The sequence below is a fragment of the Lathyrus oleraceus genome, chromosome 1 (assembly GCF_024323335.1).
Source record: "Lathyrus oleraceus cultivar Zhongwan6 chromosome 1, CAAS_Psat_ZW6_1.0, whole genome shotgun sequence".
Taxonomy (NCBI): domain Eukaryota; kingdom Viridiplantae; phylum Streptophyta; class Magnoliopsida; order Fabales; family Fabaceae; genus Lathyrus; species Lathyrus oleraceus.
The window spans coordinates 462,509,759-462,576,721 of NC_066579.1; the positions used below are offsets into that span (position 1 = coordinate 462,509,759).

At 36.0% G+C, this 66,963-nt stretch overlaps 4 protein-coding genes across 6 annotated transcripts; 3 read left to right on the top strand and 1 right to left on the bottom strand.

Moving 5' to 3' along the window:
* Positions 1 to 31,675: 31,675 nt before the first annotated feature.
* Positions 31,676 to 32,900, top strand: LOC127086016 (uncharacterized). Of its 2 annotated transcripts, none has more exons than XM_051026698.1 (3): positions 31,676 to 31,910; positions 32,147 to 32,481; positions 32,558 to 32,900. In XM_051026698.1, the coding sequence occupies exons 2-3, from the start codon at positions 32,167 to 32,169 to the stop codon at positions 32,705 to 32,707; spliced, it is 465 nt and encodes a 154-aa protein (XP_050882655.1). In that variant the 5' UTR covers positions 31,676 to 31,910; positions 32,147 to 32,166; the 3' UTR covers positions 32,708 to 32,900. The 2 variants fall into 2 exon arrangements, with proteins under 2 accessions (XP_050882655.1, XP_050882647.1); XM_051026690.1 differs by having other exon boundaries at positions 31,694 to 31,910; positions 32,143 to 32,481.
* Positions 32,901 to 33,052: 152 nt separating this feature from the next.
* Positions 33,053 to 40,655, bottom strand: LOC127086013 (MACPF domain-containing protein At4g24290). Of its 2 annotated transcripts, XM_051026676.1 has the most exons (8): positions 40,473 to 40,652; positions 39,907 to 40,192; positions 38,782 to 39,020; positions 36,623 to 36,824; positions 35,670 to 35,738; positions 35,396 to 35,582; positions 34,531 to 34,697; positions 33,053 to 34,164 (listed from the first exon to the last, which is right to left on the bottom strand). In XM_051026676.1, the coding sequence occupies exons 2-8, from the start codon at positions 40,168 to 40,170 to the stop codon at positions 33,466 to 33,468; spliced, it is 1,827 nt and encodes a 608-aa protein (XP_050882633.1). In that variant the 5' UTR covers positions 40,171 to 40,192; positions 40,473 to 40,652; the 3' UTR covers positions 33,053 to 33,465. The 2 variants fall into 2 exon arrangements, with proteins under 2 accessions (XP_050882633.1, XP_050882622.1); XM_051026665.1 differs by having other exon boundaries at positions 35,396 to 35,738; positions 40,473 to 40,655.
* Positions 40,656 to 47,414: 6,759 nt separating this feature from the next.
* LOC127086026 (uncharacterized) lies at positions 47,415 to 48,327 on the top strand. The gene has a single exon (XM_051026709.1). It carries the CDS (start codon positions 47,504 to 47,506, stop codon positions 47,939 to 47,941), a length of 438 nt encoding a protein of 145 aa, XP_050882666.1. The 5' UTR covers positions 47,415 to 47,503; the 3' UTR covers positions 47,942 to 48,327.
* A 9,393-nt stretch (positions 48,328 to 57,720) lies between these two features.
* Positions 57,721 to 58,604, top strand: LOC127086033 (uncharacterized). The gene has a single exon (XM_051026720.1). The coding sequence runs from the start codon at positions 58,043 to 58,045 to the stop codon at positions 58,487 to 58,489; it is 447 nt and encodes a 148-aa protein (XP_050882677.1). The 5' UTR covers positions 57,721 to 58,042; the 3' UTR covers positions 58,490 to 58,604.
* Positions 58,605 to 66,963: the final 8,359 nt, after the last annotated feature.

The following is a 66,963-nucleotide window of genomic DNA, read 5'->3' on the forward strand; positions in this document are numbered from 1 at the left end:
CAAAGCTCAAAGGAGCTAAGCATCCTACAAAATAAACAATTTGTCAAATGAATTCAACTCAAATATGCATCAACCTCCTTAAGGCATTAGCTTTTTAACCTGAAAAGTCAAAGTCAAGCTCAAACATAAGTAACAAGACCACTAGGACAAGCCTAGGGTCCAAAGGATGGAAAAATCTTAAAACAACGAGTAAAACATGATCAAAGTCAAGATAATTCAAATAAGAAGAGATCCCAATTGGTCTCACATCCAAACTAAGCACTAATTTCATTTTATGCACAAATTAAGACAAATTGAGCAATGTTGAATCACATATGGACAACCAGAATGATTACATCCAAAAAAATATCAAAACAGCACAGTAAATTCCACAAAAATTATATCCTAAACAGAAGGCATTCAATGAGCTACATATCAATTTTCATGCCATTTGGACTAGTGGAGCTATGTCAATTAAATCAACATGTTAAGGCATGCAAAAACACAACCAAATTAAGTCACAACATGAGTATCAACTTCAATCAATGGTGAAACAGTGAAATCACATGAGAAATGAGTAGGACCAAAGCCAAATGGAAGCTTAATATGTTAGGAAGCACTCCACCAAATTTCATATTCACAGGATTAGGGATGAGGATTTGGCAACATATGTAAGTTTGCTACTCAAGAAACAATCCAAAATTGCTAAACAGCAATCAAAAATGCAAATCAATTAGAAAATGGATCAATTAAATCCACAAAAAATCATGGTGAAACCTAACATATATATTGTATCTCATGCAAAAAATCAGGGCCATAGGCCTAGGGGAAGCATGGAAAAATAATTCATGAACTCAGCATAGCATAGTGTGACACATATTGTCACACACAAAAAGAATAAATCATATCTACCAATCCAGAGATCCAAAAATCACAAATGATACACCAAAATCTCCAGAAATGTGTCAAGAATCATCATACGAAATTTTATTAATTTTGGATAATGTATGAATATTTGGTGATTAAAATGGCAAAACATACAATTATGTCACACATGTCAAATATCAATATACCATTCAAATATTTTACCAGGCACAACTTACACTACTATGCCTAAAAAAAAGTAGATAAAATTTGGAATCTAACAAAAAAAGTCCCACCTAATTTGGATTTAAATTGAATTTTATATGAATTTTATAAGTTTTGATTAATTATGATAATATTTATTTAATGATTATATAAATTTAATGGATTAATTTACAGCGAGTGGCAATATCGTAAATAGTCCAAAACGCAAGTGCAGTCCTTCATTTATTGCGTGGCGCTTTGTGGTTGGCCGGTTATGGTGGGAAACAAAATTTCAAAAGTGGCACGGCTGGGAACGGATTGAAAGCTGAAAATTTTCCAGAATTTCTAATCTTCATCGCGGTTCATGCGGTTCTTCACCTCCAGCTACGGTTACGACCATTTCTTCACCAAAACACGCAAATGATATATGGATCTCTCCGTCTCTCAGTGTAGATTACGATTATGGCAATGGTTTTGGCTAAAGATTAACGTATAAAAAGATCTATTCAAGAATTGCTTTGATGCACAATCTTTAAATCCAAATATCTCCATGAATACTCGATGAAATTACGCGATTCAAACGGTAAAATGTTCTACATTCAACGCACTACAAGATGCATATAACAATTGCGTGAATTAACGAGTTCGAAATTTCACCTTCTTGGAGTGGCGGTGCGAAATCTTTGCGTATTTAGCTCCAATTCACAAAAACAGATGTAGTAGATTGATTATGGAGGTGATTGATGGTGAAAATCCAGCTCATAAGTGCTCGAATCCGGAGAAAATTGCAGCTGCCATGGAAGAACTCAAGCTTCCAACCATGGAGTTCTTGTGCGAATCTTGCTTAAAATGCCAAAAACAGAACTCTACCGATGCCTGCAGATGAAGATTATACCAAAAACAAGCACAAACAATGGTGAATTATGGATGAAATGGTAAAAAAATGCTTATGTGAAATTGTGAAAAAGTGGAGAAAAAGTGAGAGAATTTGGAGATTTTTTTGGATGAATCTGAAAATTGTGATTATTCCCCTTGTGATTCTGTTATAATTAACCTTATATACCAATGTGTTAATCCAACTCTAATCATGATTAGCAATTTTTTGATAATTAGCAAAATGAGCACATGTAAGCAATTTGGCATTTTTGCCCTTGGAGAGTTCCATGCAATGTAACAGTGATTTATCACTTCAAACAAGTCATAATTTTCACTTGGAAGCTATTGGAATTGGTCCCATGTCAAAATTCCATCTACTTTGAAAGTTGGACCATTTTGCCCTTGCATTTTAATTAGTTCACTTAAAAAATGACCTTTTTATGTGAAGGCTTTTGGCAAAATGTGGTGATGGATCATGAAAGTACATATCAAATGTGGTTTGCTCAAAGAAGAACCATCCAATTTGGACATTCCATGTGCAAGTTATGCCACTTTGAATTTAGGCATTTTCTGAAATTGATTGGACCATATCTTGCCAACCATACATGGGAAGTGAGTGTTCTTGGACTTTTTGGAATGGTGAGAACAAGATCTTCAACTTTCATGTTGGACAAATTTTGATTTGAAGCTTGGTTCATGATGTAATTTTGGGGAGCATAACTTTCCATTTTGGGCAGGTGAGAATTACAGGTCATTTCCATTTTGGGAAACTTTTCGTCTGACTTCAAATCCTTCAACCTTGGTCTTTGAAATGCCAAATGAGACTCATATGGACATGAATGAGGTCTTTCTAACCATCTCACACCTTCCAATCCCTGATTAAATGCACAGTTGACCACAATTGACTTTTGTTGACTTTTCTAGGATTTTGAATGACTGGGCCATGTTCTGATGAATTCCAAGCCTCTCTCAATTGAGATCTTGATTCCACATGACATCACAAGTTATATGAACTTATGATGAATGATCATGGTGTCCAAATTCTTCAAGAATGGTCACCATCCAGCTCAATGCCTGATTTGACTGTTTTGACTGATGATTGCTTCATCTGCAAGCAACAAGGTTAGATGACAATATTTTTGTACTTTTGGTTAGTAAACATATGAAAAGCAAAGACATACAAATGCAATACATGCTTGGTGATCAAGAACCACACTCACAAGGTATCCCACCCACTAGGAGGGCAGCTAGGGTATGCAATGATCCTTGAGGCCATGATATGCGATGTTATGGGCCATGAGGGATCTTAGGGCCAAAATTGGGGTCTTACACCCCGGTCGATGTACGTACTGAAGTACGGTACCCATGCAAGGCGAAAGGTAGCATCTCATGCCAATCTCTGTACGTGACGACCATCTTCTGCACAATCTTCTTTATGTTCTTATTTGCCGCCTCAACAGCGCCGTTCATCTTAGGGCGGTAAGGGGAAGAGTTGTGATGCTGAATGTTGAAGTTCTGACACAACTCCTTCATCATTTTGTTGTTGAGATTAGAACCATTATCAGTAATGATTCTTTCGGGAATCCCATAGCGACAAATGATTTCTTTCTTGATGAAACGGGCAACCACATGTCTGGTGACATTCGCGAACGACGCTGCCTCGACCCACTTGGTGAAATAGTCGATGGCAACAAGGATGAAGCGATGCCCATTGGAAGCAGTCGACTCAATCTTTCCAATCATGTCAATGCCCCACATGGCAAACGGCCACGGCGAAGACATCACATTCAGAGGATTCGGCGGTACATGCACCTTATCAGCATAAATCTGGCATTTATGACACTTCCGAGCATACTTGAAACAATCTGATTCCATGGTCATCCAATAATAACCCGCTCTCAACAATTTCTTAGCCATTGCATGTCCACCGGCATGAGTACCGAAGGAACCTACATGAACTTCCTGCATTAACATGTCCGCCTCGTGTCTGTCCACGCATCTGAGCAAAACCATGTCGAAGTTCCTCTTATACAGCACATCGTCTTTGTTCAAGAAGAAACTGCCTGCCAATCTTCTCAAAGTCTTTCTGTCATTGTTGGATGCCCCTGCAGGGCACTCTTGATTCTTCAGAAAGCACTTGATATCGTGATACCAGGGCTTGTCATCGACTACCAGTTCAGCAGCAAACACATACGCGGCCCTGTCAAGGCGCATCACATCGATCCTGGGAGCATGGTTCCAACGAATTACCTTGATCATGGAGGATAGAGTAGCAAGTGCGTCTGCCATCTGGTTCTCATCACGAGGTATATGATACAATTTTACCGTTGTGAAGAAAGTCAAAAGTCTTCTCGTGTAATCTCTGTAGGGGACCAGAGTGGGCTGGAGAGTATTCCAATCACCATTCACTTGATTGATCACCAGAGCTGAATCTCCGAAGATGTCCAGAGTCTTGATTCTCAGATCAATGGCTTGCTCAATACCCAAGATACAGGCCTCGTACTCAGCTTCATTATTTGTGCACTCAAAAGTCAAACGAGCGGTGAAAGGCATGTGGGCACCCTTCGGAGTAGTAATGACAGCGCCAATTCCACTACCTCTAGCATTGACAGCCCCATCAAACAACAAAGTCCACTTTTCGTTTGGATCAGGTCTCTCCTCAACAACTGGCTCTTCACAGTCTTTCATCTTGAGGAACATGACATCTTCATCAGGGAATTCAAACTTCATTGGCTCATAATCATCAATCGGTTGCTCGGCAAGGTAGTCTGACAGAATACTCCCTTTGATGGCCTTCTGTGACGTGTACTGAATATCATACTCTGTTAAAATCATTTGCCAACGAGCGACCCTTCCGGTGAGAGCTGGCTTCTCGAATATGTATTTCACTGGATCCATCTTAGAAATCAACAAGGTAGTATGGTTCAACATATACTGTCTCAGTCGGCGAGCAGCCCAGGCCAAAGCACAGCAAGTTTTCTCAGGCTGCGAATATTTGATTTCACAGTCGGTAAACTTTTTGCTAAGGTAGTATATGGCATGCTCTTTTCGACCAGACTCGTCATGCTGTCCCAATACACACCCCATCGAGTTCTCGGTCACTGATAGGTACATTATCAGAGGTCTCCCAGGAACTGGAGGTATAAGGATCGGAGGTTTCTGTAGATACTCTTTTATCTTCTCGAAAGCCCTTTGACAATCTTCATTCCACCTGATAGCCTGATCCTTCCTCAGCAATTTGAAAATTGGCTCACACGTGGTTGTTAGGTGAGAGATGAACCTTGCAATGTAGTTCAACCTCCTTAAGAAACTACGGACTTGCTTCTCTGTTCTTGGCTCAGGCATTTCCTGTATTGCTTTCACTTTGTCAGGATCCACCTCAATCCCTTTTCCGCTAACAATAAAACCCAACAATTTTCCCGATCTCACCCCGAAAGTGCACTTGTTCGGGTTAAGTCTCAGTTTGAATTTCCTCAAACGCTCAAACAGTTTCTGCAAATTCAACAAATGTTCTTCTTCTGTCTGAGATTTGGCAATCATATCGTCCACATAAACCTCGATTTCATGATGAATCATATCATGGAACAGAGTCACCATTGCTCGCTGATATGTTGCTCCGGCATTTTTCAGACCAAACGGCATCACCTTGTAGCAGAAGGTGCCCCATGGGGTTATGAAAGTTGTCTTTTCCATGTCTTCTGGTGCCATCTTGATTTGGTTATAGCCAGAAAAGCCATCCATGAAGGAGAATACCGAGAACTGAGTTGTATTATCCACCAACACGTCGATGTGAGGTAATGGGAAATCATCTTTAGGGCTAGCTCTGTTCAGATCCCGATAGTCGACACACATCCGTACCTTTCCGTCCTTCTTAGGTACTGGGACGATGTTTGCAACCCATGGCGGATAATTGGTGACTGCTAGAAACCCTGCATCCAACTGCTTTTGTACTTCTTCCTTTATCTTGACAACCATCTCTGGTCTTGTTCTTCTGAGCTTCTGCTTGACCGGAGGACAACCTTCTTTGAGAGGCAAGCGGTGCACCATGATGTCTGTGTCCAGCCCAGGCATGTCCTGATAAGACCAGGCGAAGATGTCAACGTATTCTTGCAGCAATTCAATCAGCCCTTTCTTCACATTGTCTTCTAAAGCAGCCCCTATCTTGATTTCTCTCTTGGCGTCCTCGGTGCCGAGATTAATCACTTCAACAGACTCTTGATGCGGTTGAATAACCCTTTCCTCTTGTTTTAATAACCTGGTAAGCTCTTCAGGGAGTTCACAGTCTTCATCACCCTCTTCTTCAGCTTGAAAGATTGGATTTTCAAAGTCGAAACGAGCCATAGCAGAACCGTTATCAATAGGATCCGGTGTTGTGCATCCGCATGAGTGATGGTATGTGCTTATGAGTGTGAACAAGAAGTGAAAACTAAACTAAACATTGCCATTTTTTTATTTTGAAAAACTGCAAAAATAGAAAGACAGGGAACGAAATATTTGAATGCAAAAAGACGTCCTTTATTTATGATAAAAAATGCAAGTGTCACATAGGTGGGGCCTACAATGAGTCATTACGCCCTGGGCGGAACGTAAGACTTGGATATGCATGAATAAACAAAGAAAATTACTCTTCAAGAAGAGTGACTTGGATAATCTCTTCAGAAGACCAATTGTTGAGAACTTCACCCGGGATCCTCGGACGCACCCAATTGTCAATGTCACAATCACTATCCCCCTCTTCTTCGTTGACTGCAGAGACTTGACCATACTGAATGATGCCAGCACTGGAGAAAGTGATCGGCCCCTGATGAGTCTGAAGTGTTGAAGTTGTAGAAGTTAGAGTTGGCTGATACCCAATCCCGAACTTATCTTCTTTCACTGGTAATTCCAACAGACGCCCCCAACCGGGAGCAATACCTGAATCCACCACGGCTCGTGCCTGCTTAAAGGATGAGATAGAGGCACCCGCTTTAACCTCTTCCACAGACTCTTGGACAGACAAATCTTCAACCTGGAGGATACCTTTGTCGAGCAAGGCCTGGATACCCTGCTGTAGCTTCAAACAACCTCCACTCTGAGTGGCACAATCCAAACAACCCTTCCCACAACCGGGGAAAACATCGGCCTTCAGCAAGCATCCTTTGATATCCAACAATGGAGTCTTCAACTTCAACACATCCTTAATGGGCTTGACTTTTCCCTCTACCAAATTAACGTTCGCACCACCATGCTGGGGCATGGGATTGTTGACGACATTCGGAGCTGGTGCAAGGTCGATGGCCTTTGAATCTATGAGGTCCTGAACTACGTGCTTAAAAGCTTTGCAGTTCTCAATGTCATGGCCAGGTGCCCCAGAGTGGAAGCTACACCTAGCGTTGGCGTCGTAACCCACCGGAAGTCTACCAACAGGAGGAGCCAGAGTGCGCAATTGCACAAGTTATAGTTGTTGAAGACTAGAAAGTAACTGGGCGTACGACATTGGAAGGGTGTCGAAACGCCGGTCCATCATCCTTTGCCTCTGTTGATAAGCGGGTCTGTTACCCGGTTGTTGCTGCTGTTGATACTGAGCTGGTTGACGTTGTGATTGTTGTTGTTGTAGTGGTGCTGCAGCTGGAATGGTCACAGCCGCAACATACGGTTGCTGATGATAATTCTGAAAATTATTCCTCCGGTTATCCCTGTTCTGATAAGAAGATATGGCATTTGCATCCCCTTCTCTTCTCTTCTGTCCTTGAATGAACGGCTTCTTCACCCCTGATGAGGATCCACCTCCACTCTGGATCTTGTATGTCTTTAGGTAATTCTCCACCCTTTCTCCAGTAGAGACCACATCAGCAAAGTTGGAAGCATTGCAACCTACCAGACGCTCCAAGTAAGGTTCAGGCAGCATATTCATGAACATGTTGGTCATTTCCTTTTCCAACATAGGAGGCTGAACACGGGAAGCTGTATCCCTCCAGCGTTGAGCGTATTCCCTGAAGCACTCATTGCTTTTAAGAGACAGATTCTGAAGTTGAGTTCTGTCCGGAGCCATGTCTGCATTATACTGATACTACTTCACGAAAGCTTCTGCCAAATCCCTCCAGCAACGGATGTGGGCTCTGTCCAGCCTCATATACCATTCCAAGGATGCCCCAGCTAGGCTATCCTGGAAGAAGTACATAAGTAGCTTCTCGTCATCAGAGTATGCAACCATTTTACGGAAATAGGCTTGCACGTGAGTTTTGGGGCAAAAGCTGCCATTGTATTTGTCGAATATCGGAACCTTGAATTTCGGTGGCACCCTCACACCTGGGACCAGCCCCAAGTCAGCAACATCTACTCCCAGAGGATTCTGTCCTTCCACTGCCTTCAGCCTTTCTTCCAATCTCCTAAACATGGGGTCCATGCCAAAATCTTCCTGAAGCAAGGGGAACTGATCATCCTGACCATCCTGAATGGGTTGTTGACCTAGGTTGACATGTAGGATTGGGATAGGCCCCGGTCCATTGGGTCCATTAGCCTCTCCAGCTGGAGGATCAGCCAACGTCTCCGGTTGAGTAATAGGGGGATCCCTCTGTACCAATAATCTAAGCTCCTGCTGTCCTTGAGCCACCCCTTGAACCAAATCCATGAATTGATTCATGCGAATCTTCATCTCGGCGAGCTCTTCCTGTAGGCTTTCCATTACTCTCTGTTGGTTCCTCCGGGTACCGTATCGGTGAATGCCTGAGTCAGCTATCCTGCTAGTGGGACACCAAACAAACTGAGAACACTGTGGCGGTACCTGTTATGCAAGACATGCGGATGACTATGCAAATGCAATGACATGTTTATCAGTTCCAAGAGTATTCTACCCCCTTGATTCCAGTCTCACATTTGATAAGCAGTGTAAAAAGAAAACCCCGACTAGAATCAAGAAGAAGATTTAAACCTCCTTGAAAAGGATAAACATGTGTTAAATGATATGAATGCAAATGATGTGATGATGTGAATGCAATGCAGTGGCATGTCAATCAGGATTGCTGTATCTGCTTGAACATCTGTCAGGTTGCACTGTCTGGAGAGAAATTAAGAGCACACCAAACAAAGGTCATGGGATGGATCATGTTATCCTTAATATCAACCACCCATTTTGGCGGATTATGGTTTACACCTTATCAATACCCGAGTTTCATTGATATTAAGGATACCTGATCAGATCAACCATGAATCAAGGGTTTGTCGCAAGTCACGAGCATGGAGTTTAGGTTAAGAACCACCCAAAAGGAGTGTACTAAGGTTTAAACCTGTCAAACATGTTCTACAAAAGGTTCCCATAGTCATAATCCCATCTTTCGGATATTATCAGAGGAACGACTACTCGTATTCCAACAATATTCTCAAGAGAGACTCTTATGAGTGTAGTATCGCGTAACAATCGTATCAAATCTTACACTTGAACGACTTTCGCACTACGTCCTACGAATAGGCCAAGATGGGTTTGGTAAACTAAGGTCCTTGGCTTCTTAGGTCTATATTGGAACAAGTAATGTCTAACCACAACTTACTTATGTGACATTATTGATCTCAACATGACCTCCACCAAGTGAATGGGCTTGCAAGTCAACTCGCTAAGGAATACTCCACACAAGTTGACAGGACTATGCCATTCTCCTATCTTAAGTGCACTCGAGTTCGGGTATAGAACTCATCTCACAAAGATCACCAAGCAACCATAGCCAGCCAACAGATACAACAATGATATGTACACAATGTAATAAGGTAAAACAGGTAAATAAATAACTGTACAAAAGCATGAACACCCAATAAACAAACAAACTACAAAAGCTAGGAGGGACTCGCTTAGGGAAACCGGGTCCCCAGCAGAGTCGCCAGCTGTCGCAACCTGAAAAATACAGTGTGCGAAAAAACAACCGGCGAAAGAGAATGACAGAAGAGTCGCCACCGTGCGTTATTCATCCCAAAGGAGGGAAAGGAAACGCTCGAAGTAAACCTGAAAAAAGGAAAGGACAAGACGGGGTCTCGCAACCAAATCTTGGGTTCGGGAGTCGGTTATGCGAAGGGAAGGTATTAGCACCCCTACGCATCCATAGTACTCTACGGGATCCACTTTTGTAGTTTTTGTCTAAAGGGTGCGGGTTTACCTAACGTGTTTATTTACTAAAAAGGTTAAGAGAAATGACTCGCGCGGATGTCGCATCCACTGCATACGTATCTCATCTGAATATGAGAATCAGAGTCTTCGTAGCTCGGCTGACCTATGGGTTGGGGGATGTGTGCTCGCTAAGACATCGCGTCTTATGCCTACGTATCTCATCTGGAATGAGAATCAGAGCAAGCCGTAGTTCGGCTAACTACGGGGTTATGGATTGGGTTTTGGACGAACAACGTTACTACGCAATCTACCGGATGCTCGACCTTTGGAGACTTACTCGCCTGTAGTAGAAGGAGTAAACGTGTTGCTTTGGGTTTTAGGGTTTGGGATGCTCGAGGGCAAAAAGGCAGTCCTTGACGAAGGAACCGCGCTACCTGCAGGGATATGAATACAAAACACAAAACATGTATCTCAAAGTAAAATGCCACCAAGGGGCTCAAACATTGCCTCCTATCGAGGTCTTCCAGCTAAGAAAGCGATAAAGTATGAGAAAGGGAAAAAATTACCACACGGATAAAGATCCGAAGCTATAGCAGTTAAAGGGGCAAGAAACCCTGAAATGTCTCCCGCTGGACCGTCAAAGGAAATCAGTCAACACGAATAATCAGAATAAAACTCCAGGGGGTATCCCACAAATAAAGTGGGAAACCACGCGAGTGTCTCTGCGAAAGCCATGTGAGCCCTCACAAAACTCGACAAAGGGTTAGAGCAGTAGGATGAAATCAAGAGAAAACAATGCCATGGAAACACAAGACAGGTTAGAATAAACAAAATAGGGTAACCCAGAGTTGCCCCTAAATCAAAATGTAACCACATGAATAATTCCATCAAAATTCACAAAAGGCTCACAAAAAAGGTATCAAATTCACCCATAATACCTCATACATTTAGAGCATTCAAATTAAAGGCATAAAGATGATGGATATAGGGCAAACCTGATTGGAGAGCTTGATTGAAATTGAGTTGCACCCGTGAGGTTTACAAGTTGAGTTCCCTTCAGGGTTTGGAGGTTGCTCTGAACTCTGTTGGCTTTTCTCTCACTATCTTTTTCCTCAGGGTTTTGCTTCTCTTCCTTCTTTCTCCAGTGAATCTCCCAGTGTAACTCCAAGTGTGTTTTCCTCTACTGAAACTTCAGTATTTATAGACTGATTTTCGTGGGTAATGGGCTCAAATGAGGGAGACCCAAGTCCAAAATAATTTGTTATATTTTATTTATTTATTTTATTTATTTAATTAATTAATTAATTAATTAAATTTTTTTTTTTTTTCGTTTTTTTTTTTTCAGGAAAAATGAAGGGTAACTTTTGGGGTATTACAGGCATTAGCGTCGTATCCAGGTGGATATGAAAAAACAGTTGGTTTTAACTCCCTCAATGTTAGAAGGCCCTCATTTTGCAGATATGGGAATATCTGACTATAAGGTACTGGTAGGGGATCAAGTTGTCTTCTTGGAGGTCTTGGCTTGAATTGTCTTGGTGGTGCGGTATATTACTGATGATGATGTTGTTGATGTTGTGGTTGATACATTTGTTGTTGCTACATTAGTTGTTGATAGGGTATAGGTACCACGACGACGACTTGACCATATGAAGCTTGTTGCTTCCCTTTATAGTTTATGGATATGGCGTTTGTTTCACATTCTCTTTTCTTCGGGAAGCCTCCAGAATACTTCTTCGATGCGCTAGGTGTTGTCACTGCTCCTGGAATCATTCCATCCCTCAACCCCTTCTCTATGCGGTCTCCAATTGTGAATAGATGTGCGAAGTCAGATGCTGCACTGCTCACTAATCGATCAAAGAATGGGTCCTTCGAGGTGTCCACAAATATCCCGGTCATTTCCTTCTCAGAAAATGATGGCTCTACCTGAGCATCCAACTCTCTCCACCGCTGGGCGTATTCTTTGAATGACTCACTCTCCTTCATAGCCATCCCTTGCAACTGCATTCGGTCGGGTGCCATATCTAAGTTATATTTGTACTGACAGAGAAATGCGTCATCCAAATCCTCCCAGCTTTGAATCCGCCCTTGCTCTAAGCTCATGTACCATCTCAGAGATGCCCCACTCAGACTGTCTTGGAAACAATGTACAAGTAGTTTGTCGTTTTCGGTATGAGCGGCCATTTTTCTGAAGTACATTACCAGGTGACTTCTTGGACAAGCCTGTCCTTTGTATTTCTCAAAATCAGAAGTTTTAAATTTAGTCGGGATGACTAAATTCGATACCAAACGCATGTTCATGGCAGAAGCACCGAAGATATTGCTTCCTTCTATGGCTTTGATCTTCTTTTCCAGGGCACGAAGCCTATCTGCAGTAGGATCTGGAAGTATCTTAGGTTTTGGTTTATCAGGCACATAGAATGCATCATACTGGTCATCTCCAATTTCGGATCCATGATGAGTAGACGTATCAGAAGGTTCTGCACGGTCTCCATCTCCTTTGCCTCCTACCGGTATCTGAACCAATCTCTTCTTGGTGGGGACGTAACCCTCGTCTTGGGGGTTCAGACCTGGCGTGCTATCATTCCTTTTTGCCCTAGCTTCTTCCTCCTCAATCCTCTCTCTCTATGAGCGATCGCGAGCATTGTCTCCAACAGCTGATCCATCTTCTCCTGGATCATATTGATGTTTGTCCTCATGGTAACCTGATTGGCCTCAACTTGCTCTAATGTCATCTTGTATTTGCTTCGCGTCTCGTATCGGTGTTAATTAGTCAGTGTGGCTAGATAAAGGTTAAGAAGGTTGGGTGAGTTTTTTGAATTTTTATGAAGCGTGATGCATAATGAAGATGCGAATGTCATGTGTATTTTATTTTCAGGGAATCATTCGAGTTTCATTAGTTGTTAGTAATTCGAAGAAACAAGAAATACTTAGAATAGCAATAATGGAGTAAATTTTAAACGTCATTCATTCAAGTACACAACGAAGATCATAGTTCAAAAGTACATTTGTTAAAGGAATAAAATACATGACATAAGCAAATTAAACAGATGGCTTTCTGGCCTGAAGCTCTTCTAGTTCCTCATTGAATCTCTTCAACAACCCTTTACAGAGAAGAATGAAATTGATTATGGCTGGAGGAGTGCTATCTTCTTTCAACTCTTCGACCGCGTCTCTCAACTTCCATGGTAATTCTTTAGCCGCCCAATTACAGAACCCTACTAGCCCATCAAGTTTTACACGAAACTTATCCCTATCTCCTTGTAAGAAGTCTATGGTTTTCTTAAAGGATTCATAATCCTCAATCACATAGTCTCGCTCTTTCAACCATATGGAACTGTCTTGGCATAATGACTCTAGCCGGTTCTTCCAATAGCTAACAGACTCCCTTGCATCTCTTACTTCTCGATACTTCTCCTCCCATATCATGGGTGACACCCTAGAAGCTTCAGTGGCTATATTCTTGAGTCGACACTCCTGATCTACTTCAGCCTTTGCATGACGAACAGAATTGGTGAGCTCTTTTATCTGAGCCCCAAGTGTATCCCTTATCGTTTTGTTTTCCTTCGTGGCTAGATGCCACCAAAGCTCATTGTCTTGACATTCTTTCTGAGCTTGTCGTAGTTGACCCTTAAGAGTATCTAAACAATGATCAGCTTGTTCTAATCCCACTTTGATCTTTTTCCTCTTATGCTCCTCCTTGTTGAACTTTTCTACATGTGCCTGAAGTTGTGCCTCTTTTCTCTCAAGCTCCCACTTCATGGTGTTTTTCTCATTGATGGTTTGTTGGAGTTTTATCTGCAGCTCTTCATTCTCTTTTTCTAGCTTTGCCATGGTAGTCTTGAGTTCCTCCATTTCTTCAATAGGGACATGGGTGAGCTTAGGTTCAGGAAGAGGTATAGGTGTCTGAATGACAAATGGCATTTTAATCATCTGCATCCTTTGCTTTACCCACTGAAAATATGGTTCTTTTGTAATCCCATTTGCTCTCCCTAAATCAACTTTCCCTTTTCGATTGACATTCTTCCAAGCCTCTTTGATTCGCTGGAATAAGCTAGGATTCTCAACCCCAAAGTCAAGTAACAAGAAAGCTTCCAAAGAATTTGCCTCTGGAGCGCCTTCCATTGGGTAGCCAAGTTGTCTGAGTGATAGAACTGGATTAGCATTCACACATCCTTGAGTTCCAATAAGCGGTAGATTTGGGAAATCTCCACAACTGAATATGATATCCATGTTGATGTATTCTTTGGAGTACCAAGAGAGATCTTCAGATCGGAGTGATCCCAATCTCTGAGGCCAACTAACATCTATCTGTTCAACCCAAACACCTTTCTTCGGAAGATGTTCTAGAAACCACTTATATAATAAAGGAGCACAATAAGCAATCAATCCCTTATTCTTAGTATACCTATGACTTATGTCATAGTAGACATCGGCTAACAAAGTGGGTATTGGGTTCCCAGTAAGGAAAACATAAATGGCAACCATGTCTATGAAACCATCCATATTCGGGAACAGGACGACGCCATAGATGGCCAATGCAATAGCAGAGTAACAAGCATCCCAACTTTCTGCTTTCAATAGGGTATGAGCTCTTTCTAAAAGAAAACTTAGTGAAAATCCTTTGGTATTCCCTTTGGTCTCTAAGTTAGCATCTACTTCCTTTTCATCCATATGAAGCGCACTAGCAATGACCTCAAGGGGAAAAGATTCATCTATCCCTTCGAATAGTGGCTTATTCTTTATAGAATCCTAACAAGACGCTCGAATTCTTCCAACGTTGGTGCTAGCTGGAAGTCCTGGAATGTGAAGCATCTTAAAGGTAGGTCGTAGAATTGGGCCAAAGTGATTAAAGTTGTATGGTCCACTTATTGATTGAGAATGCTGAGTAGGTTGCCATAATTCTTCCCAAAGTTGATTCTGTATACCGGGTGCATCTGAGAGACCAAGTTACGTAAGCTTTTCAGGTCGGTATCCTTGAACTTGAAAGAGTAAATGTTTCTTTTGCTTGATTCCTTGTTTCTTGAATTCCTGCAACTCATGGTACTCAGATTCCTTGGAAATAAAATAACATGAATGTTACGTTATGAATGATATTATGTGTGCTACATGTAGGTTAATATACAGGTCATGAGAGTGGGTATTCTTGGTTACTAAACAAAAACTCTTTTGGGATGATGCTAAAGGTAAGAGGTTCCCAAAGTCATCAATCAATATTTAAGAAAGTTATTGTCATGATGAAAACTCATCTGCTAATAACATCCCTAAATAGAGTCTCGTTTGGGTGAGGCTTTCGTATGGTCCCAAAGAGGAAGACTCCTAGTGGATCCATACTACACAACTCTCGAGTCCAAGGTTCTAATAAGGTTCTCAGAGTCATAGATCGAGGTTGGGACTACCACTATAAGGTAGTAATACGCCCGAGGGATCTCATCTGATTGGGGCTTTCGTATTAACCCAATAAGTCTGGGACTTTTTAGGTAGAAACTACATAACCACCGGATATAATGGGTTAAAAGGTCCCTAGAGTTATTGATCCAACTAGAGAATACTATCGTCGTGAAGAAAACTCGTCGGGCAATAACATTTCAAGAGAATCTCTTCTAGGCGGGGTCTTCGTTTCTTCCTAACAAGGAAGACTCCTTGTGGGCGCCCACTACGCAACCACCAACTTAATCTTATGGTTTTCCTCAGACTCGGGTGGAGAGCCTATCTCACAAAGTATCACCAACTAGAGAACCCCCAATAAGACATAGTCAATAAATCACAATATAATAATTATGACAGAATAATAATAGTAGAATAAAAAAAATAACAGATAAACAAACAAGATTAACACACAATACAAAAACTGAACTAAATTAGGCTTCACTCTCTTTTGCTTGGAGCTAGTCCCCAGCAGAGTCGCCATCTGTCGCATCTCGAAAAATGCGATTCCTCGCGATGGTCGCGGAAAAATTTATGTTCGAACAGAGTCTCCACCGAACTTTATTTATCCCAATGAAGGGATAGGAAAATATCGATAAAACCTTTGGAAAATAGAATAATGGTCATCGCAAACATATTTGGGTTCGGGAGTGGATTACGCAAGAGGAAGGTATTAGCACCCCTCGCGTCCGTTGTACTCAACGGGAACCTTTTAGTTCTAATTTGTGTTTCAAATGTTTGTTTGTTTGTTATCTTTGGATTATAGAATATTGAAAATAGAAATGGATGAGAACCTCAGGAAGGGAAAGGGGAGGTTTTTTATTAGTGTGCCCGCGAAGATACAACAATCTTCTGCCTACGTATCCTTATGGTATAATAAGGAAATCAGAGCATTCGTAGTTCGTGGAACTACGGTTGGTTGGTGTCTTTTAGTGAACAACTGTTTAGATCGCATTCTAAAGGCTAAATGTTGGCTTGTCTACTCTCGGCAGAGGCTTAAGCACTAGTTTGTTATGCGCATTAGAAAGGATTAAATGGTGTTCTTTCTGAAAATAGTTTTGGTCACACAAGGGTGACAAGTTGGATTAATATGTTGGATGTTTTGATTGGTTAAGATGTTTTTGGTTGGATGACGATCACTCAGATAGTCGAGTAAGACAACTCGTATCCTAACAGTCGGGAAAGGGAGTAGAAGACTCTAGACCACTTTCTTTTTCATCCTTAATTATAGAAAGGATTTGATAATAGTTAAGGTGTTTTGAACGGATGACGAGTACTCGGATAATCGAGTAAAACCACTCGTATCCTAATAATCGGGAAAAGGAATAGAAGAATCTAGACCGTTTCCCTTTTCATTCTTTATTATGAAAGAAGTTGATAATAGTTGGTATTTTGAATGGATGACGATTACTCGGACGGTAGAGTAAGACAACTCGTATTCTAATAGTAGGGAAATGGAATAGAAGACTCTAGACCACTTTCTTTTTCATCTTTAATTGATTATAAAAATAGGTTTATGTATAGTTGACGTATTTTAGGATAAACGACAAGTACTTGAACGGCTGAGTAAGACAACTCATATCCAAGCTTTTGAGGAGAGGAATCGAAGGATCAAGATCATCTCCCTTTTCGTACAGTTTATTGTAAAAATGATTTGATTAAGTTGTATGTTTGCGGAGAAATGACAATTTTTCGACTGACCGAGTAAGAGAACTCGTATTCGAACAATTGGGGAGTGAAGTTCAAAACTCAAAGTCAACTCCCTTTTCATTTAGTTTACTGTGAAAATATTTTGATTTAATCGGGGTTTGGAGATTTATAGAGGAATGATAACTATTTGGCTAAACAAGTAAGAGAATTTGTACCCAAATAGTCAAGGAGAAAAATTGAAGACTCAAAGTCATCTCCCTTAGAATTTGGTTTATTTGCGCTTAGGTGGATTAGAAATGATGATTGTTCGATTAATCGAGTATAAGAGTTCGTGTTTAAATAATCGAGAAAATGAGTTGAAAACTCAAAACCATTACCTCTTTTATTCTTAAGTGAAATAGTATTTGATTGTGATTAGGTATTTTTAATTCTTGATAAAGAATACTCGATGTTGGATCGAGGTTTTAAAATTTGTATTTTTTCGTGAATGAATTGAATTTATTGATTGAATAGTTCATCTAATCGATTAATAAAAACCGGATAGGTCTCATTGTAAGAAAGCCCAAGAGTAAGTCATGTGAGGTTGATGACGATACTTTTAACGAAGGTGTTTGAAAATGGGCTCGACTTTGAATCGAGAAGTATGTGATTTATTTTTGAAATTGGCTCGAATGGTTTTAAATCGGTGAAAGCGACATAGTTTTGTCACAATTATAACATGTCATTTCGTGTGCACTCAAGGTTCGGTATAAATAAATAAATAAAGAATAATCATGCACATACACTCCACAAAATAAACAATTATCTAAATTATAAATGACATTAGTAATGATATAATTAATTAATTAAATGTTTAATAGATTATTTTAATTAAATAATAAGTAATTATAAAAAGATAATGAATATAACCAAATAATTGCATATTTACTGTTAAATATTAATGATAATAATAACAATATAATTGCATATTTACTATTAAACATTAATAATAATATAATAATAATAATATAATTATAATTTTGAAAGAAAGTAAGTAAACTAAAACATTGTCTTATTTTTATTTAATAGCCACAAAAGTCTATTGTATATTTTTTATATGTATAGAAATAAAACAAAATAAGTGAAATAAATAAAAAAGAAAAGCAAATGGGCCAAGTAAGAGAAAAACCCAACTCAAGGTGCTGCTGAAAATAGAATAGGGGGTTTGAATAGAGAATATGTCTTTGGGCCCAAACAGAGTTGGCCCAAACGAAAGTACCAAAGCCCTAAATGGCTTGGTCAAACATTGACTAAATATGGAGAAATCTGGGCCACGTGATCAACATACTTTGACTTGGTCCAAGATCAAAGGAGGTGCATATGAGGGTGTACCACCATATGATGGGGGGATCCACACAGGATCCCCTGGTTGACCAACCAAGTGGCGCCACCAGAAGGGGTCATGTGGCGTCCATGCTTCCAACCTAATCAACATATAAAAACAAAAAAAATCAGAGAAAGAGAGATCATTCTCTTGCTTCACTCTCTCTCTTCGCTTCAAGTTGCTCTGCAACTTTCCAATTCATCACCACCACTCTCACGGCCAACCTTGACCGGAGAAGACGGTGGCGGCCGGTCAACCGCGGCGGCGCCGCCGTCTTCTCTGACGACCAACCACCATAACCCTAAAAAACCAAACACAAACCCCACTTGTTTTTCGCTCCTCTATCCAAATCTAAACTTGTTTTTTTCAAAAACTCCCTCAAATGGTTGGATCGGTACCTACAAAAGAGGAAAAACCTAAACCCTAATTCGATCTCTCTCCCACATGGCCAAATAAAACTTGGTTCGCTCTTAACCTAAAACACAAAACTTAAACGCCCAAAACCTAACCCTAAATTCAAGATTTAAAGTCCTACAACAATGTTTTTTGAAGAAATTAAAGGGGGGATTTAACCCACGCGAAGAGACGTAGATGATGGCATGGAAAGGTGAACGAGAATGGACTTACTCTTCAAAGTCAACCTCCGGCGACGCTTCCCCTCCCGTTAAGATGAGTTTCGCTCCTCTGTTCTTCCTTCTTCTTCTTTGATTAATGTTGTTGCTTGGCTTTACTGTTAGGGTTTTGGATGTTCTATTTGTTGTTTGATTGTTGCTTTGTATCCTTTGTTTAATTTGTTGTTAAAAAAATATTTTGATTATTCTCTTAGATTTTAAAAAAAACTTGTTCTGTTTGGTTTGTGGTTATCAGAGAAAAAATATTTTAACAATTTCTTCTGGATTTTCAAAAAAAAACCATCCTCTTCTTGTTAATTGATTTGTTGTTTATATATGTGAGTTCTGTTTTTGAGATCACTTGTTGAATCCCGTTTCAAGATTTTGTGGGATATTTGCTTGTGGATTTAAGGTTGTTTGGATTAGATATTGGGATGTATTTTGAGTGCTCACTTTGGTTCATTGTGTAACCAAATAATCTGTTTATTTTGTGGTTTATTTTCTAGTTTGTTTTAAGTGCTTATTTGATAAGTTATTTTCTTTGAATTTGGTTTTGCATTTGCAGGTGAAGAGATGTTGATTTGAGAAAGGGGGGTGGCGCCAACTTTTGGAACTAGGGGGCGCTGCAATTACAAGTCACTGGCTTTTGAAAAAAAAAGTCTCTGAAGACCCGTTCAAACCATTGGATTTTTACATTTTATTTAATTATTTTCAGAACTTTGGATTATTTTGTAACATGTAAATTAGTCAAGTGCTCCTTTGGATTCTTGTGTAAATTTGGATTATTTGGAGTTTGGATTATTATGTAACTTTTGGACAATTTTAATTTAAGCTCACTTTAATTATGCCTTGGCCTTTTTAGAGTAATTTGTAACATTTAGATTTAATTGGAATATGATTTGGAACATGATTTGGAATATAATTTGGAATATGATTTGTGCCATTAGTCCTCTTTTTAAAATTTAAAACCTTGCCTTAACAATTTAATTGTATTAATCAAAAGAAAATTTAAACTATAATTCAAACTGAAAATGGATTGGGCTCAACAATACAATTTAATGGATTTTCAATTTGATTAACTTTAGCACATTAATATTAACAAAAATAAAATGTGCCAAAAAGGCCTAAGATAAAACATGTCACAAAAATATTGCAATTTCAAACTTTGATCATAAAAACCAATTAAATACTCATGCATGTGATATCTTAATCTTAAACCAACATACTCACTTAGAAAAGATGCAAGTTTAGTTTAAGGATTTTTATGAATGGTTTAGAGATTTGGCATATGTATTTGAGACGTGCAAGTGGGTTTAATGATAAGTGATCATAAAAAATATCCATGACTCTTAACACTTTACTAATAATCAAATGGATTTGGGATTAGTAATGTAAAAAGATTCAAACCATACTTTTAATTATGGACACGTTTATGTAAATGGGTCTTTGAAACAAAGAGATCTCATGGGTAAACCAAAATGGGCTTTGTTAGCCAAAAATGCACATACCATCCCATGCTTCAGTAAAAGACAAAGGCAGAAGATATTTTCTTAAGGATCTTAACAGATGAAAGTGTCATTAAAGACTTGATGTCACCAAGGACTGAGAAACCCTAAAATAGAACCTATGTCTTAAGATAAAATTCATGTCTCTTAACATTAGGTAGGGACTGCAGGTGAAAGATTTTTCTTACCCGAACAAAATTGGGGTATGACACTAACTGAATACTTAGAGTCTTTTGTGGATCTTTTCTCCCCAAGAAGTCCTATAAGACAACTTCCTCCGCCTAGATTCCTCCTGCTGAAGAAACTACCTTAGCAATATCTTCTAGAACTCATCAATCAATGGAAGTTGAAGGCTCTAGTTCTGAACCCATTCCACTGGTTCTGAATACTCTGTAAGAGTTGAAGCAAGAGAATGAAGTTGTAAGGACTCGGTTGGACAAACAAGATGAGATGTTCAAAGAACAAGCTAAAAAAAACAACAATATTGAAGGGATTCTTCATGTTATATTATCCAGACTGCCACCTCCTTCTTAAACCTTAGTTTTTAAAACTTGTTGCTTTCTTAGTTTCTAAGTTTTTCTTTCATTTATGACTTTGTACCAAGAGGATTTTTTAATGAAATGAATTTCTACTTTAGTTTTTACTTTGTATATTTCTTTATTTTTGATTGATGACAAGAGGGGATTGACTATACAGAAACCTTTGCACCAGTTTCCAGGTTAGAATCTTTTCGTCTTTTAATCTCTTTTGTAGTTAATCATAACATCATCTTATATCAGATGGATGTTAAGAGTGCATTTCTAAATGGTTACATTACTGAAGAAGTGTATGTACACTAACTCCCTAGTTTTGAAGATCCTCTTAAAATATAGATTTTGTTTTCAAACTGAAGAAATCATTGTATGGTCTGAAACAAGTTCCCAGAGCATGGTATGAAAAACTAAGCAATTTTCTTTTAAAAAATGATTTCACCATAGAGAAAGTTGATACAACATTATTTTGTAAGTCATTCAAAAATGAAATTCTTGTTGTTCAGATTTATGTTAATGACATAATATTTGGTTCTGCTAATGATACTTTGTGCAAAGAATTTACTAAGTCTATGCAGGCAGAGTTTGAGATATGTATGATGGGAGAACTCAAGTTCTTTCGGGAGATTCATATTAATTAAAGTTCAGAAGGAACTTACATCCATCAAAGCAAGTACATCAAGGAACTTCTGAAGAAGTTTGACATGTATGAATGTGAGATGTCAAAGACTTATATGCACCATACATGCATCCTTGAGAAGGATGAGGTAAGTGATAAGGTAGAACAGAAGGTATACAAAGGTCTGATTGGTTCTCTCTTATACTTGACTGCTTCTAGGCCTGACATTTTGTTTAATGTCTGTTTGTATGCTCGATTCAAATCAGATCCTAGAGATCCCATTTAACAGTTATTAAGAGGATCTTTAGGTATTTGAAAGGTACAATTAACCTTGGCTTATGCTATAGAAAATCCAAATACTACAAGCTAGTGGGTTATTGTGATGTTGATTATGCTTGAGATAGACTTGAAAGGGAAAGCACTTCTGAAAGTTGTCAGTATCTGGGAGATAATATGATCTAATGGTCCAATAAAAGGAAATCAACAATAACACTTTCAATTGCTGAAGCTGAATACATAGCATCCTCTGGATGCAGCACTCAGATGCTCTGGATAAAAAGTCAGCTAGAATATTTCCATATATATGGGAGTAACATTCCTATACTCTATCATAATACTTCTATTATTTGTTTATCTAAGAATCTCATTCTGCATTCTAGAGCAAAACATATAGAGATAAAACATCACTTTATCCGTGACTGTGTTCAGAAGGGTATTTTAAATCTAAAACTTATTGATACACACCATAAATGGGTTGATATCTTTACAAAACCCCTTGCTGAAGATAGGTTTGTTTTTGTTCTCAAAATTTTGAAAATGGACTTATGTCCATGATGAAAAAGATGTTTTTATCATAAGGTTTATTTCTTAGAATGACAAAATGAGACTCTGAGATTTGTTGGTAGTTCTGAACATGTGAGACTTCTGAAGTGAGAAGAATTCATAAGTTCATATGTATCCAGACAGAGTTTGTTTGGTTAAATAAATCTGCTTAATGGATACTAAACAGTTTTTTATTAATAGTTGCCAATCAATTTCGATAAATGGAACAGTTTTAAGAAAGTTGTCTTAGAAAATTGAATCGTTTCTGATCAGATGATGTGACACGTTGAGTGAATAAACCTTGGGATTAGGTAAAATCTTTCACACTTTACCGCCTTGTAAAAAAATTGTTGTTTGCTTAATGTTTGTCATAATTGCCAAAACTTCTATTTAAACTGACTCCATTCACTTCACACACTTACGCTACTCTCACATCCTACACTTTCACTCTTTGAGCATATATTCTTTGCAAACCCTAAAACCATATTTGCTCTTCAACAGTGGCTTTTACTCAACAAACTGCTCAACTGACTCAAGATCAGTAATAAGCTCAACAACAAGGGGTTGCTACTACTCAATGTATAGACGTGGTTCTTCTTCATCATCGCAACAACCACAACAACTTCCTCATCTGCTTCAGGTTATTTCTTTAATATCTTCTTCCGGTGATCTTTCTCATAGTGAAGAAGAATATGATGTTCCAGAGATTACCTTGAATATCTCTACAGATAGACTGGAAGTTGGGAGAACTGCTTATTAATTTCAATAATTTGAAGGGCAATATGATTGACCTTCTTTTTGCTGTCAGATTTCAAGGTTGGGAAAATTTCTGCAACCGTCTTCAAGGGCCAATTTACTTCAATCTAATAAAAGATTTCTAGATTCATGTTACATATTGTTCGTTCCAAGTCATGTCCTTCGTGTTTGGAAAGAAGATGGTGATATATGAGAAGCTTATTGACAAACTCATAAATCATGATGGGTCAATAAGATGTGAACAGATGGTGGAAAAGGATTCAAATATTAATGAGATGTCGAAAGTGATTTTCTCCTCTGGAAAAAACTCTAGCAAAATCAAGGATTTGTTTCCTCATTTGAAGGTTTAGGCTAGGATACTTCTTGGATGCGTAAATCTCAGGCCAGCAACCAACTCCTCTAACTACATCAATGATGATCACCAGTACATCCTTTACTAGATTGAATCTGGAAAGAAGGTGAATCTTCCTGCACTTCTGCTTCGGAATCTAAAAAGTATTGTGATAGATACCAAAAATTGTAGCAAAAGGACCAAGAGCTACATTCCTCTGTGTAGGTTGATCTCATATATTCTGATGTAGAGCAAGTTGATTGACTCTCTAATAGATGATCAGTTTACATAAGGCATGAAGCCTACTTCTGGAAAATGGCTCAAAGACAATGGTCTGAAGAATGTAAAGATTATTATTGAGGTAATAAGTCCCCCTGCTGAAGTATCCAGGGAAGAGATACACAACAGAAGGATACCTTTGAATGATTTTCCTATCTTCTCAAAGTCATACTCTCTTTATGATGTGGTTAAGTTTATGGGGAATTGTCATATTGATTTTTTTCTGGAAGCTTCTGAAGTTATTTCTCAGAAGAAGAAGAGGAAGACTGCTAAGAAGCATTCTGAAATTATGGTTAAGAAGTTTAAGACTTCTATAGAGCATATGGAGACTTCTACTAAAGCACCCGAAGCTTCTAAAGTTACTTCTGCTAGAACTTATGTTCCTTCTAATATTCATCTGATTACTATTGTTAATAGTTTATTCATTCCACCACCCACTATCACTTCATCCATCCCAACCACACTTCCATACAATGTTCCATTTGTTCTAGAACTCATGCCTACTTTTGCTTCTCAATCCAATAATCCAAATGTCACAATTCCACCACCCTCACCATCTATATTTAAACTTCTAACCTCCACTATAATACCTCCATCTCAATCACATTTACCATCTTTTCTCCTATCACAACTCATACAACCAAGAAACCATCCATTAGATCTTGAACCATTTTTCCCCATTCACTCGATGCTCCTATTGTAGAATCAAACTTTGATTCTGACACTTATTCTGATGTTGAACATATAGCCCTTCCTGATAGAACTCCTCAACCCTGTTCTAACCAAACACCCTTTCAAACCAACATTCACCATACACCCTCGGATGAATTGTTAATTCAATTTAAAGGCCAGGCTGTTGGAAGACTCCACTCTTTATCTCTCTCTCTCTCTCTCTGAAGCTTGTGCTTCTAACACAAACCTTTAGAAGGTGTGTGCTCTGACCAACGACTTCAGAAGATGGATTCAAGTCAGTTTTGAAATGCTAGAGATTGCTTGCCTGAAGGAAGCAAAAAGGAACTTCCATGCTAGACTCTGTATTGTTGAACCCCTACTTCATAAGGTTCCTCGAAAACTTATGTTTCCTACTCCTGTTGTGACTCCACCTTCTTCTCCCATTCAGGCTCATTTGGTTACTTTTGAGCCTACTCTAGAAATTTGAAGTGTCTCCGGTGAAAAGAAGACTTTGAACTCTGAGGAGTTCATTCTGAAGGCTTTGGAGCGTCTATCTGTTGCAAATTTTGAAGTAAACTAAAGGACATCAAAGCTAGAATGGGTGCTTTGAGAGATCTTATCGAGACTACCACCCCCTCTTAAACCTTAGTTTTAAAAACTTTGTGTTTTATTTGCTTTCTTTTTCATTTATGTACTTTGGATTCTCTTATCTTGAATAAAATGATATTTTTTTGAGTAAGAATGATTGTGTTTACTTTGTCTTTATATTCTTTTTGAATGATGACAACGGGGGAGGAAGAATGATTGATTTTGATATATCTAATTTCCGAATTCTGAAACCCAAACATGTTTTATATGTTTCTGACATTGGTAACATTTCTGAGAACTTTGAATAAGTTCATCATGTTAACCAAGGGTTTCAGGTGCTTATTGAACCAAGTGCTTAAGTTGAACCAGACATATACAAGTTCTAAACCAGACAAAGTTCTGAACCATATATATACAACCAGGTTCTGAACTAGACGAAGTTCTGAACCAAATATATACAACCAGGTTATGAATCCTGACATCAGTTCCCATGAACAAGTCAACCAGGCTATGAAAGCATTGACAAATCATGCTTTATGATGATGTTGATAACCAGACTTTCTGACACTCAAGCAGTACTTGGAATGAATTACTTTTGTGCCCAAGCATATGCATTTTGAGAAGCTACTTCATCCATTTCAACCAGGCTTATGCCTTATGGGAAGATAGCAATCAGATAGTAACCAAATGTTTGCCTTTCTGAAAGAGAGTAACAACCAGACTTTTGCCTTATGGAAAGTTATTTCTTTCATGCTAATTGAAACTTTTATATGTATTAAGATTATTTTAAGTCTTGAACTCAGGGGGAGCTTGCAAACCTAACTCTGACATTCTAAAGAGAAAAATAATTGTTAACAATAGAAAATTCAAGGGGAGCTTACAAGCCTTGCTCTGATATTTTTATGTGATTAAACCTAGTAAAAAAAGTTCATCAAAATACATGGTTTTTCATCATCAAAATTGGGGAGATTGTTAGAGCAAGATTTGGTTCTGTATCTGGCCTTTAGTTTTGATGATAACAATGCATTGTGTCTTAGAGAACAATTTTGTACACTAATGATTTTTATCTAGTGTGTAGATTTTGCTAACATGATCTGACTCTGAAGCAATGACATGTGATGTCATCAGATTCTGGAATCAACACACTCTGATTCTGAGGTGATTCAAGTGCATTACAAGATACTATCAAGTTCCAGAAAGCTCTTATACAACAATTATGATGAAAATTCATGTTAAAGCTTCTGATTGAAGAGACTTTAAATGTTTGTCTGTCTTCAAAATTTCGCGCTCAAGTTCTGAAGATTCTGAAGAACAAGATTTGAAGACTAGGTTCTGAGGAACTATGTCAAGACTCTGAAGACCAAGGTTCTGAAGATTCTGTCAACTTGTCTCTTGATTCTTTTAAGCATGCTTCAACATCATTTCATCAGAAGTCTTTGAAGATTAGAAGATAAGAACAAAAGGTTTTGCGTCAGGAAAATAGTACACAGTACAAGATCACCCTTTCCTCCACTACTCTGATTTTGTAGGCTAAGGACAATACTATTGTATCATTTTGCCTCCCATATGCAAATCGTTATGAAAGAGACAGTTGCAATTCAGTATTCCAATTCTACCCTCCAACGGTTCTTTTATATGCCTATATAAAGGAGACTTGAAGATTAGAAGAAGTGGTTAATGCTTTGATAACGCTACTACACACGCTCTTGCTAAAATCATATTATTTATGTGTATAGTTTTGTAAACATACAAGAGTTTTTGCTTGTTACTATGTGAGAAATATTCATTGTATTAACTTGTGTTAATCTACTTTCTTAGAAGCATTCTTTGTAAACACAACTTATAAATCTCAAAGTTGTTTGAGTGGTTTCCTTGAGTGACTAGGTTTTAGTCAGATAGACTCAAGAAGACAGTGATTGTTTGTCTTTGTGGTGTCTGTAATCAGGTTTTGATTATAGTGGATTAAGTCCTTCTTGAGAAGGAGGAATCACCTTGGTAGGGTGAACTGGAGGTATTTTCATTAACAGCGAACGAGTATAAAAATAACTTTGTTATTTTTCTTGTTCGTGTTTTTGCTTGATTGAGTTGGTTTTGAAAAAGCTTTTGCTTTTAGAAACTCAATTCAAACCCCTATTTCTTGTGTTTCTTACCACCTTCAAGTACCCCAAGGTAAATGGTTATCACATTGATGACTTCTACCACCTTAAGAGAGAGAGATGGAGAGAGAGGGGGGTCAAATGGCTTATCCTAGAGGGAAAAATAAAGAAAGGCTCTCAACAAACTGGAGGCAGTTTTAGGACTTTGGGTGAGATCATACCAGAAGGCACATGTCTATGAAAGATAAGGAGCCTGAGAGAAGAGTGGAGGACCGACCACTCCGTAAAACTCTTAACATTATAGTTGATGGGTTCGACAGAGGAGGAGTGTCTAGCTCCTCCCACAGAAGATATGTATGACAAGTCATGGTGGTAGAAGACTCACCCGTGTAAGGGAAACTTGAAGGATGATTCAAATCCTTAAATATTTTTCTCTCAAAAATACGTGCATGAATCCTCCCTCATTATAATTACCATATGGTCATAAAAGTGCAATGTAATGACTGGGAGATCAAGATAGTGTTAATTAATCCAGAAATTTATTTTGATGTCTTGTATTGGGATGCCTTAGATAGGCTAAAGTTGGACCCATACGAGCTTTAGCCTTTTAGGGTTTTTGGTGGACTTTTCAAGCAAGCAAATACAAATAAAAGGTTACATTACTCTCAAGATGGTGTTCAAGCTTAAAGAGAACACCTAGATGATCAAAGATAGGTATCTCGTAATACATTCCCCATTGTCGTACAACATAATCATTAGGAGACCTGCCTTAAACCTATTAGGGGATGCCATATCAACATTATACTTAAGCGTGAAGTACTAATTAGCGAATGGGTGTATCGACATGATTCAGGGGGTCAAGAAATCACCTAAAGATGTCAGCGAGACAGTCAGAGGGTCAGATGGGAGACTATGCTAGGTAACTTTGCGCCCAACATGTGTCCTTTATACAGCTTATGCAAGCTAGACAAATCTGGAACACTGGATACTTCTCTATGTTGTTGTTTTGCTAAATGCAATCAATCCAAAGAGTCAATCCGATAGGAACTATAGTTTGTTGAATAACTTCAGAACTGCATCAAATTTCTTTTTGTTGTTTAAAAAATCAAGAATTTTTTTATCTTGTCTCTAAGATTCTTCTTCAATTCGAAGAAAATAATCAGACTCTCAATTGATTTATTTATTTTTGGTGACGAAGAATTTTTTTTAAAAAAAAATTCAGATTAAGGGGAAGTTTGTGAATAATAAAATCAATTTGAAATTGTTCATATAAATACATGCATTTAGTAATGATCTTGTGAGAAATATTTTGTAGTTCATGACATTGAGATTCCACAAACCTTTCATCTACCACCTAGTACTTCATGTAGCGACTAACAACATAGTTCTTTGCTCAAGCTACTTTGATATCATACTTCTTTTTCAAAGTTTTCCAGACCTGTTTTGCAGTCTTGCAGTTACTGTGGTAATCATACAGATCATTAGCGAGTCCATTCATAACGTGATTTTTGTAGAGATAGTCATTCTCTTTCCATATGAATTTTTTTTCTGAGTTGTAAATCGTTCGCTTTAATTTGGGCAGCACATTCAACTTCAGTAGAATTAATAATTTTGTCTGAATCCACAGATTTCTTGTCGTTAGTTTGTTCAGTTGATCCAGAAGGAACAACAGAAATGATATCACTCAAAACATTGGCAATCTTTTTTTAGAGTTAATAAAAATCACATTTTTTGTTGTCAGTGTTTGAAGTGACTTCCTTCAAACTTTAATAGTTTGTCAGAGACAACAACCACAGAAATATCAATAATTTCTTCAATAGCTATGGAAGAAATTATCGGGTCAAGTCGCGGACTAGGTCACTCTCTTTAAGACGTTTCGCGACACTGCTCAAAATTATGCAAAGTCGTCACTCAACCACGATGCCTCTAGAATAAAACAACTTAGTTCCATATTACATGATAGATGATCGATCTAGAATTACATTCTCTACTGATACAAAGAGTATAGTCTTTTATATTTTGTATTTTATATATTTTTTATTATCTCTTGTATTCACAATTTATTATTAATTCTTATGGGAACCCTAACTTCTCTAAAACTTTATTACTCTTTGTCACCACTAGTCCAATATCCACACATAAAATCTTTATGAATCTCTTTATTGTTAAGAGAATGAACCTATAACAAAAACCAAAAGGTTTAGAATAGTACAATTATAATGTGAATGGTGAAACTTGCATGTATAGAGAAAAGAGAGTGATATTAGAATAGTACAATAGTAATAATGTGAATGGTGAAACTTGCATGTATAGGGAGCATGAAATTAGGTGTGATGATGAAAACTAGAGAGCATGAACGTGACAAAGATGTAATACAACATAGTTTTATAATAAAATACTAACAGTGGATTACACATCAATAGCACACCCTGCTCTCCATGTTCACCACTTATACTATCTTATCTTGTTTGGTCTATACACATAGAAATCTATTGTATACATAATTTGTTGTAACTAAAAAGTCAAGGTTGCTTAAGATAGAGACATATATATGCTACAATTTGTTTTTTAACATTTTCTTTAGTGCTCTTTCTTTTTCATGGGACCATTTTCTTTTTCTTAAAAACATGTCTTACATGTAAATGGCCAACACAACACTCTTCATCTTTTAAACACTACATGTGTTTTGTGTATTGCAATTTTGTTCTTTTTCATATAACTTCAAATTTTTGCCACTCTTTTCTGGTTTTCAACTCAGCAATTATTATTATTGGTGGGTTTTCATTTCATTTTCATACAATGTCGTCTAACACCAATTGATTGTTGCACTGTTGAATGAAAGTGATGTTTCCATCTAATTTTTTTCCCTCCCATTCTCCTCAAATTCATCATATAGTATATAGTTTTAGTTAAACCTTTCTTATTCCTTTAACATTGTGATTACCTCGTTGACAAAAGATACATATGTGCAATAATCATTTTCTGTTCATTATTTGATACATCTTTTCAGTAACTAACTACTTTGAATTTTCAAGTTAAATAATGATTACCAAAAATGTGTTCTAATCTAGTGCATTTTATTTAACATCAAATTTTCCAGATGGTAGAATAGACTAATAGTCACTATTTTTCTTTGGAAAGTGCATATTCAACTTTAACATCGATTAATCTAGGAGATCAATCTTATTGTCTATTGAGGATGATGGCTAAATTCCGGCCGAGCAGGGTTCTGTATGGATTAGTCAAACACAAATTAATTTTAGGAGACCAATTTCACTGTCTCTTGACGATGTCTCAAATTTTGACAAATTCTGACAGAGCAAGATTTTGCATGAACTAGTCCAACACAAAAGTTAACTTTAAAAGCGATTAATCTAGGAGACCAATTTCACTGTCTATTTGCGGCAGATTCGGTATGGATTAATCCAACACAAAAATAGTTAACATTGACGGAATTTGAACGTGAAACCTTAGAAGAACATACTCTTGAGTATAAAACTTCACCAACCGATCAACCACTCGGGTTTAATTAATAGTCAGTATTGTGTATTAGTCTCTAGATATTGCGATAAAACTATGGTTTACCTTAATTAATTAACTAACTGTGTGAATTATTTTATGGTTAACATGAGGAATAAAAGTGGCCTACAATACATGAACACTTTGTACCTTTTTCCCTATAAAGTATAAACACATTTGTTAACTTCTTCACTAAAATCATTGCTTTTCTGTTATTGCATAGCTGTCAGGTGTGAAACTTTCATCCTCCTAATTATTAATTTATTATATCATACTAATAATCATCTCTCACCACTATTTTACTTGTGTTGTATCCATTTTTATGTAATGTAGTATGAGTTGGTATAGCATGATAGTAGTATTTTTTTAGCAGCCTTTTTCTCTTCTTTTTATAATAATATCTTTTTTTATAATTAGTGGAGATTTTATGAGATTATGAAAGATTCAAAGCAAAATCTTTCTCATGATTACTTTTCAATGGTTATGTAGCAGGCCAAGAAGGGTTTCTAATTAACAATAATTTTACTATCAAAATATCAAGAGAGACTTTAGGCTTTAATCCTCAAAGATTCATGAAAATACTCATTGCTCATGTTTCTTCCTAAAAAGTTTCAATGTAACTCTTTCTTTTCTTAGTTTTCTTTAAAGAGTTTCGTTGCAAAATTTACTCACAAAATATAAAAAGTAGAAATTTGTAGATTTGAACTCGCATCCCTCTCTTACCGTTATTTATCATCTGAGTTAAACTTAGTATTTGAGAGAATTAGAAAATTGTAGATTTGAACTCGCGTCCATGTCTTATAGCTATTTACCATGTGAGTTGTAATTACGGAACCGCGTGTATCTCCTAAGTATCGATATTGATATGATAATAAATATTGATGTTAATGAATGTTGTGAAATGTAATAGGAATAGGAGTGGTTGGAAATAATTGGTAACACTTGTCCCACAAGGCACTATTCATGTGACATAAAGATTTGGATTAACAAAACAACCTAGACTACATGAGATATAATCCATCCTTAAATATTGATGTCACTTTTATGTTTTAAAAGCAAAGCACTTATTTAAAATTCTTGTTCTGCTTATTCAGACAGCAAGGCCCATTATTCTTTTTTATTTCTTTAAGTTTGCTTCTTCTGACAAGGTATGTATAGTATTCATTAAGTTAAGCATCAAGATCATAGACATAGCAACAACATAACTAGAAGCAAAAAAAAGTGTACAAATAGTAATAGGATATTATCATCATACATATACATACACCTTTGTCTTTAAATTATTGGTTATAAAAGCTAACTGTGGTGACCATAATGTTTCTGTGAAGCAAATTACCTCTTCTTATCTTTCAACTATCTGTTGTTTTTCTCTTAACAAAGACAGAACAGGTTTCATAGAGAGGTATGAGTGATTTAAACGGCGAAAGATCGAAGACGTGGAACATATACACGGCTTCGAATCCAGGTCCGTCACATTCACAGACAGGAGGAGGAGGAGTTGATGAGGAAGGTCCATGGAAAAGCTTTGGAACATCTATGAGTGCAATATCTTTTGGTTTTGTAGCCACAGCTATTTTGATTTCAATGTTTCTAATAATGGCTATATTTGAACATTTGTTTAAACCAACTCAACAGTTTTCTTCTACACCAGAATCTATGTTGCCAACTTATCAGGAACAGCACTCACTACCAACCACAAAACATCGAAATGCGCAATCGGTAAGTCTCTTTATTATGTTTTAACATATAGATATAACACGTATTGTAATAATGTATGTGTGTGTATCTGTTGCAGGTTTCATCATCTTCTTATGCTTGTGATTTGTCAGTGTTGATGCCAGGGGAGCAATATCCTACCTACATTGCTCAACCTGCTCCTCTGCCATGTCCAAGGGAAGGAGCTTATTGGCCTTCTCATCAACATCATTTTGTATTCAATAATTAGTACTAATTTTTCTAACCTGCTAAATATTATTGATGGATTTATTTGTAAACATTACAGACATTAAGAGATTATTATATATCTGAAGTCTGTTGTTTTCAAGTTGGCTGTTCTCAAAAGTTATGATGGATGCTCTTCAAATTTGTGAAACTTTAACACAATTTTCTTCCCAGATTGTGTTTTCTTTTTGCTCTCATATCCTTATCTCACTTGTAAGTCTTGTTTTGTGCGTCTGGCTTTGAAATCGAAATCACTCAGATTTGATGCTTGTTTTGTAACATTAATTCAACCAGAAGTAAGAATATTGCACCAAGTTAAACTTTAAAGTTGCTTCAAAAACAAAAAGAGTAAATCGAATAAAAGATATGACATGAATTTTGAACATATTAAATTGATATATATTAGTGTTTACAACAGAATTTCTCCAGGTGATCTAATGAAAACAATAGGAAGATGATTCACCAGAGACCAGTGGAGTTAAAATTCAGCTAGTCAATTTTCCAATTGGGGAAAAATCCTTGCACTTATGCTCATCCCTTCACATCAATTTCATCAAACAAACTCCCTCACTGAATGAATCTTTTCGTGTTGTATAATGGCTGTAAAAAGGACAGCCTACCCGATTAGGAAAACTAAAGCCAATTTATCTTGATGAAAAATACCATCCCCCTTCTCTCCCAACCTCTTCCTCCTGAAAAATGAACACTTAGTTCTGCTGATGAAAGTGAGAAAGGCCTAACGAATAAAAATAACAAAGTCGACTACCGATCATCCAACATTTCGTCATCATCATCGTCAGGTAATATCATAGTCAACAAAGAATACTTAACCCGTAAAGAAATTTTTCCCTTCTCAACCAAAAGTCTTGCTCCAGTGACAACCCAATAGCCAGGAGTCTCCTGTGGTCCTCTAGTCATCTCAGTTGTGTCAACAAATTTAAGAAGCCTGGGAGCTTGGACGGGAACAGGAGGGCCGCCCGGATACACAGCTGAATTTATATTAACATCTGCTGGACGTGGAGGCGGCTTCTGAAAAGCCCCTGTGAAATGTTGGCTAATAAGAGTGGATATGAGTCCCGACTTGGCTCCTAGCCCAGGCGACCCATCCCACTCAGGATGTTTTACCTCCCTAGCTCCCAACACAGTTGAGAATTTAAGTCTTAAGAAGAGTATATTTTTAAAGCCGTAATTCTCAACTTGCAATTGTGCTCCAGTTACTATTGAAAGATCCTCCTCGGATTCCACAGGAGCAGTGCACACATGAGAGAAATTCTTCCATTGAACCTTCTCATAGAATCTCTTATCGTATGACTTTCGCCGAAGGTTTTCATTTGAATCATCTTCAAGCTGGAAGATTTTTGGAAGAGATGAAAGGTGTTGCATATGGATGGCCAGCCGATTGCTTTTCTTACCTTCAAGATAGAGACGGAGACCAGTCACTGGCCTCTTTCCTACATCAACCTGTTATAACATCAAAAGCATTTCTGGCTTTAGAACAAATGTTACAAAACATAGAGAACCAAATCAATAAATGACTACAAACATTATAATGTTTAAGATTTAAATTTTAAAATGGTGAACTGATATTAAATACACTAATACTTTTAGTTTTATACTGCGAAAGATGCATCTTTATGTGCAAGACTGGGTTCCACTACATGTTGATAAAAACAAATCTTAAAAGCTTCTTCACACTGATTTAGTAATTTTCCTCCGACACAAACCAAAACCAAAGGACGTGAGCATGATTTTTAGTCATCAGACGAGGCACTGACAATTTGCCACTGAATACCTAAATTCGCAGAATACAAAAGAATAAACATTTACCGGTATGGTGTTCACATAGAGCCTTGGCCCCATGAAGCTAAATTGTAAAGATGCAGAGTTCCGTTGCTTCCATTGTGGACCAAGAGGAAGTTCACTGAATACAGGTGCCCACTGCCTTGGCAGCTGGAATTCCAAGAATTGGTGGAGTTCTTCAATTGGTGGCTTATCTGCAAGTATCAATGCAGAATGATGAAACATTTCAAACTGGTTCATATAATTTGCATACAATCAGCAACCAACAAAGAAAAACAAATTAAAAAGAGGGTGATCCATGAGAATTTAATTTTATGGGATAAAAAGTTCAGGCTTGAATGTTTATGAATCACAAATTACTGTTCTGTAATAAGGGTGTCCTTAAGTTTCAGTACATAATACTACAAACCAATGACTCGGCAATTGTCAAATCCATGTGCGAGTCACCTATAAACGCACCTAGAGCAAGCACACATTCTCCAACAAAATGCCATTTGGTTTTGGAAGGTAGATGCTTAGTATTTTGTACAACAATAAGTTCATTCAAAGAAAAGCATATTTAACTCCAAAATGAAATAAAACATCAGCAGCCAAATTTATGGGTTCCTGGGCTTGATTAGTTTTAAGAACTAAGAAGAAGCCTGATAAGGCTCTAATGATTTACTGATGTGGGTTGATTCCCCCTTTAAGGGAGTTACTAACTTGTAAACAACAACTGAGAGGCATAGTTAGCTTGAAAAACGACAATGCAGATATGCTATATCGGGAAGTTCGGACGGAGAGAATGGAATAGTTATAAATAAAACATCACAAGCAACAGCTATAAATAAAAATGGCATAATAAGGTTATTTACATAGAATACATGCAAATAACAGTAGCAACATTGCTCACATCGTAAATATAGGTTTATGGCATGGCTCAAGAATCCACTCCCCGGAACTCCATTCAATAGAGAGGTTATTGGAATGAAGGACATTGAGATCACATCAGGCTCCAACTGAACGGTCTGTAACCACTCATTATGCGATAGACTTTTGTCATCACTTCCACCTCTTCTCTTGCAAAAGCTTACAATATCCTGCAAAAAACATAAATAATATAAGGTGACCGCTATTGTAAAGATAAATATTAAAAAATTATTCCAGCTTAAATTGTGTAAGCACACCTCCTTATGTGAATAAGAACTTGATGGACTAATATTAGCAAAGGTTAGCCTCTGCGTCCTGGTTCCAAACTGTAAGGAGAAAAAAATTAATAAACCATTGGATAACATCTTGCAAGACTTTGACATGAATTAACACAGCAGAGAAAAGATTATCATTTGAGATCGATTAATTTGACACAATGATTCACAAACCTTGCAAATCAAAATCATTTATTTGAGCAATGAAACTAGCATACATTATACTCTCACACTCCTCATTCTTTCATGCAAGTCATTGGATAACAACTTGGCCCCGCAGTAACATTTCTTGAATGGCTCATCCCTAAATTTTGCCCATACCACAGATAGTTTGTGCAGAGTTATCTTCTTTGTTTTCCCATTGTTTAACGATAACAATATATACAGGCCAAAAAAAGTAAGAAACTCAAATCACAGAGCCATCCACTCAGAAGGAGAAAATAATTCTGACATTTTCATGAAATTACATAGCAGGCTGCTGAATAATGAATTATTCCGTAGCTCAAAATTCCAAATGTTTCCTCTTAACATTTCCATTCAAATCACACGTTTTCTTAGGTCGCTTAATTCTAGAAAATCAGAGCCTCTAATATATAATTAATAATCTACATGCGGGTGAAAATCTCAAACAAATATGAACCACCCTAAGTTGAAGTCTCTTTGGAGTAGTAAAATCGAGTAGGAGAAAACCAGCACAATACAATGCTAACTACTGTTTTATTATTTATATTTCATTCTTATTACAGAAGTACTTTATGATAAAGAGAGTCTAATGGTTGATAAATGAAGAGATATGATATCAAGAATTGTATCTTTAGTATTATCTATATAAATAAACATCACATACAGAAAGGTGAAAGAAAGAAGAATAACAATGAACTTCAATATTGGGATTTTAAACATATCTTGAAAAGGAAAAGCATAATTTCACAAACCTTGTTATTTGGGAAAACTTGATCAGAAGCCACGCTATATTGGCCATTAGTATCCAGAAACCTTTTATCTGCCATTTCTTTCAACTTTTTCTGAACATCAGCCGGTTGGAGAGTTGATGAGTGCTGCTGCTTCAAATATATTACATCTTTTCCTCCCATCTTCATACCAACAATGATATGGGTCCCAAAGGTATCGATAAACCTGGGTTAATTGGGAAAAACAATAGTTGGCGAGAGTCTCAAGTCCAAATAGGATTAAAAAATAAATGGGAGCTGGGTAGAATTAATTCTAATTGAATTGCACTCTTTAGTGTTAAGTATGACTCATGGGCAGTGTCAAGAAGGGAAGGGCAGGGAGCCGAGCGAGTGTAGAGGGTACTCTTGTAATTTGGACGGTAATATTATATATATGGTGTAAACCTAATTTATTCAAGTAATAATACAAAATTACAGCTGCATAGTCGCAGACGTAAAATTGTGTTTATTGGCTTGTGCTTTTTCGTCCCTTCTCTCTTTTGTTACTAGCTGTGAAGCACGGGTACTCGATTTTAGATAAAGTACCAAATTTGTTTTTTGTTTTTTTAAGTACACCAACCGGTACACATTTGGTACCACGTACCCAACTTTTTTTAATTTTTTTCGGATGGTATAATTTGGGCTTATTTTACTGGTAAAAACTAGGTTAATTATTTTATTTATAAATAAAAAAGTTCTTTCACAACCAAGTTCTTCATCTTCTGCGGAGAGAAATTGGAGCACAAATGGATTTATTCACTCATTAAAAAGGAATAGGCTCAATCTAAAGAGGGTGAGGGTTTAGTTTTTGTTCATACAAATCTCTGTCTTTTCTCGAGAAATATTAAGGTTTATAATAAAGGAACAATAAAAATGTGGGATATCTTGTGGGATATTGGTGGAGATGAATGGGATCTATTTGATGTAGTTGGTATTCTTGAAGTTGTTAGTCTTTCTCTCAATGAACCTGAACTAAAAGCCGCTCTTTTCAATGATATTGGAAAGGAAACTATTGCTATTCAGCCCATGATTTCATAATTTATTGATACTTTTTAAGTGTGATTCATTTATGTTATTGCTTTTCTTAAGCAAATTGTTTTGTAATTTTAATATTTTGTTGTTATTTAAACTATATAACTCCTTTATTATTTTTATAATTGTATTTAAAAAAATTATACTAAAGTACCCGTATCTTAGTTTTTCTAAAAATGTCGTACTTCGTACCAGTACCCGTACCGGGTACATGGAACGCACTCGTACCTATGCAACTCAAGTTACTAGTTGCTATTCTAACATTTAGTTAGCCTCAATGTAATTGATGCATTCAGTCAATACAAAGATTTGAAACTGTAAAGTATATAAACTAAATTAAGATTGAATCGAGGATTACAGACCCAAATCAGACCTAATTTAGCTAAAACCATTTATCAAGGTCATATTCTAAATTTAAATGCAAAAAATCAACTGAAACCAAAGAAAAAATATGGCAACATAAATTTTTATCAAATGAAAATTGGATTGTAGTTGGAACACGCCAACAATGCCCTGCCTAATCATTATCATAAGCCCCCCTCAAATATTTAGTGATAAGAAGGTTGAAAAGTAAGGTAATGCAGAAGTAAAATAATGTTGGCTAAACAAAACTGAATCTCACCAAAGAAATAACCAGATAGATGCAGCCACAAACTGACATAAATGTGGTATTACACTCATAACATATAAGGATGAAAAATACAAAATATAAATTCATAAATCCAGGGGCATAAAACCGCAGTTGATTGTTGATATACTAGAGAAAAAAGACTACAAAATACACTGAATCTGTGTGTAAAGCAAGCCAAATGCAAATAGAATCTCAAATTGTTAACAAAAAGAAGTATCATAAAAAAAATAATCACCACCATTAATCATAAAACAATATTCCATTCTGCTTCTTAAAACTATTCAGAAATTATAAATTTAACAGATTCATTATTCAAAAATGAATTGTGTATTGTCTAAATATGACCTACCAAGGAAGGACTACCAACAGAAATCAACCCCAATTTCTTTCAGTTCCATCCTACCAGTTAAGCCAACCCTTGTTGGCTATACAGCAGAGACCCATAATTCCAAAAACTAACCAATATTTGAGAACAACTCACCTTGCTAATGCAGGTGGGTCCCATGATGATGGTACAGCTTTTTTAACATGATCGCAAAGTATCATCTGAGACTTCTCTAATGCAACAGTGTAAAGTGTTATTAACACCCCATCAAAAGCAAGGGTCTTGGTATGCGCTGCATCTTTCTGCCAACTCCCAGAAAATTCAAACATTGAATTGAAAAGCCCCGATGGAATCTTTCCGGTCAAAGACAATTCCTGATTGAACTGCTCTGTCATCTGAGAAGAAGAAAACCACCGGTGAAAGGGAGACAAACCAAGCATTGCTTAGATTATTGACATGTACCATCACCGCCACTAACTTATGAATCATAAATAAAAATATTTCATTTTGCTCCTACAAATCCATTCCGAAATTTATAAAACAACAGCTTTAAGAAAGTTAGCAGCTCTATGATTCCAAAATGAATCACATCTGTGTTGCATTATAAATGCCCTACCAAGTACCAACTACCAAGAGACCAACAAAAATCAAAAGCTATAGCTTTTAGTTCAATCCTACAAGGGTTGGCTTTGGAGGGTGATAGTTAAACCAAAGCAACTAGGACACATCATTCTAAAAACAGATCATTGCCAAAAAGACCAATGAAAGAGGAGAACTATTATAGAAGGAATGAGTTATTTTCCTTCCATTCTAATTTTCACAATGATGACAAGGCCAATTTGGAAATTTTGAGGGTAGAGCAATAGTCTTGCTATGTTTTTGTTTAGAAAAATGATTAATATTACAAAGAGAAAACTCATGAATTAAACTAAATAGCATTATGTGAAAGTTTGACCCACTAATAAAAATTTAACACATCACTATGTGTTTCATTACAGATTTGCACCATACTAAATAGCATTTCTGTTTTGGTAATTCAAAACTAAATTTCCACAACATAAGATTAGCTTGTTAATGCATCTATTTGATCCATCAATTATCTAGTAAAGATGATGAAAAGTGTATTTCAATACAGCGAACGTAAGCAAGGCACCAAGAAGAGTTGAAAATAAATGGGTCATGACAATATTTGTGAGTTGTGAAATATTTCTACTCAACAGCTAAAAATTTCAATCAGGTTGCAACGGAATTTACGGCTCCATCTAAAAACGGAAACTTTACCTGTTGAAAAGACAGAACATCAGACCTGAACCTAGTGCGTTCCCCTTTATCACATTTTATTAACTTGGAAACATTTGGTAACGAAACTCCACCAGGTAAAACAACCTCTCTTACATCATGTTCATCAATCTCAATCAAACGCGAATGAATAGAATCCCCTTTACAAAACTTGAGCCTTATATCAGAAGATATATCATATCCACGCCCAATCGATCCAATGGCAATCTCAGCAGCTTTACAAGCCTGATCTTCTTTAGGTGCCATAATAACTCAGCAAACACTCTCACTGAAATCAAAAACAAATTCCAAAACTCAGCACATAAACCCATAAACAAATAATCAATTTCACTATCTAGAAAACACATATCATGAATATAAACTTAATGCACAACAGAAAAATCAAAATGAATAATAACAATAATAAATTTTCCTAGAAATAAAGAGAAGTTGGGTACTATAGATAGAAATTTGATACCCCACTTTAACAAGACATGCAAAGACAAAAGCATTTATAGTCAAAACTTGAAATTAAGCAAAAATTGCAGAATTGGAGCAAAAAAACATACACGGTGCATGAGAGCGAAGCTGAGATAATGAGTGTTTGAGGATGAATTGGTTTGTTTCTATCTGAAATTTGCAAACCCTAATGGAAAAATTGAAGTCTCTGAAGAGAGACAATAAATAAGACTGCAAAGAAAGAAGTAAACACAAAATTTTTCTTATTTTATTTTTAATGAATTGGGAAATGTTAATTTTGAATTTTGATATTCTCCTACTTTATATAAATAAATATGTTACTATATTTTTATTTATGAAATTGTTTATTCAGAAAAGTAGTGATGATAAGATCTTGAGTTGACTTTTCCAAATTGATGAGTACTACTAGCAATGAAGAGCACTACGACCAAAGCACCAACATAATTATATATTTTTAGATTGGTAGATACACAAAAGTTTAATGATGAAGTAGAAAAATAAAAATCAGAATTGCACTATTTATGGTTAGTTAATTTGCAAAAAAATAGATATTACTTTAGTGAATTCATTCTTAAATATTAGGACCTACCATTTACTTAAAAAGGAAAAAAAAAAAGTATGTATATTTTGAATGTGCCGAGCCCATTGTTTATGGTCAATGGTTTTGTCCAAAAAAATTGGGCATCAGGATCCAAATTATTTTAGCATTTTTCGAATTTACAAGAAAATACATTGTTTTAATAATGTGTGAATTATATAAATATCAAAGTTATCTGTTTTAAAATGAATGTCATTCTCACTTTTTATTATAAAAATATTTGATATTTTTTCAATTGTGTCATTTAACTATTATTTAGTATACTAATTCCAACATATTTATAGGATTAATTTAATAAAAATGCAATGTCTTATGACAATATTATTTAAAGACAAAATGATGTTCAAGTCTCAAATCTTTTAAGAAAACATCATTGCATTGTCCTTAAAAAAAATCACATTAAATATCATGCATCTGACTGATTTTGCTGAGTCAATGTTAGCTCTCCATTGGAGGAATAATAGTGCACAACATATGATATGTATGTAGGTAAATCCATTAAAACCATAGGAGATAAATCCATTAAAATCATAGGAGGAATAAATGTGAAGAATTATGTAATCAAATAACCAATATAATACTATCATATTCTATCATATGTAACTAATCATGTTCTTGTCAACTCATACAATAGGTAAATTACACTCCAAAACGCATATGTCTGAATAGTAAATTTATAGTGCGTTAATTCAATTATATGATATAATTGGGTGTATGCTTTATGATGCTAATTTTGAGTCATAGTTGTTATGATTCATTTGAGTTGTGACGCAAGGATTTTCAAATTCAATGAACATGATGTATTTTTTGTATTGATATGGTCTACCAAATTGTGTATAATCTTATAATATGTGAAACATAATTTTGGTATCACACATGAAAGTAACGATAATCACTATACACAAAGGTTTCTTTTTAAGTTACTATGATTTAGTTTAAATGTACATATGGATTTTTAAATTCAATGAACATTATGCCTCTTGTGTTTGTGATATGTTTGTTTAAAACTATTATCCTGCATGACGTGGCAACATTGCATTATTTACCTCCTTTTTTAAGTTTCAATTGTTGTATAATATTATGGAATGTCATGTTTGTATTTTTGTATTTACGTGTTATATGTCTCACTTCCAAGCAATAGCTCGTGACAAAACATTTCACCTGCAAATTGCAACACACAAAGCCATAAGCACTTCAAACGCCAACATGCATAACTCAACAAACGTATCGCCCTGCATAATTCATTCAATATCATACACTAAATCAAACTCCTTCATTCCAAATGCATAGCCTTGCTCAACCCTGCACATTTCGATTAACACAAAACAATTTGAATTCCGTGATAAGCTAACAAACGCAATGCATAGAGAATCAAAACCAACCAACTAACTGAAATTACAAAAAACTAACTCATTTTTACTGATTTCAAATGCTAACAGATTCCTTAATTTCTAACTACCTCGATGCATTTCAATTGAATTTCATGTGCATTTCTAACTGCAAATCAAAACTCTATAAATACAAACTCTACACTCTTCACAAAGGACCACAAATCAGAAATCATCACTGTAAATTCTCGAACGCTCATTCATTTTTTCCATTTTTATTCTGTGAATTCTCAGAAACTCTTCAACACCTCATCTCAATCCTCTCTCACGATTCATAGCACAAAGAGCAGAAGGGAAGAGTTTACAAGAAGAACAAGAGCATACATCATAGTCGAAGAAGAAGCATACAGAGGGAGAGATCGATACATGTTTTTGCCACCGTGTCAGATTCAAATCTGGTGAGTTTTTCTTCTACGATTCGTTTGTGTTGTGATTCCGTATTTTTTCTCAGTTTCGCATGCACAAAATTTTGGAGATGAGATTGATCTTGAAGTAGAGGATTCACATTAATGAGGATCCATTTATGGTTTCTCGCGTCTGAATTTTAGAAGGGAGATAAGACATAAAAATATGGATAAAGGGTGAAAATTTTGTTTGTGCTGTTGAGAATTGATAGCTTTGACCTGGACTTTGTACCTGGATCATGAACCTGTGGATATAGATCATGTTTGCTTGTATAGTTTGGGCTTAAAGTCCAAACTTTCTATCCTCACCTCCCTCATCAGTGAACACCCCTGCTCCCATGCTTAGATCCATTTCTTAATCAATTGCTTCATGTATTGCCTACATTTTCAGACTTTGGCATCCTTTTCTTATTTCTTCATGCATTGCCTATAGTTACATATTTTGGCATCCTCCTTTCATTTCCCATACAGTGGCAGAATTTGGCATTCTTTTCCTTACCCTACAGAGTTTCAGACTTTGGCAAGCTCTTTTTTTCCTATGGAGTTTCAGACTATGGCAACCTTACTTTTTGCCTACACAATTACATATTTTGGCAAAGCTTCATGCCTCTTTGCCTATAACGTTACAAACTTTGGCATTCATTCTTTATGCCTATAGGGTTACAGACTTTGATTACCTCTTTCAGTTCCTATATAGTTATAAATTGTGGCATCATTTCTCTTTGCCCTTATGGAGTTTCATACTCTGGCATTCATTTCATTTTACCTTATGTAGTTACAAACTATGGCACACATATCATTAAACTTTTCCCTACAAAGTTACAGGCTTTGGCAAGCAAGCACTTCATTGCAAAGTTACAGACTCTGACCCCTTTTGTCCTGCCTATACAGTTACAAATTATGGCTTTCTCTCATGCTATCCTAGAGGGTTGCAGACCCTGGAAAACATATTTCCCTACCTTGTAGAGTCTCAAACTCTGGTAGCATCCTTGGTTCGGACCATGCTTTCACTCTTCAAACAACATTTGCTCTTTTATCACTTTGGCTAAACACCACTCCTTGGTTAATGTCATGCTCTTGTTATTCACGCAATTTGTTTTCCCTTTTGGAAACCCAATCAAATATCTTTCTTTCTTTGTTTCGCATTAGTTCCATGAACTATGAAGCTCCGACTTTCTCATTGCACGATGAGAATACGTAGGCACGAGGATTTAAATCCTCCGTGAGCACATTTATTTATTCATTCACTTTCTCATATTATTCATTACCTTCATTTACAACCCTTTGGTTTAAACACCATTACCTGGTTTAAACATTATTACCCGGTTCAAACACCATTTGCCCACTTATATCACTTTTACCTTTTTCCTTCTGAGGCAAACACTAGTTATACCTCTTGTCAGGTTTAAACATTGTTTCTCTCAGTTTTTTCTTTCATCTCTCACCTTTAGTTATATGAATTATGGAACTCTGAATTTCTTATTGCACTATAAGGATACATAGGCACGAGGGTCCTAATCCTCACCGAGCACTCTATCTATTCTTTTCTTTTCCTTTATTCTTTTTTGAGTAATCCTTAGATAGCAACACATATCCGAGCATAGAATAATCAAAACATTTCCCGTTGAGTACAACGGATGTGAGGGATGCTAATACCTTCCCCTTGCATAATCGACTTTCTTACCCTTTTTCTCTTCCCCTGGGTTTTATCGATGTTTTCCCTTTTCTCCGGGAATAAATAAAGTTCGACGGCGACTTTGTTATATCTTCGAGCGTGTGATGCGCTCGGATATATTTCTGCTAGCTTCAGTAGTGAATCACCATTTCCTCAAAAAGATGTCTCACTTAACCTAATAATGTTCACTTTGTTATTCAATCACATAATTTTTTAATGGTAAAGTATATTTTAATAAAAAATATTATGTTACAGTAATAAATTACGATGCATAAGAATTGTTTGGTTGAAGTTGATAGTTTTGATGTTAGAATTTGTTTGAAGTCTCACATTACTTAGGTTTTTGGATTGTTGATTGTATAAATATGTGAGAGCAATTTCACTCTTTGAGCTAACTTTTGGGGTTGAGATCTGAACATATTTAACATGGTATCAAAGTCTGAGTAAGGACTGCAATGTGGTCATTTGATCCATGCATACGCTAGGTGTGAAAGTGGGTGTTGAAATCGATATTTATAATGTTGAAGTTTGTTTGAAGTCTCACGTTGCTTAAGTTCCCGAACTATTGATTGTATAAATATGTGAGAGCAGCCTCGCCCTTTAAGGTAACTTTAGGGTTGTGATCCAAACATATTTAACAAGAAATAAGAAAATAATCAAGATACACGATAAAAAAACAGGAAGCCTCAAACAAAATATAATCCTTGTATGCCGTAATATTTGTAGTGCAAAATTTATCTTAAAAGAAGGAAGTAGGTGGTGCATATGAAATGGTTCAAATATACATGTTTTTAATGAAAAATGACCTAGTGATGAGTCTATTCTTGTTCCTACACCTCATTAACTTAACACTCATGATCAATATTGTGTGGTTGATTTGTTATGTCCGCATAATAAGAGATGGAACTCTCAGATGGTTAACTCTTTCTTTAACCCGATTAGTACCAATAAAATTCACAATACACCATTTTTTCACTCGGTTACAAAAGACACGAGGGTTTGGAAATCAGGGACTAATGGGGATTATTCAATTAGAAGTGCTTATAAATTATGTACTCATAAGCTTATTGATACTACTCACCTAAGGCGACTTAGATCTTGGCACCTCATTTGGAAAATTCAAGCACCACCAAAGGTTAAAAATATGATATGGAGAGTTTGTAGAAATTGCATTCCAGCTCGACAACCACTTCAAAGTAAAGATATTACTTGTCCTAGTAACTGTGTTTTATGTGATAATGGTATCAAAGATTCTTTGCATGTTTTTCTAAATTGTCCCAACAGTCTGCACATTTGGTGTCAAACCCCCATTTATTCTATTATTTGTGAGGAAGGAAACAGTGGAGTTGATGCTCCTATAATTTCTTCAACATCGTTCAAAATTTGTCTATTGAGTTTTGCTCTCTTTTTGCGAGTGTTATTTGGAGTATTTGGATGCAAAGAAATAACAAGATATGGAACAATATTACCGAGCAACAATGGATCGTTCTTAATAGATCCTTTGAGTTATTTTAGTCTTAGAAAGCTACTTGGGATTTTAAAATAACACATCCTCCTTCTTATCGAGCCACTTCTTATAACAAATGGAGTAAGCCGTCAACTGGGAGATTTAAATGTAACGTGGATGCTTCTTTTTCATCTTTGAAATACAAAGTGAGAATCAATGTTTATATTAGAGATGGTCTTTGTGCTTTTGTATTAAGAAATGTGAGAAGTGGTCTCAGTCAAAAACCTGCAGAAGGGACAAGAAATCTTACTAGTGTCTGATAACACCCCCTTTCTAAACAGGTTGACTCTAGAAGGTAACTATCATGCAATAATTGTCAAGAAAAAACAAGATTTTAGACGGAACCCAACTACTCCAAATAAAGAAAAGGATACGACTCTGAAACGAAAGCAGTGCCATAGAAGAAGTCAAACTCCCTCATATGCATGATGTAAGTGAAGGTCATTGAAAAGTATCGTCATTAGAATGCTTACAAATTCATTTACCTCTTTTTAGGGTCAGGATAACATCTCTAAGCAATAAATGAAATTCCTCAAGAATAGATAACTCTCTAAGAAAGAAGGATCTCATCCATCTAAAGCCCTAGGGCAAGACCCCATTGATAACATACCTTATCTCACCCATTAACCATTCTAGCTAGAGATTTTGGAGAATAAATTAAGGGGATGTTCCCTAACCAAAGATCATCCCAAAAGGAAGTCTGAATATCCAACCCCACTTTCCTATCAATGCCATTAGAGAATCAATATGAGCTACATTCCTCTTTTGTCCCAAGATGAGATATATCTTTACACCACTGCGAAGAAGAATGCAATCCTCTAACCCTACCTCCACTATGAGAGAAGGTAAATATACATTCATATCTAGCTATTAGGATATCCCTCAAGAGTCTTGAATCCTTTAGAAGCAACCTACATTTCCACTTCGCCAGAAGAGAAAAATTAACCATCCAGAGATCCTTCACTCCTAACCCCCGCTACTTTTAGACTTACATACATCATCTCAATTCACCCATGGAATCTTAGACATTTTCTTCAACCCCCTCGCCCTTCTCTCCAGAGAAATCTTCTTTGTAAAACCATAATCTTTTTCCAAACCATAACAAATATTTTCAGAAAGAACAAGAAGAAAATAAGAGTGACATTCAAAATCAAATTAAGGTTAACATTAAATATTGAATTAAGGAGAATTATTCTACCCAAGTACTCACGGATGTATGCTTTCAAAAGGTGAGTATTTTTTCCAAAAAGACAACCAAATGATCTAAGTAGATTTTTTCATTCAAACAATTTTGTCTAATATTTATTTAAATTCTTTCTTATTTAACATTTATAATTTTAATCATGTTTGATATCCAACACGTATCGGTGTCCGACATTGATATAAATAATTATATTTAATTTATTAATTTTTTTAAATTATTATTAATATCAACAATATTGTCTTGTCTTGATGTATTTGTGTTTGTAATATGTTGTCATTATATACACCAAGCTAGCTTCAGAGTCTTACCCTTTAGTCTAGGTAGAGAATAGATAGATCACAAAAATGAATGGTTATTCAAAGATTAGTAGCACTCCTACTACTACAAGCCAGAAATCAAGATCTATAGATTTTTCAGATATTTTCTCATTTTCTCAAACACCAAAACCCATCAGGAACACTACTGTTGTCCCTCCAACCACTGTTGAAGCAGTTAATGATAACGAGGTCATCAAGAAGAGGGAAGTAGATGAGGGAGAGAGATTTGGAGTGATACTAGGTAGGAGCTCTTCAGTTTCTTCTTCATCTTGTTCAGCATCTGGGTTTCAGGCAACAATGGAGAGAGCATTTTCAATAAGATCTTCATCGTCAGTTTCAGAGAGGTATTGTAGGATCCATGATCAGAACATGGTAACAACATCATCAGATGATGATGCAACGAAGAAGAAAAAACAGAGAGGAGGCAAGATCCTTAAAGTCTGTAAGCGTTTCTTTGGATTCTAGTTAATAATGAGATTTGAAGGTTAATTAATTAACTAACTCTTTCATTCCTTATAATTACTATCCGTCTTAATAATTAGTTACAAAAAGCAAAAGTAGATTTTGTATTGAGCTGCTTTAATTGATTGTAAAGCATAGAGAGGTTCAAGTGGATACAGGATCTAGTAATAAATTTCCTTGTACGACGGAAAGAACAACAGTAGCATCCAAAAATCTGCGTTAATGTTTCTGCGTATGGATTGGAGTTCCAATTGCATTCAACCTAGGATGGCAATTCTGCGGATTTGAAGAGAGTATTATACTATCCTGTTGTCGTATCCAATGTATTCAATATATTTCTTAGTCACCAATGCAAAAATATTTAAATGATTATACGTTTTAGAGATGTATCTCTAGAAGCATCCATATCTAAATTAACTTTAAAATATTTCGAAAATACATCTTCGAACATATGTCGGAGTGCATCTCCTAAACGTTTTGGAGTTTAAATTCCGTCAAAACCTTCTCCTTCATCATTTTTCATATTTCTCAAAACCTTTTCAAACTCTCTCAATTTTTTTCATCACCAAATCCAAAATCAAGCAACCAAGGTCAGAAGAACTTCAATCAACATCAGAAATATCATCTAACACTTAAGCAAAGTGAAACATTGTAAGTTTTTTGATGTTTTGAATAGTTTTTAAATTTTTGTTTAAATGAGTAGAAATTGACGATTAAGTTAGGAAATGAGTAGAAATTAGATGATTGATAGTTCAAACATAGTGTAAAACATGATAGCTGATTGAAAATGATGATCAATGCAATATTTTTTTGGTTTCCATGTCTGCATTGTTGTCATTGACGTAGCTACTGAGTTGCAAAAAAAATTGGAGATGCATCTTTGGAATTTTTAACGTTTTAGTTTCCCAGCAACCGGAGATGCATTTTTAAAATTTTCTCAATTTTTTTTTGCTTGTGATGTTGTTTGCTTGCACTAAGTGACTGCTTTACTTTAACTTATATACATAATGGTTGATAGACACGATAGACTGAGGCACAAGAGGTTGCACAACACGCATCAATGTGGCTGCAGAAGAGTCAACAGGTTTCAGAGGCTCATGGTCCCTCTGGCCATACAAAACCATCTATTTTTAGGGCTCGTGCTTCTCCTCATGCTTCTTCATCATCTTCTTCTTCCCATAGAAAACGAATTTCACCTACTAACACATCACTCGCTCAATCCTCCCGCGGGAGCTAGGTTTTCCCTATTTAGGCGCCTGAGGTACCCGAGTCACCAATAGTACCAGAGGCACACTGTCACCTACTACTGCTGATGTTGTTGAGCCAATGCCCCCTCTGGAGGGTGAGGCTGTTGCAGATGTTGAGCCATAGGCTTTTGGAAGAGGCCCTGTAGATTTGTTAATACTGCCTCATTATCCAGACCATACTTCCAGACATATATGAGACAGAGAGGTAGCATTAATTAGATTCATTCTTTTTAATTTATGTTTATTTTAATTGATAAGTTTGTAACATTGACTTTTATTTTTTTAGGACCGTGATCCGCTGAAGTTTATTAATCAAGGGCGGAAGATTACTAGCTTGCCTCAGTCGAATGACGATTGGTTTCAGATTACTTTGTCCTTATCTGACCTGAACGACTTGTGCATGATCGGTTATATTACAGTCAACCATGGGATGCTTAATGCATCCGTGGAGAGATGAAAATCAAAGACCTCCTCATTTCATCTCCCGCTTGGTGAGATGTCTATCACACTCGATGATGTCTCATGTTTGCTAGATCTTCCGATTAGGGGGGGGACTCCTAAATCATGAGAGGATTACCAAAGATGAGGCATTTGAGATGATGGTAGAATATCTAGGGGCTGACCCAGGGGAGGCGAAAGAGGAGTTGGATAGGACCAGGGGGCTCATGCTAGATTTGGATATCTAAAAAAGGTATATACAGAGGAGTTCCAGAGATCACATCAGGCTATAGGTGATGACGAGCAGGTGAGGCTCCACAGAGAGCATGATATAAGAGCATACTAGCTATATTTGATTAGCACTGCGGCTTTTATGGACAAGAGTGTCACTTATACAAATGTCGTCTACCTACGTTACTTTCAGGATTTTGAGAGGATCCATGAATACAACTAGGGGCCGTTTGTTTGGCTATTTGTACTCGAAGTTATCATATGGTTGTAGGTGGAAGACGAAGTAGGTCACATGCATCATCATACTATTGACGGTAATATTTATTGGTCTTTTAATATTTGTGTATCATTTTTATTTTATCTTTACAACGCCATTACTTATGATTTATGGGTTCCAAACTTTTTAGGCTTAGATCCTCCAACACTTCCCGCGCATCTTCGGTTGAGCAAGTGTACTGACTTACTCTAAAGATATGTCGTGTGTTATTGTATTTTCCCTGCTTAGGAAGAGCCAGGAGATTGAGTCGTTCAGAGTGTATCTTGACCACTTAGTTGCTAAGGACATGCACTTTAACATCTATGTCGATCACCGTGAGATACATCCATTTGACGAGATAGTGTTATACTTTGGATGGTTGACATACGGATCACGTCTCACTGCTTCTCATTTGCCTGAGTGTGTCATGCGGTAGTTCGGCTACACTTAGACCATTCCCATACACCCTCTTATATCTGCTCGTCCTACTTTGACACGTAGACAGATGGATGACATGTTCGATGATTATGATAGTCATCTGATACCGGAAGAGGCACTGAGTACCATAGCCCTGAGCGAGTGGAGCTATGTGGACGGGTACATCGGATGATTCTTTAGGGTGTCGCATCCGTATATGGTGCATGCTACTCCAGGAGATCCACTGAAGTCAGTTCATCAAGAGATACTGGAGGAGGATCAAGCACAGTTAGATCATGTTGAGGATGTCTTGCATACATGTCATCGCATTATGAAGATTGCGCATGCAGACATTGATAGATGTATCTACTCTGATGGGTCTGATGTGAGGCAAGTCCTAGATGCCATCATGACAGAGGCACGATGACATTGATGTATCGGAGACAGCGCCAGAGGCTGGGGGATTGATGGTCGAGTAGCCCGATGAGGCAAAGGAATCAGATGAGATGTATTTCAACATACACAGTAATGCATTAGTATATAGTAGTATTATTATGGATTATATTTTATTTTGACATCATGTTACTTTATTGTTATTCTCGACTTTTTTGACATTTATTGATCTTTTATTAATATATGACATTTTTGGACCATCTGAATTTATGAACATCATTTTTTTAATATCGATTGTATGGTTTAAATCTCGTCACATAATATGGTACATAACGCTAATATATCTTCAACTGAATACACGTAAACAAAACATAACATGAAACATTCTGTTCTGATACGTTACTGAGATGTAACTCCGTAACATAAACGGAAATGCATCTCCAGAATATTTTAATGTTCAATCAGAATTTGGTATGTCCGAAGATGCGTCTTCGGAATCTGGAGGCATTTTAGTATTTTTCACGTGGTGCGTAAGTAACTCATAGGGTGCATTAAGAAATTCCCTTTAAAAAAATTGCGTGTCCGAGTCCATACTCGTGTTGGCACTAAATTTTATATAAGTACTTGTATTTTATGTGTATCTAAATATCCATTTATCCACATTTCTAATAAGAGATTATCGTCAATTATAATTAAATATCATTTTAAATTTTTAACATTTAAAAAATTCAAACAAATTATTATCGAGTTAAAATATAAACAAACATTTATATTAAAACGATTACAAATTTAATAATGATATATTTAATAAAATTGATAAGCATACATGTATATATAATAATAAATAAATATATATATATATATATATATATATATATATATATATATATATATATATATATATATTATGCGGATATGATATGAGGTGGTTACTAAAGTATGTAATTGTGTCCATACCCGATTATTTTAGTGGATAATTGTCCGTACCTATTCTCGTATCCATTTTGCGGATTTTTACCCTACTCATTATGGTTAATTTTTGTGGGTACCCACTACGGATGAGTCTAATTGTTATCCCTACCATCAAACTAAATTGTTCATCGATAAAGAAAATGAAGTCTTCCTATCACTCGTCATTTATATCTGACAGTGTCACACAGGGCTGCTATTACCTTTATGTATTTATTAAATATATTTGATTTTTTTTTTGTTTATTGAATTTTTTGAAAAAACTACCAAAAAATTCTAAAATTTCGGATAAAAACACATTGACTTATGGTAAATATCTGAGAAATACTTGATTTTTTGAATTTTTTTATAATTGTTGGATTTTTAAAAATTGTCGGTAATTCATTTTTGACAAATAAAAATTAACACTGACGGTATCTGATAAATTACAACACTTTTCAAAAAATTTGATAGTGTAATTTTTATTATTTTTGTTTTACCAAATATGAACAATCAATATTTTTTAAAATTTAAAAAATGATCAAAAATGTCAAATTTATAAAATAAAATAAAAACTAGTATGTTAAATTTATTTTTCAAAAAATCGATACAGAATGCATACCCTGTCTTTTAAAATACATTACCAATTTTTTTTATTTATATAGGATGTTTTAATTATATTGCTGGGTTTTTCATTTGCTCTTTTTTTATTAGTTTTAACAAATAAATTTTGAAGAAAAAAAAGGCATGTCGTGTCTCACAATCAGAATTTTAATTGAAATACACTGACAGTGTAAAAGGATTTTACACCGTCAGTTAATCTTAGACGTTGGATATTAAAATAAGTTTGACTTTTATTTTAAAAACCTATAAAATAATACAAACGGCTGATGGTGATGAATCGACAGTGTAAATCTTTTTACACTGACAATGAATAGTAATTAATCTCATAATAATAATAATAATAATGGAGGTCATGTTCTCCAAAATAATAAGAAATTTATTGTCCACTTCATACGCTTACAAGTGGTTACTACTTCATAGGAGTTTGAGATACAGATTTACAGACTTCTATAAATACATCAACCTTAAGGTTGAAGTTGAATCCAATTTATCACACATACAACCCTATAAACCTTTCACAATCCTACACTATAAAAGGTTGTCACATATTATACTTTTAACGAGAACAATGGGCACCCACCGTGTGATCGATAAAACTGACCTACCATGGTTACCATTATTCACCACTCATTTTCGCCATCTCCCCCAGAGGATAAAAAAACAAAGCTTTGAGAAAACTGTTGTTCTGGACTGGCCACATACTCGGGAATCCGGCCCCACCTTCAGAGATCCCACTACCGCAAGGAAAGGACTTCCCAAATTGGTTTGAACCAAGCGGACCCCTGTTCCGATCCAACCGCCTTCAAGCATAATTCCTTGGATCCATCTCAAGCAGATATTAAAGCTTCGGGAACATCCCTCATAATCGGGGAACTTTCAGTAATATATAACCAGAAGATTCGTCCCTCCAACGCATCTAACTGTCATCTGCATCTCATGTCGGTTAGTTAGCGAGTTGGTTATTCAACTCCTCTATATATGTGGAAGACGCATATTCAGGTAATAGTTTTAAATACAATTTGAATACTCTCTCTCATCACTCACATACTGAGTTGAGCTTGGAGTGTTAACCTTGGTGGAACACCCCCTGCTTTGTCGCATTGGAAGCTCTCCTCCATCGTAGCTTCCGTGAGCGCATCTATTCCTGGTTCCGATACGGAACAGTGGCGCCGTCTGTGGGAAACGACACTTGATTCCAACGTATCTTATGATTCACTATTTTCAAGTCCATTCCTCTAGCGTGATATTCTCCTCGACTTTGAACTGGAGGATTCAACAGATCGAAGGAAATTCAGTTGCGGTCGATAACATCGAATTCAACATTGATTCTCTAGATCTTCATTGCTCGGTACCTTTGAACATCATTGATCTATAGAAATGGATGGATCAAGAATTGCTCATTCTGTCACTCTGCCAAGCCACCTTGGCAGCCACTAGTGTGACACGACCAACCACCAGTCGACCAAGCGCCAAACCTCAATAACAACACTCCTCAACAACCAACCGTGATTCTCCCTCTACCGCAGGACGAGACACCGTTGCTCTGAACTCAATCTCCAAATCCTATGGATTTTCCTGAGATCTCATGAGGTTTTGGAATTCTTGAGATAAACCTCAGATCCCACAGCATGAACGAGTTGATCAATGATATTATAATATCATTCAACAACAAAACTCTGAGGCGGTGGAATAAAGGTTCCTTCGCTTAAAGGAAAGCCTTCAGCACGTTCTACTCCGGGAAAATATAGTACAAGAAGCTGATTCGAAGAAAAATCAAATTGCACGACCAGATCCTTCTGCAGCATAAGAAGAAGTAAAAGACCAGAAATCGAAAGAACGCTCCCCAAAATAGTCCAAGAGGAGACCGAGGGAGTTGCGCTCCATCTCCAGACCTTGATGAGCGTCAACCAAATCAAGAGCAACCTAAACATCATTTATGTGCTTGGATCTTGGAGAGAAAAACCCCTAAATCCATGTAAAAACCTCCCAAATTGGAAGAATACAACGAAAGGGGGATCCGAACGAGCATGTACAACTTGTCAACGACTGACTCAACTACTATTGCACCGGCGATGCTTCCAAATGTAAGTTATTGGCATTGACGTTGGTCAAACCGACACAAATAAGGTTCAACGGCCTTTTTAACGGTTGCATCGAGTCATGGACAAATTTTTGTGATCGACTTAGCGCATATTTTACCGCACGAAAAAGAAAACCACTCAATATCGCCGCCCTAGCTGTATGCAGGAGGCAAAAGAGAGAATGTGATCCTACATTTATCGGCACACTCAAGTTTCAATAGAAGTAGAAAGAATCGAAGAATATCTTCTGTGTTGGATCTTAGAGAATGACCTCATTCGTGACCATCCTTTTCAAACCAAGTTGGGAAAGAAAAAGGTGATGACGACTCAAGAGATGTTAAATCCAACTCAACCATATATAACATTAGAGGAGAAACTGAGCACTCGCTTCAATAATAGGCCTCATCTATTGATAATTGTCTTGAGTGCCTCGTAGGAAAAGGTCCCCGTAGCGGAGAGAAGATATCGACAAAGGGACATACAACCTATACAATATGTATACTCCTCTAAACACTTCCATGGGACGAATCTACCAAGAGTGTGCCAACACCGAATTCAGGAAAGCAGGAATTCGACCTCCTAATACTGTACGAGAATCCACCCAAATAGATAGATTAAAGTATTTTTCATTTCCATAGGGGACATGGCCATAACACCGACGATTGCATTCAACTCAAGGACGTGATTGAATCTTTAATCAAGAGATGACGTCTTTCCAAATACATTCAAGGCAGCAAACGAGACCGATAAGGATCCCCTAAAACTAAATCCCCAATTAAGCTTCCCGAGTCCGATGTTGGCACTGAGAAGGGGGAAACTAGCAAGAGAAAATAGTTGTATATTTTCTTTATCATTGGCGGGGTACCTCGGGCAAATTCCCCTTCCAAAGGGACAATCAAGAGAAAGATTGTTGAGATGATGGTCGTCTACAGGGGTGGAGGCAACTCGTTGCTTAGTACCTCAGACCCACCCATGCTGGAATTCTAAGACTCCAAAAAAGTTGGAGGGATACCCAACAAGTTGTTCCCCTTGGTTATCATAACTTTTGTGGACTATTCAACGTTTCATGGATCCTAATAAATGGAAGAAGCTTGTGTAACATCCTTCACTCATCGTTATTCGAGAAAATTAGCCTAAATTGGGAAAGTCTTAGACCATACGACGATTCAGCCTTCTTGTCATGTGTGATGAACAACCTGAGTCCAAGTACCATTGATCTTTGAATCTTTCTTCATCTTTTGTTGTGACCATCAACATCACTTATTTTTCTTCTTCTTCGTGTTTTGTAAGTCTTGCATTACTTTCATGATTATTCCTTTTGTTTTGAGGATAATCACTAGCATATTAACCATGCTTCTAACAATTGAAGCACTGAATATGACTCTTATCAGGTTTCAACTACCACATATTCCTCTACCTGTAGCCTCTTCTATCTGATTGTTTTGATTTGTGGGTTGTCTCTGGTTCGACGAATTTCCTTTTTGTTAGTAATTCCTACCGTTTGAATTGTTGTAACTTCCTCTACCTCTATTGTTGTTCCATATTCCTTTGCCTTTATTTACTTTTGCTGATTGTGCCTGCATAGCTCATTACCTTTCATCTTGCTTGTAGATCTTTCATTCATTTTTTGTTCATGAGATTCAAGATTCCCTTGAAGTTCTTCTTTTGTCATGCTTGACATATATTCTACTATGGCTACAACCACATGATTGAATTTTGGAAGTAATGACCTCAAGATCTTTGCAACTATTGATCTTGATGTCAACACTTCTCCTCACATCTTGATTTGATTCACCTGTATTATTACCCTAGTGAAGAAATCAGTCACACTTTCACTTTATTCCATCTGAAGCAACTCATGCATTCTTTTGTGAGTTTGTAACCTCACTTCTTTCACCTTCTCAGCACCACCAAAAAAATTCTCCATGATGTCTCGTGCTTTCTTCGATGAGTTTACATCACGAACTTTCTCAAAGTTGTCTAAATCAACGCATTAATGGATTATAAAGAGATCTTTGTAATTTTTCTTCTTTAAATCATTATGTGCAGCCTTTTGTTCATCTATGGCATTGTCGTCAATTGTTGTTACTCAATTTTTCACAAGATCCCAAATATCTTGATAGTAGAAGACAACCTTCATATGCTTACACCAATTTTCATAATTTTTTTCTTTCAAGATGGGAAGATTTGCTGGAAAATACCCGTTTAGAAGATGAGTCATTGTTTTATGCTCCCTAAGAATCACAACCAATGCTCTAGATACCATATGTTGGAATCAATCTTGATAAAAAAAGATTATATCATTTTCTTAATTGATTCAAGATTCTCATTCTTCACTCTTCACTTGAGTGATTCACCACACATTGGTTGTAAGACGATTCCCTCGTACAATGATTTAAAACGAAAAATACTTTTGAAGTAATGAGGGAGAAGATAGAATTGAGAAAGAGTATGAGTTATTGAAGTGAAAGGAGAAAAATTTTATTGATCAATATGTCAATAATAAATTTCTATCTCTGTCTATATTGTACTAATTATAAATTCATGGTATCTCCCTATGTATAATAAAATTATTTGTACATCACACAATCTCAAACTAACTAACTAATTTTAACAAGCTATTCTTCGACTCTATCAAATACATACTGCTCCGACTACGACTAGTTGTATTCAACTCTTTATCAAATACATGCATTTTCGTCTATTATAAATTGTATTTAACATTCTGTAGTTGAGATACTTACATATTCAACTATTACAAATTATATTCAACTAGTAGGTCCTCTAAATACTATGTTTGACTTTAACTCTCTGGAATGTTATAACTTACAAACAACCAAAACAGGTTTAATAAATAAAAAATTACATATTTAATAAATGGTACCAAATCGAACAAATTAAAATGGTTTGTTTCATTTAAAAAACTTTATTATAGTTTAATGTTATCTCCTATGAATAACCCTAACGGAGAAAGGATTTTGGACTCCTAAGGAGCCGTGTGATAATAAATAAGTATGGTATGGTGAATCGCAATTAATGATTTGCATATCCTGTCTTGTTTATTACTGCTATCCTAACTTCCCAACTTAGTTAGATGCAAATTTGGTGAAAAACATCACATGCCCACACGTTCCAAGGTACCAACCCATTCTGGCATTCTTACATTAACCGACAATAATGGTTACAACTTTCCCTTCAATTATTTAATTTTTGTTACTATATCCATACGTGTAAAACTGTACTACTATCCACACACATTGGGATTGTTTTTCCAAATTCTCAACTACGCATTCAGATTATCAAAACTCAGTAAATTTACCTCGCTAATCACACTACACAACAACATAATGAGTCATCATAGATTCAATTATCTACCATTGTTCACTTCCTTGCCGAATACGACAATTTAGTCAAATTCTCATTATATGCTACCTTCACACTCTTCTTACCCTTTAGTCTAGGCACAAAAATGAATGGTTATTCAAAGATTGGTAGCACTCCTACTACTACAACCCAGAAATCAAGATCTATAGATTTTTCAGATATTTTCTCATTTTCTCAAACACCAAAACCCATCAGGAACACTACTACTGTTGTCCCTCCAACCACTCTTGAAGCAGTTAATGATAACGAGGTCATCAAGAATGAGGGAGAGAGATTTGGAGTGATACTAGGTAGGAGCTCTTCGGTTTCTTCTTCATCTTGTTCTGCATCTGGGTTTCAGGCAACAGTGAAGAGAGCATTTTCTGTAAGAAGATGTTCGTCAGTTTCTGAGAGCTACTGTAGGATCCATGATCAGAACATGGTAATAGCATCAGATGAGTTTGTCAAAGAGGATGGTGATGATGTAACGAAGAAGAAAAAGCAGAGAGGAGGCAAGATTCTTAAAGTCTGTAAGCGATTGTTTGGATTCTAGTAGTTAATACTTCTGTAATTGTAGTATTATTATTGTAATCTTGAATAATGGGATTTGAATCATTCCTCTTTTTGAAAATGTTGCTTATAAAAAGCAAAAGTAGATTTTATGACGAGCTAGTAGTTTGATTGATTCATTAAGATAAGAGATAATTATTGTGGTTGAAATTTGGTTCATAATAATATGACACTGCAAGTCATTGTGAACCAAGCAAAGAGAGAGGTTCAAATGAAGTGGATACGAATCTACTAGTAATAAATTCCTTGTACAACCATGGAAAGGAAAACAGTATCATCCAAAAATGTCTCTTATGGAATCCAAAGAGGAAATTGGAATAATAATCCGAATAATAATCCCAAATCAGAATAACTAAATTATTCTAGTATGCAATTCTTTCAAATACGAGGTCTTAGAGAAGACGAACTGATTTAATTTAAGGAAGAATGTAATTTACTATTGGTTTGGATTTAGATCATCAGGTTCTTCATGTGAGATTCTCTAAGTCGAGTTTTTCAAACTTTTGGATCTTTGTTTGCAGTTGAGTCCCTCAAATATTGCTTAAAAAGCGAGTCCCTCGAGTATTGTTTTAGAAGGTGAGTCCCTCAAACATTGTTTTAGAAAGCAAATCCCTCAAATGTTGATTGAGTTTCATTAAGAGAGGATTCTCTAGTGGGGTCTAGTAGTCATATTGGCTCTAAGAGATGCAATGATTTCTCTTTGAGGATCCAACATTCATGTTGCCCTTAAGGGCGGCAATGATTCATCTTTAAGGATCCAATATTCATATTGCCTTTACCGGCACAAGGATTCTTCGTTGTGAAAGTGAAAAAATACACAAGAAGTGGGAGTTGAATTGTGTATAGATTTTTTTCGCTTTTGATGAACTACTTGAGTTTCTGAACAAGTTCAAAGTCTAATACCAGAGTGTCAATGGCAACTGAATAATAAAAAAGTTCAGAAGTAATAAACAAAAATCATCACATAGGGTTTATCCTAGTTTCTCTCCTTAACTGAGAGTAGTCCAGTCCCCTTGTCCAACAAGAGATTTTCACTATAATAAATCTTAACTACAACTTTCCTCAATCAAACCAGAAAGAGACTTCAACTGTTCAATCAATCCAGAAAGATATTTTCGCTCAAGCAATTCTGCAAGAGACTTCTGCTCAATCACACCAAAAAGAGACTTCACTACTCAAGCACAAAGGCAAGAGACTTCACTGCTCAAGGAACCTTGCAAGAGACTTCTTCTACTTTATACAAACAGTTTAGTAGAAATGATTACAACTATACTTTGATACATAATCATAAGTATAGAAGTATTACAACAACTACAATGTTTCTTAGCACTTAAGATTTCTAAGTTATACAAAGATAAGAAATCTTAAGGGCTTGTGCAAATAAACAGATGAAACTTTAGCTCAAAGTTTTTACTCAACGCGTTATGTTAGATTGTGTAGTAGTTGTGTAACCTTCCTTCAAGTCTTCAGCTCCCTTTTATATAGGGAGATAAAAGAGTCGTTGGAAAGTTGTTTTGCATAGGTCAAACATTTAAAATGCAGCAACTGCAAGAGAGAGACATTGGAAGAAAAATTATGTTAAGATCTCCAACCAAAGTGTAATAACACAGTCCACTACATACTAGGTATAAACCTGACGAGGTGGGTGAACTGGATAAGTCACATCAGCTTTTCTTGAGCCTTGCATTAAGGAACTCTAGTTGACTTTTATCCTAAGTTCAGTGTTGGCAAGATAGGTCTGCTACGGGGACAGAGTACAAACCAGAGGTAGAGCTCTTCAAATCAGGGTCTCTAGAGTCTGATATGTCACCAGAGATAGAAGCACCATGATTACAGTTTGAACCTTCAGAGGCTAAAGCACCACGTTCAGAGTTTGATCCTTCATAATCATCAGATTCTGATCCATCAGAATTTGAGACATTCATCTAGTCAATAAATGCTTTCATTAGGGTTATATCTAAGTAGACTTTAAGCTTTATAATCATGCACACTCGAACATATGTTAGTATACCCAGTTGTTCTTTAAGTACTTTTTTACCATCAAAACCCAAGGGATATGAACAAATCTTGTTCCAATAATCTCCCTTTTTTATGATGACAAGCAAATGTATTTAAAAGTAATGGTTGGTCAGTTTAACTAACTTGACAACATCAGAGTCTGAGATTTGTAAGCCCTCCTAAGTATCCAAGTTATTTAAACTTATTTTGATAGTATAAAATATATATGTTCAGATTTAAACATTAAAATAAGTTCAGATGAGGGTTCAGGTATACAAAAGCATTTTAAAAATACTTTTATCATCTTAAACATTCTCATAATTTTCTTCCCCTTTTGTCATCAATAAAAAGTTAACAAATAAACACGTTAGTAGAGAGAAAAAGTGTTGAAGAAAAAAATAATACGAGAAAACCTGGAAAAATGGTTTGACATATACGCATTGATTCCATAAGTTCCAAGATAGTCAAAATTAGATTTTGACGGTCTAGTATAGGAAGAAAACTCAAGAAACAGTTTGACTCAAAAACACCTCTATAAAAGCAGATGTTGAATTAACACCTTGATCACATTTCTCTGGAGGTTTTCGGTATAATAAAAAATGGGAAAGACAATAACATTCATGGTTGACAATAGAGGTTTCACAAAGGAAATACGAAATCTAATGAATAACCAGGCAAGGATGGAGAAACATAAATCTGAGGCATTAACAATGGCTCAGAGATCTAAGGCTATAGAGGATGAAGGCTCGTCTACTGAAGTCTCCAAAAAGGGAAAGACCTTAGAAGCGTATTTTAAAGAGAAGGATTATGATGAAGGTTGGAATACTTATATGGAGACACAAGAAAGTACAGATTATCAAGTCTGTTATTTCCAACTGTAAAAAAATGTAATAGTCTTTAGGTCCAAATAATGTAATGTCCTCTTTTAATTAGAATTGAACTTTTACCACTATTTTAGCCAAGAGTAATCCTTTGCCATATATTCAAAAAGTTTGTGGAATAGGTTATCACTCAATCAGTAATTAAAACTGGAAAGTTTTTAATTAAGACAATAAGAAAATAAAGAAAACATTTCATTTGAAGATAAAGATAAAGATAGAGTACATAGACATCAAAAGAACCTAAAAGAAAAACAACAACAAAGATTAAACATAAGAGCAGGCTCCATCCAAAGAGACCACCATGACTACAAAGGGATGAACAACTTTCAAAGCTTATGGAATCTTCAACTTATCACCCCAGATTTGTGAAGTAACATCAATCATTATTTTCTCAACCCCTCGCTGAGTGAAGAGTTCTGAAAGAACTCTTCCATAAGGAATGTAACAAGACTTCCCCTTGTGAAAGGATATGAGAGACATTTTAAGGTATTCAAACATAACGTGAGAGAGGTTAATCTTCATATCTGAGTTGAGACGAAACAAAAAACCTCTTTCATCAATATCTAGAGAGTTTAGATCTTTGTTCATTGCTAGAAGGTTTGATATCAAAACTTGATACAAGACTGATGTCTTGGAGTTAAGATTAGAAACCTTAGATAGATCATATATATTTTCAAAGATAAGGTGAGTAGGAAGAGAAGATTCCTTAAAGAGCATATCTGGAATAACACTTTCATCCTCCCAATTTATTGCATTGTAAATAAAGGTGGGGTGATGGTGATATGCACATCATATACAACTAAAAGAATGGCATGCTCTAGATTAAGTTCTTGGACAGATAAATTCACCCAGAATTCGTTGATCAGGTTAGGATAAGTAAGACCATAGAGCATAAAAAATAAATCATCCTAACCATTTTGGGAGGCAGTGTTTTAAAGATCAAAGCCATTAGCCATCATTTCTTCAAAATCTACAAGTTCTTTAATGATGACTACCAACTGGTTTTCCATCAAAGGTTATATTTATGGGCCATCTTAGAAGAGGGAGTAACTCAAAATAGAGAAGATGAACAAAATAAAATAAACTGAAAGATGTTTATAAAGATATGGACAGTGATTTGTCAGAAAGGTGCAAGACAATTGTCTTTGCTTTAAGACCACTCAAAGATAATCTTTTAGAGAAACACAACAGTAAAAACAAATAATAAATAAGTAGGAAAACATGAAGTGATGACAGAGAAGAATATTCACAAAAATCAAAGAGGTTTCACATCATTACCCACCAGTTTTTACCCAAAAACTACTATGTAAGATAATTATCAGATATGTAATTGTTGTCTGAAGCAAATAATCCACTCCAGAGTCTCAGAGTCTGAGGTCTTTCAGAATCCACTCTTTATCAGAGGTTATTTACAAAAACTCTGACTGAAGCTACTTCTAATCAAATTTAGACTTTGATACTCTACCCAGAAACAAGCATTATTCTGCAACAAGCACCACATTCAGATTCTTTTTAATAAAATCAAATTTTTCAATAGCTAAGGATTTTGTAAATATGTCATCTCATTGATGATCAATATCAATGAATTGAATATCTATTACACCTTTCTGAATATAATCTCTTATAAAGTGATGTTTTATTTCAATATGCTTGGTTTTGGAGCGTTGGACGGATTCTTTGTTAGACAAATAACAGTCGTATTATCACAAAAGATATGGATATTTTTCCACAAATCTGATAATCCTCTAGATGATATTTCATCCAGAGTAGTTGCGTACAACATTTTACAGCTGAGATGTATTCTGCTTCAGTTGTAATAGAGCAATAGTTTCTTGTCTCTTACTGAAGGTGTGGAAATCACAAGAAATGGGGTGTTTGAATTGAGTTTTAAAAGCAAAGCTTTTTACCAACTCAAAAACACCACACAATACTAAGAACAAAGAGATAAAAACACGCTTGAAACTCAAAGTTACTCCAATCCACCCGCCAAGGTGATTTTGCCTTAGACAATGACTTAATCCACTATAATCAATTGATTACAATAATCACAAAAATACCCTTCTTGATCTTCTCAAGGATCCGACTATACTCTAGTCTCCTTAAGGAAAATCACAAAGAACAACTTTCTTTATCTTCTCAAGGATCCGACTAAAACCTAGTCTCCTCAAGGAAATACAAACAAAATGCTTGAATAAGTTTTTTTTATGTGTTACAAGTTGCTTCTACATAAGTAGATTTTACACAAATAAATTACACACACTCAAAGAAAAGTATGCATAAAGTTGATATCTTTTCTCTAAGAAACAAACTTGTCAAATTGTTGTAGCACTTGCATTTTTCTTCAATTCTTCAGGTCCTACTTATATATCATAAAAAAGAGACCGTTGGAGGGCAAAATGAGGATACCAGGTAGAACGGCTACTTATATATCATAAAAAAGAGTTTGTTGGAGGGCAAAATGAGGATACCAAGTAGAGCGGTTGTCCACTATTGGATTGGTGAAAGGAGTGATATATAGTACAGTCTTTCGCCCATAATTTCAATGACGGGTGTGATGTATAGTACTGTCATTTGCCCATGATATCAGGTATTGAAATGAATATTTGATTTGTACCATGTACTATTTGCTCATGTACCAATTTTGATCTTATCTTTAAATTCATTGGCTTCTGATGAAAGTTGATGAAGCATGAAAAGAAGAAACACACAGTTGGATCAGAAACTTCAAAATCTTCAGTCAGAACCTTGACAGTGTCAGCAGTCTGGCTTGAGATCTTCAGAATCTTCATCTAAGTAACAAAATTTTAGAAGTTTGTCATTCTTCATAAGCTTGATGATCAGAGTCACGTCCAGAAGTAGAAACAGAGAGAATGTTGCAGCAGCAACATAACGTCTCTTCAAAAACTTCTCAAGAGTGAATCAGCACAGAAGTAGAAAGATTATTGCAGCAGTAACTTGACATCTTTCAGAACTTCTCATGATTAACGCAGAAGCGAAATTTGGAACATAATATTCAGAAACTAATGATGTTGCACGTCATATACTCAGAATCAGAATTTGTTGTTAAAGCTACACAATGACAAATCATTAAGGTACCAAAATTATTCTCACACAAATATAACATTGTTACCATCAAAACTCAATGTATAGATGCAGAACCAAATCTTGTTTTAACACTTACTAGCCTGTTATATTAGGTTTTCACCTATGAATTGACAGTTTCCACTAGTGGATTTTCTTTCAATTCTATCTCCAGCATAGTGAGCATCACATAATCTAACTAGCTTATAATATGGGGATTTTTTATAAAGAAATCATGGATTAGTTATTCCTTTTAGATACCTAGAGATTCTCTTAACAACAATTAAGTGAGTTTCTCTAGGATCTGAATGAAACCTTGAACGCAAGCAGACTCTAAACAATATATCATCCATAAAACTATGAGGTAAAGCAATGAATCAATCATACCTTTATATAGCTTCTGATTCGCCTCGGTGCTACTTTCTTCTTTGTTCAGACAGCATGTTGGATGCATTGGAGTTAACATAATCTTGGAGTCCCCAAGATTAAACTTTTTCAGAAGCTCCTTTGTGTACTTAGACTGATGAACATGAGTTCCATTTTTACTTGGATTTATTTGAATTCCTAATAAGAACTTCAATTCATCCATCATACTTGTCTCAAACTTAACATGTATAGTCTCAGAAAATTCTTTGTAAAGAGAGGAATTAGTAGAACCAAATATTATGTCATCAACATAAACTTGGATAATCAAGATTTCCTTATTCAGAGTCTTTCTGAATAATGTAGTGTCAACCTGTCCTTTTTGAAAACATTTTTTAATAGGAAATTGCTCAGTCTCTCAGGCTAAGCTCTTGGAGATTGTTTGAGTCCATAGAGTGATTTCTTGAGTTTATAAACAAAATATGGGTGGACAGATTCCTCAAAATCAGGAGGTTGTTTGACATACACTTCTTCAGAAATGACTCCATTCAAGAAGGCACTCTTGACATCCATTTGATATAAAACAATATCATGGTTAATAGCATAAGAGAGAAGAAGTCGGATTATCTCTAACCTTGTCACAAGAGCAAAGATTTCGGAGAAATCTATACCTTTTTGCTGACTGTAACCTTGAGTTACAAGTTTAGCCTCATTTCTTACCATTTCTCCTTACTCATTCAGCTTGTTTCTGAACACTCATTTTGTTCTAATGATGTTCTTCTGCCATGACCTGGAAACTAGATCCCAAACATCATTTCTCTGGCACTGGTTCAGGTCTTCTTGCATAGCAACAATCCATCCATCATCTGATAAAGCTTCATCCACAGAAGTTGGATATATCAAGGAAATAAATCTTAGCATACAAGTATCATCTTTGAATGTTAATCTAGTTTTCAGGGGATCATCTTTATTTCCAGTGATTAGCTCTTCTGGATGAGAAGCTTTATATTTGAAGGGATTCTTGGGTTGAGTTGGAACTTATGAACCATCTTGGCCTTCTTCAAAATTTGCAGCTTCTGGGTAAGCTTCAGAAGTTGGTTATCTTCTGGTACACCATCCTTTGAGCCCCTAATTTCTTAAAGTTCATCCTCTGGATGATCTTCAGAGACTTGTATATCTGCAACACTTTCAAAAAATAGTTTGTTGGAAGGGTTTACTATATCTTCTTTCAAAAATAGTTTGTTGTGAGGGTGTGTAATTTTTTCGTCCAAAAATTGTAGTTGAGAGAGGGTTTGCAATTTTTCCGTCCAAAAGTTGTAACTGAGTGAGGGTTTACAATTTTTCCGTTCAAAAATTGTAATTGAGAAAGAGTTTGCAATTTTTCCATTCAAAAATTACAATTTGGAGCGTTTGTAATTTTCTCCTTGAAATTGCAATTTAATGAAGAGTTTGTAATTTTATTTTGTAAATATTTGAAGTTGAACAATGAATTTGTGAGTTCTGTTTTTGAATTTATTTATTTTGCTCTTTTTTCTTTTTATGGGTAAGCTTCCGCGTGCGTATAAATTTATTTATTTTTTCGTTTTTTTTTTAACAATTAGTATCGGAGCTAAGGTTTTGATCAAGGAAGGAAGGAATAGTTTGTTAAAAGGGTTTGTAATTTTTCGTTCAAAAATTGTAATTGAGAGAGGGTTTATAATTTTTTCGTTTAGAAATTGCAATTTGAAAAGTTTATAATTTTCCGATCCAAAAATTATAATCGAGAAAGAATTCACAATTTTTTCATTCAAAAATTATAATTGAGAGAGGATTTACAATTTTGGGGGTTTGCAATTTTCTCCTTAAAATTATAATTTAATGAAAGAGTTTGTAATTTTGTTTTGTAAATATTTGAAATTGAATAATGAGTTTTATTTTAAAAAATATTTTTTGCTCTTTTTTTCTTTTTGTGAGTATACTAACGCGTGCGTATAAATTTTTTTTTCTCAACAAATTTGAAAGAAGTTCATAAACAAAAAATATGTAAAAAATTAGAGTGATCTATAACAATTTCAAGTTATTTAGTAATGCTTAATTTTTTTGTCCATTAATTACGAGTTTGGTTGTTGCAGTTAGATTTTTTCTTTATACTGAA

What these genes read in the sequence shown, in the direction of transcription:
- LOC127086016 (XM_051026698.1), top strand. Translation starts at nt 32,167, where the DNA reads ATGAGTGATTTAAACGGCGAAAGATCGAAGACGTGGAACATATACACG. An exon ending in AACATCGAAATGCGCAATCG is followed by an intron (nt 32,482 to 32,557) that starts GTAAGTCTCTTT and finishes TATCTGTTGCAG; the next exon opens with GTTTCATCATCTTCTTATGC.
- LOC127086026 (XM_051026709.1), top strand. Translation starts at nt 47,504, where the DNA reads ATGAATGGTTATTCAAAGATTAGTAGCACTCCTACTACTACAAGCCAG.
- LOC127086013 (XM_051026665.1), bottom strand. Translation starts at nt 40,170, where the DNA reads ATGGCACCTAAAGAAGATCAGGCTTGTAAAGCTGCTGAGATTGCCATT. An exon ending in GACCCACCTGCATTAGCAAG is followed by an intron (nt 36,825 to 38,781) that starts GTGAGTTGTTCT and finishes CAATTAACCCAG; the next exon opens with GTTTATCGATACCTTTGGGA. An exon ending in TCTATGTGAACACCATACCG is followed by an intron (nt 34,165 to 34,530) that starts GTAAATGTTTAT and finishes ATGTTATAACAG; the next exon opens with GTTGATGTAGGAAAGAGGCC.
- LOC127086033 (XM_051026720.1), top strand. Translation starts at nt 58,043, where the DNA reads ATGAATGGTTATTCAAAGATTGGTAGCACTCCTACTACTACAACCCAG.